Below are 69,949 nucleotides of genomic sequence, written 5' to 3' on the forward strand. Positions count from 1 at the left end.
GGTTCTTGTTGGCATACTCTTTTAATTTCTGTTTATCTGTGAATATTTTGAACTCTCCATCATTTTTGAATGCTAGCTTAGCTGGGTAGAGTATTCTTGGTTGGAAATTTTTTTTTTAGTACCTTGACTATATCATACACTGCCTTCTTGCCTCCATGGCTTCAGATGAGAAATCAGCACTTAATCTTATCCCTTGTATGTGATGGTTCTCTTTTCTCTTGCTGCTTTTAGAATTTTCTCTGTCTTGAGCATTGGATAATTTGACAAGTATATGTCTTGGGGTAGCCCTGTTGGGATTTATGGTGTTTGGGGTGCATTGTTCTTCCTGGACATGTACATCCATCTCCCTCAATAGATTTGGGAAGTTTTCTGCCATTATTTCCTCCAACACTCCTTCTGTCCCCTTTCCCTTCTCTTCTCCTTCTGGTATGCCTGTAATACATAAGTTTGTGTGTTTTGCATTGTCATTCAGGTCCCTAAGTCCCAGATGAATTTTTTTTTATCTTTTTATTGATCATTTCTACTATCTGTTTGATTTCAGATGTACTGTCTTCCACGTCACTAATTCTCTCCTCTGCCTCTTCTAATCTGCTGCTATTTGATGAGAGTGTATTTTTTATTTCTTGAACTGTGGTGTTCATCACCATCATATCTGTTATCTTTTTGTGTATGACTGCAATTTCTTCTGGATTCTCTCCAAGTGTTTTCTTCATATTGTTTATCTCTTCCTTTACTTCATTAAGTTGGTCTCTAATATATGTTTTGAGAGCTTTAATTACTTGTCCGATGTTCTGCTCCTCTTCCTGGTTTTTAGTTTGTTCATTGAATTTGACCATGTTTTCCTGATTATTGGTTTGGTTTGTAGTTTTTTGTTGCTGTCTGGTCATTATTTTATCTTGATGAGTTTAATCAGTTCCTTAGCTTCTTTGTCTAGTCTTGAGGATTAATTAATTGATGTTCATGCATAAGTGTTATGTCTTCTCTTTGTCACTTTGTTCTTCTTACTCTATTTTCTTGTTACTGGCTAAGTTCACTTTGAAGGAAAATATTAGGGCCAGGAAAAGCAAAATGAGTAAGAAAAGAAAATGTATAAAGTAGTATTGGTAATAAATATTAACAGAGCAACAATGTAAGATCTAGGAGAATGGATATTAGACTCATGTAAGTTGTGTAGAGTTATAGCAGTAGGTATAGTACCTCTAATGAGACAGTCAATTGAATATGGAGGATTATAGTATGAATTAAATGGCCAGTGTTTTCATGAGTGAGGGAAAGAGAAAAGAAAGACAATAATACCAAGAGTGGATAAAAGACAGAAAACAGAACAAAGGTATTAGAAATAAAAAGTCAGACAATTTGGGGGCCAAAGAAAGGGAGGTAGAATGTAAGAGAAACAGTAGATGATGGAGTATAGAAAGATGTAGGGGAAAGGGGATAATGTAGGTGGCCAAAATCAATACACACAGAAAAGAGGAAATGGAGGATGAGGAAACACAGCAAATGTGAAGCGCTCCCTGCAGCACCTATTATATAAAGAAAATAAAATACAAAAGAAGAAAAAGAGAAAAAAAAGAGAGAAAAAATGGGGGGCCAAAGAAAAGGGTGGGGGGACAAGCAAGAAAAAGAAAAAGAGAAAAAACTAAATAAATGAAAAAGGACCTTGGGGGATAAAACAGGAGAAAGGACCAGGAGACAAATGCAGTAGTATCAACCACGATAAAAAAAAAAAAAAAGAACCAATGTTTCAAGCTAGGAATCCTCTTTGCAGTTAAATAAAACACTTAGGGATCTAACCTTCCCCCTTTCTCCTTTCCTCACTTCTCTCTCTCCCAGAGCAGCAGGAAAGCTGCTTGAGAGGTCCGGTAGCAGATTCAAGTGGGTCCTTGTTGAACCAACTCAACACAGAAGACAATGACTCTTTATTTCCAGCGTGAGAGCACCCACACCTCACCAGAAACCCCAAATATGCTATTGGAAGCTTGGATAGCACATCCTTCAGTCCCTCCCCCTTAGGTGTGCTAGGAGAGGTCTAATTGATTTTCTGATTCCACCTTCTCCCCTACCAAGTTTCCTATCCCAGGACGTTTAGGTAAATTGGGCTTTCTCAGCAAATTCACCTCTCCTTTCTTCCCGGACTCTCCCCAAGTCAGCTGGTACACTCCTCCAAGCTCAAGGAGAAAAAAAATAAAACAAAATAAAACACAAAAAAACGCAGAGGGCTAGGGTAATCAAGGACCTCAGACGGATCTCAGGGCACAGTGGATTCGGGAATGGAAAGTCCGTGATATTGCAGACTCAAGGTGTGTGAGTCTGTGGAGCATGGGCTACCAGGGTTTAGGGGATACGGACCTGGGAACCACACATCCCATAAACATGGGGTTTGGGAACACAGCAGCACAACAGAATTTTCAGGGATTGCCGTGGCCAGGCCGCCAGCCCTAGGGGGAATGTTCCCGCCCACAACTTCTGACCTCCATGTAAGAGACCCAAAATTCCATCTCTTGCAAGAATCTCTTCTGTCACTGTCTCACCAAATCGACGTCCAGACACCTCCTGCCCCGCAAGCCCCTGAAACAGCCCATTCCAACAGGACTCTGAGCCTTCTCAGCTGCTTCTTTGCAGGAGAGATTTCGAGGTGCACTCACTAGACGTCATCTTGCCCTGCCTCCCTAAACTATGCATTTTGATGTTCTAGAATTCATAGCGTGGCTGTGCTTACAGGTGCTGGGGTCAGGTCCACAGTTTACCATCTCCTCCCAGCAAAGTACACGGGAGAGTTGGGGAGCAGCTTCAGCAGTTGTCGGTCACCGCTGCCCTGCTATGCGCCTACCAGCACGTGCAAAGCGACTCACCCGTTATCCCCCCAACAAGGGAGCCAGACCCACATCCAAGCAGACAACAGATGTGGCTGGTAAGTGACACAGGCCGTGGAGCGGCCAGACCACAAAGGCTTCATGAAGAGGCTGGGATTTGAGGAGGTCCTTGGGGTTTAAGTTGGAGAAAGAGGACGAAACCTGAAAGGAGGGGAGCGGATGTGCCTCGAGCTGCTGGGCACCTGCTTCCCGTTCGGAAGGTCCTGGGTTCAGTCCCCAGTGCCTCCAAAGAAACCCAAAGCCAAAAAACAAACAGCAAGCAAAACAAATGAAAAAACCAGCGGCTCTGTGGTTGAGCACCGGCTTCCCACATACAAAGGTTGAAAAAAAAAAGAAGAGGGAGATGTGAAAGCCAGGGCATTTTGAGGAATGCCGAGCTTGCTGGCCTGAGGATGATGGGGAGACTGACGTAAAGACTGTTCTGTGATTACTGCCCTCTGTAACGGCCGGTTAAAACTCAAGTTTCAAAACTGCTTTTAAATTTTATTCTTGTATATTTCATATCAAAGATACACATTTAACAAGGGGTGGGGGGTCCTTCTCCTTGCTTTAACCAGAGCAAACTGCTTAGATATACATATAGGGATTCTATGAGGGATTTTATTTTTAAAAAAGCATTCCTCTGAGGGGAAAATGTATTGCACACCACATCTGTGAAAGTGTGAAGAAAAGTAAATAAGAACCTAGGATCCTGTTTATTTCTTCTTTGCTTATTCCAAGAAGGACCTAAGGTAGCTTACAAAATACACATGATGCAACAAGATTTTTTTTTTAAGTAAAAAGGAAATGGAAAGAAGGCAAAATAGAAGTGGGAAAAGGCAGGCGTTCCCAGGTAAGGCGAGCGCGCCGGGGCCCATGCCGAATGGCCAGCTGGGTGGGGAGACGGGCCGCCGCTCGGGGCGGGGGCACAGAAGGCCATGAAGATGCATCTCCATCGCAGAGCGAGGGCCGGCACGCGGGGCAGGGCCTGACCCCCCTGAGGTGCTCCCAGAAAGCTGGTGAGACTCCTCTGGAGGAATTGCTCGACCTTGGGCAGGCCTGTCCTCCTCCACTAACCACTATCCTGGGCCCTTCCTTCCCCAAAACCTCACAGGCCAGGGCAAGGGGGGCCCTGCTGCCCACCTGGCCGCCCTGGGCCCTCTGGCCATACCCGCCCCCCACACTGCCCTACACGCTCCAGTCACCCTCGTCAAAAATTATCCCCTTGGCTGACCAAACCCAGAATTTCCCACCCAAGAATTCCTGCTCAGTACACACAGCTGACGCTGTTTCCTGTCTCCTGTGTGCAGCCTGCCTTCCAAGTCATGCTCCTCTGATTCTCACAGCAGCCCTCTGAGGTAGGTGCTGCTATTAGCTCCACCTGACAGAGCAGGAAACCGAGGCCGTGGGGCTAAACGACGTGACCCCTGGGTAAGGGACAACTGGTGAGGGACAGAGCAGGACCTGAACCCCGGCTGGCTCAGTGCTGCTGATCCCTCCTGCAGGAAGCCCTTCCTCCTCCCACGTGCTGCAGCCTGCTGCCCGGGGTGCGGGCTAGTGACTCGGTCCTGAGTGCAAGTCCCAGACTCTGCCCGAGCGGGCCACTCCCGGAGCGCAGTCATGGGCGACCAGGCGCAGGGTTTGCCTCCTTCCAGGCCTCCTCTCTCGGTCTCTTGCCTTTCCCCAGCTGTAGCAAACCTGGAGTCCTTTCTCTACCTTCCCTTCTCTCTCACTTGACAGGATAAAACATGGCGGCCTTCTTTCTCTGTGTGTCTCTTCCTCTGTGTCTCCATTCATGTAAGGCCCAGCAAAGGGCAGAAACCCAACCTGAGTCGTGCCTCAGGGACAGCCCGATCAGAAGGGCCCACACCCGCAAGAATGGATTAGTTCAAAGACACAATCCTTTCCTTTTAGGGATTCATAAAAGAACTTGAGACTGTCACTCTGGGCGACCGTTCCATTGCTCTTAACCACTTCATCTGAAAGCTGATTGGAGTCAATATTAGTTCAATAAGCCTGAGGGACAAACAGACCCAGCTGAGAACCAGTGGGGGCAGAGTAAGATGGCACTTGGTACTTAACAGTAATTTTCCAGTAGCCGACGACATTGCACCCTAGTGCCCGGCGGGCCACCCTACCTGGCTCTCTGACCTGCCCCCCAGTCGCCCACCTTCTGTGATGTCCCCATCGTGCTGATGCCCAGGGGCCACGCCCTTCCTTGGCATCCAGCTGCTGCACCCTAATGACCCATTAGTCTCCCCCGGTCCCTACAATGCCAATCAGCTCCCCTCCCCTGCCCACAACTGCAGACCCACGCCTCCTAAGGCGGGGCAGTGCCCCCATCTCATGTGACCTCACACCAAGTGGCACCAAAATCCAAAGGCCTCTGGCTGGAAGCTTCCCCAGCTCATCCCTTCCCCTTCACCCCCCTGCCCTGGCCTCGGTTCAGGCCCTGCTGCTTCACTCCCGAGGCAGACAGGCACCTGCTTAGGGCACCAAGAGGGGTGGGGGAGCACCCCCCAAAAAGTGGGAGAAGCTCGGCATTAGTGGAGGAATCCTAATTTTGCAATGAAAACATCTAGGCGGGAAAAAGCTATTTCAATTTCAGCACACATAAGCGTATTGTGTTCCTGGAAAATTTTTATTTTGAATTAAGGACATGTGGGGGTGGGGTTGCCCCCTCTCCTCCGTTCATCTGGCCTGAGTTCCACATCCTCCCCTGATGAGCGCTGCCTCCCTGGTGCCTCCACCTGCACCTCCTTTCCCAACCAGTCCCCCTCAGCCCTGCACCAGCAGTCTTCCTGAAAAACATCTGCGCATGGCCATTTGCAGCCCGAAGATCCCGGGACCTGCCTTTATCCCCGGGGCGCAGCTCAAAGGGTTGCTACAGGCTGCTTGACCCCCGCCCTGCTCCAAGCACGCTCCTGCTCAGCAGCTCCCCCCACTCTCCAAGCACAGCATGGCTGTTCCCAATTCTGGACCGTCATCCAATCAATGCACATTTATTGAGGGCGTACCATGCAGCTGGAACTGGGCCAGGAGCTACGATAAGCAGAGATGAGGAAGGCGCAGCCCTGTCTTCCTGGCCCCCGTGGCCACTGTCTCGGCCTCTCTCTGTGCCTGGAAAGCCTTCCCTCTCCTCCGCCTGGAAAATGCTCAGCCCTCATCATCCAGCTCCAAGGTCACCTCATCCTCCAGCCTGGCCAGCTGTCACGAGCAGAGCCCATCCCGCCCCACTTGAGCTCCTTGATACCTGGCTCTAATGGCCTCTTGCTGGATCTGTGACCTCATGAGCCGTGAGCACCTGGAGGCAGGGGAGCATCACCCCGTAAGTCCCTGACCCAGTACCAGCACGTAGTAGGTGCTCATTAAATATTTGCTCAATTAACATATATACATTGAACACCTACTTCATTCATGTGGGTTGATGTGCCACACTGATGAGATTTCAAACTCTTCAAAGGCAAGGGATTCTCTTATATCGCCCATGGAACCCCAAGGTGTCTACGCCTCCTGCTGAGAGTGTATCTGGCTGTAGGACACATTTTGGTGAGTTGACTTGATAGATATGAACTCACAGGAGTGACTCACTCCACCCTCAGACACTCACATTTCTAGTACAACGTCATCAGATGATGATTTCAGTCGGTCATATTTTGGGAAACAGAAAAGACGTTCAAAAAGCCCTACTCAGTTGACTCAGTCAACAGCAGGGCTTTTGTTTGTGGTTACAGCAGATTATGGAATAATTGCAAACTTGAGAGAGGAGACAGTATCCCAGAGGGCACGAGGATCTGGAATTTATCAACAATCATCCGGGACTTCAGAAGCATGAATTTTCTAGTAAGGTCAACCCTAGAAGGGACCATATAATTAACCTGACTTTGGTAAAGCAGGGGTGCCTCTTTTCAAAAAGGGAGGTGAGGCTAAAGAAAAATGAGCACATGGAAAGCTCTAAGGTTTGGGTGGCAGTATAACATAATAACAGCCTTGAGGTACATCAGACCTGTGTGTGGATCAAGTGCCTATGAGCAATTTTCTTAACTTTTTTGAGCCTTGGTTTCCTCACCTGTAAAATTGAATAGTAATACCTACCTCAGGGTTATCACAAGGGCAAAATAAGATATGGGTATATTTAAAAGTGCTTACTACTGTACCCAGCATGTACTGTGTGCTCAGTAAATAGTAATTGCTAAATATGACCTGACCACACATTGGTTTTTTGACCACATGTATTTAAAATCAGCAAGCTATGGAGTAGAGATAACGATATAATTATAATAACATTGTTTCATCATTTGTAACAAAGGTACCACACTAGTGCAAAATATAGGGGAACCTGTGTGTGTATGTGGGGGGGGCATATATGAGAACTCCACTTTCTGCATGATTTTTCCATACACCTGCTCTAATAAAAAAAAAATATTTGAATCGGTGAGTCAGCCTGAGAGATGAAACTTTCCACTGGACTCTAGATCTTTCCACTACCTCAGGTTCTGTGTGACCTGTTAGCTTCAAGGGTAAGACAGGAAGAGGAAGAAAAGGAACATTTATTGGTTGCCCACTGTGTGGGAGCCTTGAGGTACGTTCTTGTTCTTTAATCCTCATTTCTGTCTTTTAAGAGGTGTAAGAACCTGTCCAGGGAAGCGGCTGTGGCTCAACTGGTAGAGCATCCGCCTGCCACATGGAGGGTCCAGGGTTTGATACCCAGGGCCTCCCGACCTGTGTGGTGAGCTGGCCCACGCGCAGTGCTGCCGTGTGCAAGGAGTGCCGTGCCACACAGGGGTGTCCTCACGTGCAAGGAGTGCACCCCGCAAGGAGAGCCACCCCATGCAAAAAAAAATGCAGCCACACACTCAGAGAGCTGACACAGCAAGATGATGTAACACAACAAAAAAAGTGACAGTTTCCAGGTGCCGCATGACAAGAATGCCAGCGGACACAGAGGAACTCAGAGCAAGTGGACACAGAGAGAAGACAATGGGAGGTAGGGGAGAGAAATAAATACAATAAATCTTTAAAAAAAACAAAACAAAGAAACAAACAAGAACCTGTCCAAAGCCGTGTAGGAGGTAGCAGCACTGGATTTGAGCTCAGTTCTTTTTTTTTTTTAAGGAGGTACCTGGGATTGAACCCCCGACCTCGTACATGGGAAGCAGGTGTTCAGCCACTAGAGCCACATCCACCCCCCTGCGCTGAGTCCTCGAGTGCAGCCATCCCTGGCCCTGTCCCCTCCACCTCCCCACTTCTCAACCCCCAGGATCAAGCCACAGCCAGTCACTAGCGAAGGGCCCTGGAGTGCTGCTGGACCTCTTCTTAAAATCAGCTCTTCTTCCCCTCGGCCCGATTCTGGGCAAATGGAGCATCTCGCTGGGCGGGGGACGGAGGCTCAGGAGAGCAGGGGGCTGCCAGGGCTCCTCCCGGGTGAGAATGGGCTGTGCTGATGCTGTGGAGCACCGCCTTCCCTCTCTGAGCTCAATTTCCATCCATCAAACGAGGGCACTGGACCGCATCAGAGTCTCTCAAGTTTTTCTGTGAGCTCTTGCTGAGAGGCTTATGTACCAGGGTGAAGTACCCAGACTCAGGAGCCGGGCTGCCGGGGCTTGAATCCTGCTGTGCCCCTCGCTGGCAGGTTATTTACCCTTCCTGTGCCTCAGTTTCCTCATCTATAAAGTGGAGATGTTCATAGACCTTACCTCACAGGGATGTCAGGAAGATTCAAGGCATCAACTACGTGTAAAGGGCTCGGCACAGAGTGTGGGACAGTGGGTGCTACAAAGACATCTGCTCTTACTATTTCTACACTGACAGGCAGAAGAGAGAGAACTACTATCCATGTCCTCCAGGGTCCCAGGAATATAACTTTTGATTCCAAAATGTATTTGAAATCTTCTCTTCCATTAAAGTTTTTGTGCACCTTTTTGTTTATTTATTTTTAAAGATTTGTTTATTTATTTCTCTCCCCTCCCCCATCTCGATTGTCTGTTCTCTGTGTCTATTTGCTGCGTCTTCTTTGTCCACGTCTATTGTTCTCAGTGGCACGGGAATCTGTGATTCTTTTTGTTGCATCATCTTGCTGTGTCAGCTCTCCGTGTGTGTGGCCCCGTTCCTGGGCAGGCTGTACTTTCTTTCGCGCTGGGCAGCTCTCCTTACGGGTACACTCCTCGTGGGGCTCCCCTACACGAGGCCCCTGTGTGGCAGGGCACTCCTTGCGCGCATCAGCACTGCGCATGGGCCAGCTCCACACGGGTCAGGGAGGCCCGGGGTTTGAACCGCGGACCTCCTATGTGGTAGGCGGAAACCACTGGGCCAAGTCCACCGCCTTTCCTTGTTTCCTAACATCCCAAACAAACAAAAAAACCTTCAGGGGCTTTTCCACGTGGGTGTCTCCTTTAATCTCTCCCCTCTCTGCTTTCCCTCCCCACCTTGATCTTGATTTTCCATGTTGGAAGGGAAAACCCAGTGTGCAGTACGGGTGACTCGTGCAAGAACAGCTGGAACAGGACTTCCGCCTGTTCCAAAAAGAAACAGAGTCCCTATGCTGCTGACAACAATAGAAGACGCAGCAAATAGACTCAGAGAACAGACCACGGGGTGGGGCGGAGAAATAAATATTTTTAAAAAAAGAAAGAAACAAGGAAAATGCACAGTCCTTGAGGGTCCCTCCACTACACCCTGTGTAGCACTTGAAGATAAACGTCAGGGCCCTTTTTCTAACCCCATTGAAGTCACACCCTTTCCCCATAATAAAGATTTAAATTTGCCTAGTACTCTAGCAATATATTGGCAAACACTCTAAATGCTAAAAATAGGAGAAGGATTAGTAAATTACAAGGCATCTATTGGCCACTAAAAATTAAGCTAGTGATAGAATAGTGGTCACCTCTGCGAAGAGGGGGGCAGGTGTGATTAGGAAGAGACTCATGGGGGCTTCTGAGTACCAGAGGTGGTGGCGGCTACTTCTTACCATGGTGGTGGGGAGTCCATGCTTGTTTTATTGTTAAATTGAATATATATACTGTATTCATATATATGTTCTGTGTAATCATCTGATATATACTACATTTCACAATAAAATGAATAGAACATTTTGAGGAAGAAACAACTATGGTCATACAAACCATATACAATTAAGAGTAACAAGGAAAAGAGCAAATTTTTAAATTGCATGTAATCTAAAATCGTCATGATGTATATGAGAGAGTGTGTGTGTTTTTAAAAAGACTGGAAATGCTAATAGTGTTGAAATTATTGGTAATGTTTTTCTTTTGCCTATTTTCCAAATTTTCATAACGGTTAAAATGATAATATACTAAGAAAAATTGCTCAAAGGAATCCTTAAAAATAGGGTTCTTTTTAATTATTTTCAAATCACTTTCCCATCTATTATCTCATTTGATTCTTGCAACTGCCCTGTGAGCAGTTCATTAGTTCCGTTTTATAGACTAGAAACTGAAGACACAGTGTTCATGATTTGGATAAAGTCACTTGGCTGGCAGCAGGAAAAGCTGCAGATGGGTCCCAGGTCTCTTGGCTCTTGCTAGACCCCTGCCCACTGGGCTTTCATCGTGGATACTCAGGGTTCCTGGAGTCTCTCTCCTAAAAGGCACTCACTGATACCTGGGCTTGGGTTCTGTGATTCAAGGTGGGTGCCTGTGGCAGTTGATGAGGGACTCACACAAAAAGCTCCCCAAAGGTGCAACTGCTGCCCTCTAATAAGGCACCAAGCCCAGGTAAGACTGCTCAGAATGTGCAAAGAGAAAGGAGATAGGCTGCTGGGATCCCAGGCGGAGGTGAGGATTGGTCGGGCAACAGTTCTCAACTCTAGTTTTTGGAAGGGAAGGGAGATTATGCAAATGGGTCTGGCCAAGTGCTGTCCCCTGCCTTTCTGCCTTCGCTTGCCCCAACTGTTTCAGGAGCCATGGAGCCCTGACCCCCTACCCCCAACTGCTCACACCTCTGGCTGCTCAGCTGCAGGGACAGCTGCCCCTTGAGGGACTGGGCTGACTGCCAGGGAGGCAGCAGGAGGATGGTTTTGGTGTGACAAAGGGAGAAGGCCACTGTGACTCAGCCTCAGGCTGGGCTCCTCTTTCAAGCGCCGACCTGCAGTAACAGCGAGTGGCCACAAGGGGCTCTCCTGGGCGCGGTGGAGAAGTGGACCTGGGGGCACATGGCAGATAGATGGGGGAAGGAGCATTCAAGGGGTCTCTCCTCTCAGAGATCTCCAGGTGCAGAAACCCCCGCACCCCATGGCTGCCTTCTCCCGGTGTTCCACCCCTTAGCAGTCTACAAGCTGCTCTTTTTTCCTAACACATATCTCCTGCTTTCCCGTGAGCCTCTCTTCTTGCTTACAGACCAGCCATCCACCCTAAAGGAAAAGCACCTCCACTTCCCTTAGCTCCCCTCTTTAGTACTCCGCCTCCACCTTGAGCTCCCTGTCTCCCAGGATGTGGGAAAGAGTATTGTCCTGTTTCACCTCCAGTCTCCTGGCCTGCCCCTCATGCTCCTGCCCCCGCCCAGGGTCACGTGGAGCATCTCTTCCTGGAGCACCCCTTGCCCTTCAGGTCTCCACGCTGCAGCCAGAGAGAGCTCACTCCACCCGGCGCTGGCCTTCAGTGTTCCCAGAGTCCCAGCCTTCCCCACAGCACCCAGACGCCCCCAGATCCAGCCGCCTGGTCCTCAGCCTCGTGGCCTTCCTTTCCTTCTGTCCTCTGACCAGCTCTGCTGAAACACTTGTAACTGTCCTAAACAAGCCCTGATGTGTCAAGCCTTTGTGCTGTGGCCTGGGACCCTCCCCGATCCCTCCCCCAGTACCTGCTTCCCACTTACCCCCTCCCCATACTTCCTTCCCCTGGAAAAGCCCTATTCATCCTTCACAGCTGTCCTCCTGGGAAGCATCTCCTGACCCACAACTCCTTTTCCATGCCCCAGAATCTATCCACTGAGCGACTCCTGTTCCCTGAACAGGCCCCTCTCTTTGCATCCAGGAGCTGGAATGAGTCCTCACAGCCTGTCCTATCTCTGCCCCCAGCTCAGGCTCCCTGTGGCCCCAGGGCAGGCAAGCAGGAAGTGCTTCCTGAGGGAAAGGTGTGGAACTGGAGTTGCTCACTCTCGAGTTTCTTGGCCCAGAGGCTCCTGCTGAAGGCTTGCCTGCCAGCCCATTTCTCTCTTGCCTGTGCCTTGGGGCCATTGCTCCCGCTTCCTGATCTGATGAAGTTCTCTACCCTGGAAAAGTACAAGGGGCTGAGCTGGGCAGGAGCGCTGACTACAGTATAAGCAAATTCATACCATCACCTCCCACCTTGGCTAGGTCCTTCAAAGCTCTCCACTCCATTTGCCAATCTGCAAAATGGACAGCTGTGGGAATCAGAAGAGAGCACATACATTAAAAAAGTCATAAACTGCCAAGAGCTATGCATATGTATTATTTTATCTCCCCCCCCCCCCAATTGTCTGCTCTGTGTCCATTTGCTGCGTGTTCTTCTGTGACTGCTTCTATCTTTATCAGCAGCACCAGGAATCTGCGTTTCTTTTTGTTGGGTCATCTTGTGTCAGCTCTCTGTGTGTGTGGCACCATTCCTGGGCAGGCTGCACTTTCTTTCCCGCTGGGCACCTCTCCTTACAGGGTGCACTCTTTGCGCATGGGGCTCCCCTATGCAGGGACACCCCTGTGTGGCACGGCACTCCTTGTGTGCATCAGCAGGGCGCATGGGCCAGCTCCACACAGGTCAAGGAGGCCCGGGGTTTGAACCACAGATCTCCCATGTGGTAGGCGGATGCCCTATCCATTGGGCCTGATCCGCTTCCATGCATATGTTTTTATTGCACTTTATTCTTCAAGACCAGTGTTTACTTATACTTGCCTCTGTGGAAATCATAAGCTCAAAGGAATGTGATGTGGTCTTTTTGTAATTTCCCCATCTTGTGGCAAAGGGAAAACCTGGTCAAGAGTAAACTATTAATTTTGTCTCCCAGCAATTCCCCGTCTTCTTCTAAGCCCTGGGTTAATGATTCTAAGGTTGTTTTCCTCCCACGGCCAATTCACATCTAATCTTTGGCATGTTCCCTCTTTATTAATAGCTTGTCTCACTCTGATAATTCTCCATCTTAGGATCAGGTCTCAGGCCCTCTTCTCAGCAGTACCCCTTCCCCATGCCCACAATTCCTCCCACCAAGAGGAGAGGGTCCCCCAAACTCCCTTGAATTAGTGTCAGGCTTTACCCCAAAGTGGCTTTAGCAATTAACTGTGAATGTCCAAGCAACAAGCATGCTAGACAAGATCTTACCTCAGATGTTATACCTAAAATCCCACCTGAGAGATTCATTCCAACAAGATGGGCAGCCGTCCATGCAATGGAATGTCATTCAACCATGAAAAGGAGTGAGGTATTGATGTAGAAGACAACGTGGACGAAGCGAGAAGCCAACGTGCTAAGTAAGAAGACAGTCACCCAAGACCTCCTATTGTAAGATTCCATTTATAGGAAATATGCAGAATAGGCAAATCCATACAGACAGCAGGCAGTGCTGCCAGGGGCTACAGGATGTGGGGAATAGGGAGTGACTGCTCACAGGTGTGGGGACCTCATTTGAGGTCATGAAATGTTCTGCAAGCAGACAGTGGTGATGGTTGCCCAGCCTTGTGAAGTGTTTAATGCTCTGAATGGTCCTTTAAAATGATTTAAATGGTGACTTTAATGTTAAGTATATTTACCACATGCACACAAAATATGCACACCTGCTTGGAAATGTTATGGTTAAATAATATCTTCAGAAAAACACAATTTACAAATATAATGCAGGTGGGGGAGTGGGGAGTGGGTTATATGGGAACCTCTTTTGTTTTTTAATATAATGTTCTTTGTAATCTATTAACTTTTAAAAAAGCGTTAAAAAAGAAACAAGCACAGGTGTCAAGCCGCTCCTCACCCCAGGTCCTCCTCTGTAAGAGGGGTAGTAACGGAGGTGGGGGGAGTGGGGGAGGCAGCGCCTGTGGGTGCTGGCAGAGTTCCTGACTGATAATGTCAGCTGTTATTAGCATTAACCAACCCTCCTTTTAACCTCAGTGTGAACTCATTTCTGAGACTGGTTTCTGAAAAGACAAAATAGGGAAGCTTCCGGGCTTAGAGCCACCAGAACAGAGGCTGCTCAACCGTGAACTTGGCCTCCTCTGAGGTTTTACCTCAGGTGGACCTTGACTGGAAAGCCCTGTTCAGTCTCTACAGAAAACAGCGCTCGGAGAACCCAAGCCAGAGGATACGCGACCAGGAGAAGAGAACGCTTGATATGGGCTGGGGTGTCCAAGAGCCCTGGAGAGAAATTAGGATCAAGGTGGAAACCATTCAGCATGTGACTTCTGGATGGAAGGAAAGGATTCCATTCCAGAACCTGTCCTGGGCCAGAACCCCTCAAAACTCTTTATTCTGAATTCTGTGTCAGGGAAGGTGGCAGGGTGAGGGCAGGAGAGGGGAGAGAGGATGGAGTCTCCAGCCTTGGGAGTGGGAAGTCAGCACCCCAGCAGGGGTCCATGCAAAGGAAAGACAAGTCAAACTGGATGCTCGACCTCCAAACCCCATCGAGTTCATTCTCTTGGACCCCCCATGCTCCCTGTTCCTTCAAACATGATGCAAGGATATGAAATAGTAAATACATTATTTATCCTTTTTTATTTTATTAAAGTATCAAAACATAATAAACATAACTACTATGGAAAACAGAACGATTATAATGCATTTTTAAAAGAATTTACACTAACCATACACAGTGCATTATTCAGGTCAAAATATTCTTGCCACATTGCCCCCTCCTTCCCCCCACTTCCTCATCCACTGGTATCCATGGCAACTTAAAAATTCTGTTGCTTCATAATGACCAATTGGCGGCACCTGTACCCACAGCCAGAGGTAAGTTCTTCAAGGGAGGTTTTTCCCGTCCACCAAGACAAGGGAATAGACCATGTGAAAGAAGTGGTGAATGGCACCAATGCCAGCTGCCTCTACAGATTAGGAAGAATCCCTGACAGGTAATTGAAGCAGCAAAATTAGGACACCTGCAGTTTAAAGTGACCATACCCAGGTTCAGAAGGGCGCAGCGCCCACTGCTCTGGAGGACTCACGTTCAGGGAAGCCTGCCCCTGGGAAGCACGGCACGGGAGCAGAGCGGCCCGTTTGACCTCTGGCCTCTGAGCGTCATCTATAGGCGCAGGCAAAGAGCAAGGAGCCTGGTTCTACTCCAGACGGGAAGAATCCTGTGCCCTGGAAATTCCAGAAAAGTCAGCAGAATGTCTTTCTTTGAATTACCACACCCTTCCTGTCTGAAGTTGCTTTCTCCCTGCCTCCTCATTCTCTTCTGCTATTTGAAATACATATGTACAATAATGAGACACACAGTCGGACACGATAACCGATTTAAATAAGGCAAACAATACTTTCAGAGGAGTTCTGCTGTAGAAAATCAGGTGGAAAAGGGGCACATTTTAGGTGTTTGTGGAGTCAGAGCTACTGATAGTCGAGGTGTTTGGCAATTCAGGTTTTATAGCAAAATCCCATCCTAACACTTCACAAGAGGCCCATGGGGTATCCTGGGCACTGTGCTGCAGGGTTTGTCAATGAGAAACTGAGCAATTAGGGGCCACAGCCTGAGGAACAGGATTCAAGGTCCACGAACCTAACTGCCAGCAGCCCAAAGAACAAAGGAGGACCCTTTGAGGCTGTTTGAACACCCCGAAATCAGAGTGGGGGCGGGGAGCAGGGAATGGCTAGATCTCACCAACCAGCAGATTGAAAAGAACAGAAACCAGCACAACACTTAGGTCTACAATATGTTGGTTCCGATGTTTATTACATTGACAGGTTAAAGACATTAGGATAAATAAGTAATATTTTCTCTCACAGAGAATTGTAATGATAATATTGAATAGTATTAAACACTCTGAGGATTTCACAGAAACATCAGAATTTAACAGACAGTGGCCAGAGTCCTTGTGACCAGGCCATTTTCTCATGGCTGCAAATGCTCTGGGCCAAACTTTAAAAAAAATTATCTAAATGGCAAAAATGGGTCCATTAGTACCCAATAATGCTAAAGCCTTGACATCACCGGACTTCAAGTGCGCGTCTCCACTGACTGGTTTTACCCACAAGGAAAGGAAAGTGGGATTCCCTGCCCTTCCGGCCTAGAAATATCTCCTGACCTAAGTCAGGAAGCAGAGGCGGAACCTGGGAAGGGGGATTTTTCCTTCTGCTTTCTTCCTGTGAGATGATGAGTTTGCAACAGAGGACCTGCAGGCTGTCCGTGGAGCTGGCGTCAACACCTGGGTGCGAGGGGAGGCGGCCTTCTGTCTGCACGAAGCCCCCCCCCCCCCCGGGGCTGACAAGTCCTTCCCGCCATCTGACCACGGTGTGAGCTGCTGCACCTGCTGACAGCTCCCCAGACTCTCAGAACCAGGTCTGAGAACATCCTAGAACCGCCACGCCAGTGTTGTACGAAATAAACACCAAAGAGCACAAGGCCTAGTTCTTGGAAACGCACGTCCGGTACCTAACGGCACATCTGCTAGAGGCCAAGGCACAGCTGCGCTGGAGCTACTCTCACTCCATTTCCCCTCTGAGCAGTGGTGGCAGCAGCGATGACGGCAGTGGCCCCTCCCACCCAAGGTGCAGCCCTTCTTCTGTGTGAATCCTCGTGGTGGGACCTGGGCAGAGGCCGGCAGGACCCTCCCGGGGCCAGCGGAGCTCTAGGCACGGCCAGTGTGGTGCGGCCTGAACCTGGAGTGGAGGGAAAGAGGCACTGGTCCAGGCCCACAGCCCGCTCCAGGGGTCTCTGCTGCGGGGATGGTAGAGATGCACAGGAAGTCAGATCTCCAATGGCCTCAAGGCGTCGGGTGTAGAAGGATTCAGCGAGGACTCTCCAGTGCCCCAGACCACAGCTGCTCAGCTCTGCAGCGCTCCTTCTTTCATCTGTTGGATAAAGAGGTTTCTCTCGTCCTCGGGAGTCCGCCCATTCTGAGCGCGGACGATACACGTGGGCCGGTGGAGGTTGAGCATGTAGATCAAGTGCTGCTTCTCGTTCTTGAGCTCCTCGATCTGGGCCTTGAGTTCAGCGTTCACACTCTCCAGCTTCTCCGACTCCTGGGGATGCAACAGGGGTGTCAGAAAGGACCAAGGGCAGCGAGGGGTGGCCTGCGGGAGCACCCGGGACACCCGGGCTCCTCAGGCTGGGAAAGGTCTGGCTCCTGATACAAGGCCCCACAAAGCTCGCAGAGCAGCCCCAGGTTTGGGACGACACAGGCCCTGGAAAAGCCTTTGAACTTGGGGCTGCTTCAGGGTGGCCTTGAGTTTCCAGCACAGGAGGCTGCGACCCTCCAGGGTTCGAGAGCTCCGCCTCCAGCTCACAGCCCACCTGCAGGGCTTCTGGACCTGCCAGGGCCCAGGGGCTGGGGAGAAACCCACACTCGTGGTCCTTCTCCTTTGTGGGTCACTGCCTGGTGGCTGCCTCCTCTCGCCCCGCCTGCCCGCAGATGCTGTTCCCCGGGTGCTCCCCTCTTCAGGAAGGGCAGCTGCTGGACTTAGCTGGGGCTCAGGCTGTTGCGTGAGCAGGAAGAAGGGCTGAGAAACCAAGAACTAGACAGCAGCGTGAAAAACGCACAACCACTGCTTGTGGATTAAGGAAACCACTTGTTTGAAGAGATTAACTAAAGGCTTTTCTTACTGAGCCCAATGAGAGCTGGCAGCTTCCTTTCCTGGGAAAATGGATGAGTGAAGCCTCTTTAACTGGGCTGACGAGCCCTCAGCCCAGAAGCTGCTGCACATGTTTGGACTGGCCGAGGCTGCTGGGAATCTGGGCATCAGACACCCTGTGGTTGGGAATGCCCTCACCTGCCACTGACACGTCCAGAGTCGCATTCATTGTGCCAATGGATTTAGCACCTCTTCATTCTGCAAATGGCATTTCTACTTCCAACTCCTAGGTCCTTCTTAGGAAATGTTCAGGTAGGTCTACAGTTTGATATTGTTTATGAATTCCAAAAAATAGATATTGGATTATGTTTGTGAACTGGTCTTTTCCTCTGGGTCTATTAGATTCTATTGGATTCAGAGGTTTCACTTTCACTTGATTAAACAATGGTTAAGGCTTTGATCGGGCCACAGCAGTAGGACCAAGGGGGTGGGGACTCAGAGAGAAAAGCACAGGGCAGAGAAGGGAGGTGGGAGTTGATCCTGGAGCCTGGGAAGTAAACACCTAGAGCAGCAGATATGGGAGAAGGAGGGAAGGCTCAGCTGGACACAGCAGAGGCCCCGGGAAGAGAAGAGCCGTTTGCCTGATACTCTACCCTGGCCTTGTGGAGCGAGCAGAGGAGCTGAGCCTGGACAGGAACGAGTCTCGGGAAGAGAGGAACCCAGGAAGCCTGAGCCCAGGCAGATGTCGGCAGCCTTCCTGCTCCACCACAGGGCAACAGGTTCTAGCTCAAATAAATGCCCTTTATAGAAGCTAACAGATTCCTGGTGTTCTGCATAGCACCCCTTCGGCTGACTAATACAGGGGCTCTTTAACTCGCTTTCTGCTGGGCCACGAGGGTGGGTATGTGGGGAGGGGAGGCCTGGGCGAGCTGGAGGGCCGGAAGGCACTCACTTTTTTGCAGGCACTCCGTCTTCTTCTTATTTCGGCACTTGGCTGCTGCAATCTTATTCCTTTCCCATCGCATCTTTTTCCTTTCATCGTCTTCAGGGGCTACCAACAAAATCCAAAAGGCACACGCTTAATTGAAGACAAAGAACACCAGTAATCAGCTGCCACGTCAAACCCACTGCCTTTTACTACCACAGAAACTGGCAAATGGGGCAGTCCTAGCGCTAAGGGACCTGGGGGCGGGGTGGGTAGCTCTAGACTTTTAGGTGAAACCCTTCCGCACACACGTACACGCTGGAGAATCAGTAATGAAGATATCAAAGAACTGTTCGCTGAAATTACATTGGTGGGAATAGAAACGGCTCAAGTGGTTGGACCCTCGCCTCCCACATAGGAGGGCTCAGTTCCCGGGGCCTCCTAAAGACGACGAGCCTGCAATGAGCAGGCAGATGAGGGAGCCATCGAGCCAGCAGGGGGTGGGGAGGGAATAAAATAATAATTGAAAAAAAAGGGGGTGGGGGGAATAAAAATAATAATTTTTAAAAAATTCTTTTAAATAATTACATTGGTGATATTAGTCTATCAAAATTCAGCTTATTCTAAAAATGCATTTGGACGCTGAAATGAGTTTGATAAGTCAAACCGATGACTATTGGTGCTAACTCTGATCACTTAGAGCAGGAAACAATGTGTGTGTAAACATGTACTCGCCCCAAAACCAGGCACATCCTCGGGAGCCCCCGAGCCGGGCCCCCCACCTCTTGTAGGGCTGAGGTCTCCGCTCTGAGCCAAGGGCAGCCCCGTTCACCGCTCTCCTCCCCTGGCCTGTCACGGCACCTTCTCCTCCAATTCTGGTGAAGCCCAAGCAGCTCCTGAGGGCCAGAAACCCAAGCCCATTCCCAGCCCAGGCCTGGGTGCCACCTGCGGTGGTGAAGTCCACCACCCACTGTCCCGTCTAACAACAGAGTGAGCCCCGCCCCCCTGCCCCGCCTGAGGAGTCCTGGAGTCCTCAGAGAGCAACACCCTGTCCTGCTTTAGGGGCTCGTCCTCCACGAAGGGCCTCGGGGCCTGAACTCCCCGGGAAGGGGGACGGATGGGGACTCAGATACCACGAGCAGCTCCGGAAGGACTGTTTCCTTCTCTTTTGAGTTAGACAGTGACGCTGACTTTGCCTGGATGGCGGTGGAAGGCCTCCCCATTTAGAGAAAGACGGCCCGGGGGAAATACGGTGAGAGGAGTCTACCTTTACATCCTGGATCAGAACCACACAACAAACATCTGGGACTGAACTCAGCTGGCCTCGACTCTCAGCCTCACTACTTATTAGGCACCGAGGCAGAGCTCCCGTCTACCTCTATCATGCTAGAGCTCAAGGAACCCAAAGGGCAATAAAAGAAAAGGAAGGGGAGAGATCACAGCAGTTCCATGGTATCTGTTTGAAAGAGACACCCATAAATGTCCCCCTGTCAGGTACACCTTCAAAATGAAGAGGTGCTCATTTTGGAGACACTGGAATTGTCCTGTCCATTATACATTTTGTCAAAACCTATAAAATCCTGTGGGGCAAAGTGTAAACTACAATGTAAACTACAGTCCTTGGTTAGTACAGTGCTTCAGTACGTGTCATCAATTGTAACAAACGTAGCCCACTAATGAAGGATGTTGTTAATGTGGAAAAGCGTGGGAGGGGGTGGGGATATGGGAATCGCCCACATTTTTATAGTAACATTTATGTAATATAAACCTTCTTTAAAAATCTATATATATACACACATATATACATACATATATATACACACATATATACATATATATACATGTATCAAGTGAGCCCAGCAGCGACCATTCCCCCTCATCCCTGCAGTTCTCGAGAGGCAGTGAGTGAGGCAACTGTCTGGGCAGGCAGTCCACTGGAGAGACCCTCCCACCTGGGAACCTGCATTTCACTAGCTAAGTCCAGCCGTTCAGGAAGCCCCCTGGCACGTCGCTGGCATTTGCCTCCTTTGCAGCAGAAACCGCAGGTGCATTCTCTCGTTCAATCCTCACGGGAGCCCAATGACTTAGGTCCTAGCCCCATTTTATAGATGAGGTGACAGGTTTAGACAAGCTGAATAATTTGCCCAAAGCCACACCGCTAATATGAAGCAGTGCCAGGATGGGGAATTAGGTTTGTTTACTCTAAAGTTTACTCCCCTGACTTAAAGAATTGGGCTAGATTGCACAAACAAACAAAACACCAGAGCAAAATAACGCTGGAGCGGGGCCCGGGGGTGGGGAGGTGGGAGGCCAGGAGCTGACTCCACGGGGGAGAGAGGGAGGCTACGTGGAGATCCCCCGGGAAACGTGGCTTCGTTTAGCGGCGCCGGCCTCCACGGCAGGGCCCTCGGATGCTGCCTGCGCTCAGGGCTGTGCTGAAGCGGGTCTTCCCCCCACAGCTTCCTAGCCTGGGGTTCGCAGACCCAGCTCTGAGGCCCGCTGCCTCACTGTGTGTCCAAGCTCCCAGGAGCCTCCCCTGCACTGGCTTCCCTTTTTCCTCTGCCAAGGAGGGCTGAGAGCAGCCATCCCATCTCCCAGAGCCTCGGGGAGGAGCTGAAATAGCACATGAGTGTGCTCTGGAAGCCTCTGCCAACAGGAGTGCTATCACTGGCCCTCCCAGGGACCCGTCCAGCCCAGCGCCGCCTCCCTGACAAGGCTCGGGGCTCCAGGTGGGACGGTGGCCAGTCACCCTCTTTGGTCCCCAGAGCTTCCGAAGAGAACGCCTGACCTCAAACTCCCCTTAGGATCTGAGACACACTGAGGGAGGCAAGAATTCCAGGCCAGTGAATGCCAGTGACCAATCAAATGGCCCAGAAAATACCTGCAGTTCTCTTCCCAAAGCCTCAGGCTGAGTCGGCTGAAGTTCTTCTGTCAACTTAATCCTATAAGCTTAGGATGCTGGGGGGGTACTCGTCTCTGCTGGGTGATAGATTCCTCCAAGAAACTAGCCTTCTAACGCCAGAGTCTTATGACTCTTCTCTGCTTTCATGTTTTCCTTCCCATGCCCACTTTATGAAAAACCAAATAGTCCAGAGATGGAATTCAAAGCTACCACGGGCCTGGCCTTTGCTTGGAGGACTGGCTGGCAGCCTTCCGCAGGGTAGCTGGAGTTCCCCTGCAGCCGAGTATAGCTCCAGGTCTCCCAACTAAGAGGACTGAAACGCTGTCTGGGCTTGGGGTTTACTGGTTGGGGTATTTCCCCCCTTCTCAGTGTAAAGTCTGCAGTCCTGATGAAAGAAACTGAAGAATACCAGCCTATGCAATGTTTTTATGAGAAGCATCCAGTATGCTTATTTAGAGACGGGAATGGATTGTAAAACTGTTAAAAAGCCTTTCAGGAAATAAAGCAGTTTTACCTAAGATTTGGGCTTTCTCTGCACTAGGCCCAAGTTTAGCCTCTTGGGATACTTTCTACTTACTTCCTTTCTTCTAAAATATGACCCAGCCCAAACTCAGACTATATCTTCACATGGAAAACAAAGTTAAATATTCAGACAATTTTTCAAAAAATTGAGGCCCTCCAACATCCCCCACATTGAAGGAAAAAAGCAATGTTTGGGAATCTGAGACTTTCTGCATTAACTTTTTTTTTTAAGGAATTACAGGAAAAGAAAAAGAAAATCAGCTAATATATCAAAACACTATCCCACTTCACATTGAAATTAGCTGTTTAAGAATTTCTCTTAAGTCGACTTTCTACATGGATCTTAAAGTTGCTCAGACCTGCTAGAAAGAACCTGCATTTGACTTCCACTTCGTTATTTCCAATCAGAAATGGTGTCATATCACTGCAGTTTCATCATCTTTAAGAAAGTGAAACTTCACTCATGCATTTCTGTAACTGGAAATCCAGCTCCCAAATGTTATTTCCTAGTGGCTACAACTACATTGAATTTTTAAGCACTACATGAAACATCTTACAGTTCTGGGAAACCAGTGCTGGGCCTGCGCTCACCCCGTAACCTGGCCCTTCTCCCAGGCCACTGGAAGGCTGGAGGAGTAAGGCTTCAGGACCAGAGATGCTGGCAGCCTCTCACCGCCACGCAAACGCAGTGCCCACCCACAGGGGCTCACCCTTCCTGGGCCTGTCTCCTCAAGTGTAAAACAGACCAGAGCTGCCTGGCCCAGCTCCCTCCAGGCCATCCTGAGGCTCCTGTGAGATTTGTGAAGGGGGATTCTCACCCGCACACTGGCAGCCATCATTACTGTGGTTCTACTTTCCCCACTTAGGGGAACACATTCTTTTGGTTTCAATGCAATTTAGTCCCGTTAGTCAAGAATTAAGTGGATGGGAAAATGGACTTGGCTCAGTGGTTAGGGCATCCGTCTACCACATGGGAGGTCCGCAGTTCAAACCCCGGGCCTCCTTGACCCTGTGGAACTGGCCCATGCGCAGTGCTGATGCGTGCAAGGAGTGCCCTGCCACGCAGGGGTGTCCCCCGCATAGGGGACATGCAAGGAGTGCACCCCGTAAGGAGAGCCGCCCATCGCGAAAGAAATTGCAGCCTGCCCAGGAATGGCGCCGCCCACACTTCCCGTGCCGCTGACGACAACAGAAGCGGACAAAGAAACAAGACGCAGCAAATAGACACAGAGAACAGACAACCGGGGGAGGGGGGAAATTAAATACATAATAAATAAATCTTTTTTAAAAAAAGAATTAAGTGGAACCTTCAAGAAATCCTGGTCAGTTCACAGCCTCTTTTGCTCTTCAATGTCCTCTGGGTTCCTGGCACACCAGGTTAATCCCCACCCACCCCCATCATCTGCACGTTCCCCTCGAGTTACCTACGTGAAAGAGAACCCCTTTCTCACACAGTAAACCACATCTCCCTTGAAAAGTTTCTGTGGCATCCCCCCTACGTCCTTCCTCCTCCCCTGCCTGGGCAACACTTGAAGCCAGTGACTCTGTACCATGCTCAGCCAATTGTAAAAGAAGGAATCTCGGTGTCTGTCCTACAGCTGTCAAGGTCATATCCTAGGTCAGATCCCAAAACTGAGGCCCGAGGCAGGGCCCCAGGCCCTAAAGCTGGCGAGTGGCCCAGCCCAGGCTGAGCAGCTAACTACAGTCTTTCCTTCACCCACTAGCAGGGACCCACATGGTGAGGGATCCACCAGCAAGGCAACCGGGGACAGAGCCACTGGCCAGGTAGATGCGGGTCCACAACCCTCGTCACCCGGTGCCCACCACAGGGGACACTTAGGCAGCACTAAGGGACCATGGAAAGACCGGGAGCTTAACAGTGGCTGAAAGGGAGGGGGGAGAGCAGACTTATGCCAGGAGGGGTCCAAAGGCTCCCACAGCTGCACGTGGCCCCGGCTGTATCTTATGTCGCTGGGGCCTGGTGTTACCTTCCATGCTACCTCTGAACCCCAGGTAACAAGTGCAAGCCTCCCAGACACCCCCCAACCCCCGCCCCCTCCATCCTCCTTGGTCTAGGACAGCATCAAAGTAAGAGCCTGGAAGTTGTAGCATTCCTCTACGATAAATGGTAAGTGCAAAACAAGGGAGACAGAAACGCCAATTTCTCCTCCATTTCAAGTTGGGGAGACAGAGGCCCCCAACAGGTGAGGTGCCTTTCACCGCACTGAAATAAGGTGCGTTGGGACACTGCCCAGATTTCCTAGCTCCCGGTTACGCTTTGTTTCTCCGGCTCCATCAGGGATTTAGCACATCTTTATTTGTAAGGAAGCAGATGTGATTTAGGCAATGAAGTTGGGGAAAAGAAACCGGTTAAGGGGGAGGGGATTCAGTAGATGGGAGATGGGAATGGAGGGAGGCAGAGGAGAGAGGCAAGGGAGAAGGAAAGAGATGCTCTGCAGAGATGTCCCCCTCCCCACTGCCTCTGGGGCTGGCCAATGCCATCAGATAGAGACCCCCAGTTCTAGTCCCCTCACTGGCCCTTTCCTTCCCTGACACCCCGCTAGAACCTGAGCATCTCCAGGTAGAAAGGCCCTTACTGGCTGTCCCGTCCAACAGCACGTGGTACTCGCCGACAGGCAGAGGGAGTCGGCAGAGTTATTAGGTCCCCACATTTCCCAGCTGGAGACACGGGGGTTCCAGGACACAAATGCAGGAAAGCTCGCAGGGTCCTGGCCACTGGACCATAAAGCCGTTCCCTCGATTATCTGAACAACCGGCCCCACAAAGTCGCTTCCCCGTGCTGGCCTCCAAGGGCACAGGGCCGAGAAATACGCGGACCCGTGAGAGGCAAATCCAGAGCGAGAGGCCCGGGTAGGAGAGAAACGCGGGCGAGAGACTTGGGGCAGGAAGTCCCAGGTCCAGGGCGCCCGACCCGAGCCTGTCCCGGGAGCCCGCTCCGCCTTCCTCCCCGGGACAGCGACACGAGCGCGCGCCACCGCCAAACGGATCCCCGATAACTTTCCCTCCCGGCTCCCCGCGCGGTACTGCCGCCCAGCGCCCTAGGGTGCTCAGGGCGACCCCAGCGGCAGCGCCCGCGGCTCCGCCGCCTCGCCCCTTCCCCATTCATCCGCTCGGCGCCTGCGGACGCGCTCCCGCGGAGCCCTGGCCCCCGCGCCCGGCTCCGAGCCCGGAAAGGATCTGCCCGGAGCGGCGGGGCCCCTGCACGCGGCGAGGGATGGAGCCGCCGGCGACCCGAGGAGCCTCGGCTACACCCGCGCACCCACCTGCCCTGGCCAGCAAGCGGCCGGGGAGGTGAACCCCGAGGCCCCGGAGCGCGGCGCCCCGAGGTCGGCAGCGGCGCGGGCGCCCGCCCTCCCCGTCGCCAAATTCAAAAGAGAATGAGTTCTGTCACTTTTCCAGGGACTTTCGGAAGCTCGGAGAAGCGGCGGTGGCTGGGAGAAGTGCCGCCAGCGTCTTCCCAAGCCCAGGCTGGGCCGCGGGGCAGGGGTGGGCGGCCGGGTGGGGACAGGTTCCAGAGGGGCGCGGAGGCAGGGGCGCGCCGCGCTCTCGGCGCTGGCTGCGGGGGCTCACCTGCTGCCTCCGCTCGGGGTGCGGGCTCCGCGGGCGGGCAGCTGTGGCTCGGAGGGCGTTGCTTCACCCCTTTTATAGCCGGTTCCTGGCAGCGCGCCCCTTTACTCCGGGTTACCAGGCCCCGGTGACGTCATGCTATTAATAGTTTCCCCCCGCGCCCCTCCCCCCCACCAGCTGAACAATCCCCGGAGGGCGGGCTGGAGGAGGGGCCGGGGCGGGCTCGGGGCGGGGAGGCCTGGTGATGCAAGAGGCGGGAGGAGCCGCCCGGCGCCCCGGGCTCCCACGCACCCGCCCGCCCGCCCTCTCTCTCCATATCAGGCGCGGAGCCGCCCGGGCCCGCCGCCGGAGGTGCGCGCTCGCCGCTGCGTGTTCCAGGCGTGAGCCAATGGTGCCCAAGCCAGCGGCATGACTCCACCGCGCTGGCATCTCTCCCTCCGCGAGGACCCCGGGGCCGGCGCGGCGGCGCGCCGGGGGGTCTGGTCCCCGCAGCCGCCCGGTCAAGGGGAGGCGGGGAAGGGGCGCTGCCTTTCTCTCCCACGCGGGCTGGCTTTCTGGAGCCTCAAGGAAACTCCCCGTCCACCGCCGCCGGCTCTCTCCTTCTCAAGGAGGGCCGGGGTGGGGCGGGGACAGGAGCGGTCAGACTCCCGGGTGGGACAGGTGCCCGAAGTCCCCACGCCGTCACCCTCCACCGCTCCCCGCCGGGTGTGACCTGGTGACGGGGGCCGCGGGAAGCCAGCCCGTTCACGCAAACTCTGAGGGCAGCTCGCCGGCCCCTGGCGTCGCCAGGCCCCGCACACCCCACGCACGTTCCCCAGCAGAGACGCCTCGGGGCTCGATGGGAACCCGATTCCGAGGCGATGGCGAGGTCGGTTAGGATTTGTATTTTTCAACCACAAAGCGATTGAAACCGACAGGGAGCTTCTTGGTGAAAAGCACAGGAGCTTAGAAAGATAAGGGACCCCGCAGCGGGCAGGAGGACAAGGTGCCTCGGGTCCTCGCGGGCCGGGCGGCGGCGGGGCCGGGGGTCACCCCGCACGTGGCCAGCCATTAGGGACACCTCGCTGTCACCTTTCTAGGGGACTTCTGTGCCCGGAGCGGCTCGGGAAGGGACCCGCCCGGAAGCACTGGCCGCAGTCACAGCGGCCCGCGGGATCCCGGCCGGGTCTCGGGCCGAGGCCTCAGGAGAACTGGGTCTGAACCTTGAACCGGTTTCCCGGTTGCGATTCCCCAGCCCAGCCTTCTCGGGTCCCAGCGCGGAAGGACCAGGGACCTTCTCGACCCTCACAGACCACCAGCTGTGGACGCGCGCGGGGCCGGGACTTCCGAAGTGCCCTGCAGGGAGACCAAGCCGGTCGGGCGGGTTGGGGGCACGGGGGAGGACGGACACCTGCTTGCACCTGCCCCCGGGGGGAGGCGGGGCCGGGCCGGAGCTTGGTAGTTTGGGGTAAGAACTGGAGAGGTCTCTGAGCAGCCCCACCCCACCCGGGCACAACTCGGCTGTTGCGGTCGTGGGGGACCCGGGATTCCGGCCTTGGGGTGCACGAGGGCCCGGCATGTCACTCACGCACACACCCACACGCAGATGCCCCCCCCCCCACTGTTCCCCGGGAATCAGCGCCCCTCTTCCCAGCCCCGCTGACCACGGAGCAGCCCGGCGCAGAGACCCCCTAGAGCTGCAGATAAAATCAAAAGCACCGCACCTTGGTTCCTCGCCTCCACATGCGAGCCTCGCCCCAAGCCCCCCCAGTTCCCCAGAGAGTCGTCGGGCCGGAGACCACGCGGAGGGTGGCCGTGGGAGACTTCGGGCCCCGCCGCTGCTGCGTCCCGCAACCCTGAGGTTCCACGCGGGAACTCCGGAGATTCTGCCCTGCAGCTGACCAGGTTTCCAGCCGCTGTGCGAGGGAAGCATAAGGCGGGTGTATTTGCTGGAGTCTTCGTCGGGGTAACGGCTCTCCCGGCCCCATCCTCCGCCCACCCCCTGCGCCACCCCCCCCCCCGCGCCCCGCCCTCCCGCGGAGGCGCTGGCAGGTGAAACCCGGTGTGTCCGCGCAACCCTGAGAACGCCCAGCGAGATCAGATGGAAGGGCGGGTGTCCAGCTCAGTGGAAGTTAGCTGGGATTCTCTACTTACCAGACCAACCTACCCTGGACTATATAGCGTCATTATAAAGTGCAACAAGGAGGTGCAGAGTCCACGTGAGAGCTTATTTCTCCATCGCTGCGAAACGCCTGCAGCATTTTTAACCAGATTACATTTTCAGCTATGATTCCACTAATGCACCCAAGCCAGGGCTGTTGGGGTTTGGCCCGGCCTTAAGGGGAATCCAGCTTACAGGCAGAGAACACCGACCAGGGCAGGATTCAGAAAACAATGCGAAACGATGTCAATTACAGCGGGAGAAGTTGGCCACACATTGTTGGTTATTTTTTACTACCATCTTGCTTCATTCTAATAATTCTTGCTTTAGACTCTCCAAGTTACACCTGTACAGAAATGCTGCCAGCGCCCACAGAAGTCTGAGCCCGGCTTTCTCTGCCTCTCCTACTGGAAAAGTGATAATCTTGACAGAGAAGTCCATTGCCACGTGAATGAAACCCTTATCCAAGGAAAACAAACCTCCACCTGGCTGCCTCCCTCCCCACGTTCCCAGGAGATCAGCAAAATGCCTGCTGAATTGTAGAGAAACTGGGAAAGAGCAGCCCAAGGGAAAACTCACCCCACCCCACCCCCAAGCTCTCTGCCACATGCAGGGAGGCTTGATACCCGGGTCCTGGGCGTCCTCGTTTCGCACTGATTTGATTTAATGCCACCAGTGGCCGCAGTGCACTCTTAGGCCAGCCCATCGTCTAGGAGGGGCAAGGATGCTTCTCCACGCAAAAGCAAAGAATGCCTGCCCTGCCTTAGAAGGGAGCCCTGGCCAGAGTTATTTCAGGGGTTAATCCCGAGTGAAAGAGGGTTAGGCAGAGACTTGAAAATTGCTGAGGTTTTACCAGGGAACACCGCCTGGGGAATCCACTTTATATATATACGTGTGTGTATATATATTTATGTATGTACATATGTATATATATGTGTATATATATTATTTTTGAGAGATACTTTATATTACATAAATGTTACTTCAAAAATAGGGGGATTCGCATATACCCCACCCATCCCCCTCCCACGCTTTTCCACATTAACAACATCCTTCATTGCTGGGGTACGTTTGTTAAAATTGATGACACATACTAAAGCACTGTACTAACCTCTTCATTTTGAAGGTGTACCTGTCAGGGGGAGATATATGGGTGTCTTTTTCACAGGCACCGTGGAACTGCTATGATCTCTACCCTTCCTTTCCTTTTATTGCCCCTTTGGGTTCCTAGTATGATAGAGGTAGACGGGAGCTTGGAGCCCGTGTGACTCAACCACCCCCTCTGCACTTGATTTGGTCAGCCTGTCTCCAGGCTCAGGAGGTACTGTGAGCTGGGGATGGGCCAGGCTTGGGATAAGGTTGTGAAGGAGACTCGACCTGATGCTGAAGGAGCTCTCAGCCATCTAACAGGTGACTTCCCAGTCTCAGGGTGCTGTGGTAGGTGGTCTCAGTCACATCTCTCCTTAAGGCAGAACCAGGCTTGGGTATCCCTTCTGTTCCCAGTCCAATCCTTGCACCCCAGGCTGAAAAATACTCCCCAAATTGCCTATCCTTGGCTCCTTATTTTTCCTTACTCTGAAGTCTTTGCTTCACCAACCTTACCCTTAAAAAGACAAGTGTGTTTATATGGCTATGAGCCTCCAAAAAAGTCAGGAGGTCATCAGAGGTGTGATGCTTATGCATGCCTCAGCAGGGTCCCAGAGAAGCCAAGGTAGATGGAAACCCCAGTGCTGGTTCTCCTGAGGGCTGCAGAGACCCACAGGTTCTATGGTCATAGCAGATGGCTCCGGAGTTCAAGGCCATGTCAGTTGGCCCTACTTTGGAGTTTGTGTTCCTGAGTGTGATGGAGTTGGACTCAGATAGGATCTTTCTACACATGCCTCTTCTGTTACTTTTACCAGACCTGTGGTTGGCATTTGGGTTGGTGTATACTCAGGAGACCTGAATCTCTGGACTGTCCATGTGATAACCAGGCCCTGGGCCTCAGCAGACTTGCAGCTCCTACCCTCTGGTTTGTTGGACTTACCCTAGCCAGCTGACAGGGAGGTGAAGAGGGTCAACCACCACACCAGGGAGCCAAGAGGGCCTACAGCTGCCAGCAGGAGAATTGTATCCATCATCCATGTGGAATCTAAGGCTTCTCTTGATGTAGGGGGGACTGGACATAACCATCCTGGGCTCCACAGGATGGAGGAATAGATTATATAGATTAGAGTGGACTGACTGGTGTTCTGCTGGGGAACTATTGTGATTAGTAAGGGAAGAAATTGTAGTAGTGATGTGGAGAGGGTTGCCACGGTGGCTGCTGATGGTAGGGAAACAGAAGAAGAGATATGTTGTAGGGGCATTTTCAGGATTTGGAGTTATCCTGGGTGGTGCTGCAGGGACAGATGCTGGATGTTGTGTGTCCTGCCATGGCCCACTGGGTGGACTGGGGGAGAGTGTGGACTACAATGTGGACCACTGTCCATGTGGAGCAACGGTGCTCCAGAATGTATTCGCCAGGTGCAGTGGATGTGCCATGATGATGGAAGAGGTTGTTGATGTGAGAGGGGTGGGGTGGGTGGGGCGGGAGTATATGGGGACCTCATATTTTTAAAATGTAACATTTAAAAGAAAGAAGAAAAGAAAAAGGGGGCTGTTAGTCCCCTTATGTCACCCCAACTTCCCCCAAGGACTGGGGGGGAGGGAAATGGCATAACATGCTACTGTTATCTCTCTCATTCTCATTTATTTAGGTCCAGCTTCCTAAGAGAGAAGCTTCAGAGATATATTTGCTAAACTCAAGGTTCTCCTCATCTTCTACTCACTGATAGATTCAACTCAATTTTAGATATCTTTCAAGTTTCCTTTTGAAAAAGAAGACTGAAATGGGGTTATGTAATGGTCTCACTGCTGAGGGGGCAAAAATAACTACCTCTTTTGAGACGGGTTGAGGTTACATTTGCATATATGCTCGCCAGCCAAAACTAATAGCCCCTGTGAGTTCAGAGTAGCCTAAAATGCCAACTCTCGTCAACTTCAATTAGGCATTTTATCCGTGTGGCTGAGCTGAGTGTTGTAAGACCCTGTTTCCCTCAAGGTGAGGATGGCATGAACTGAGGAAACAAAGCAGCCCTGGGGGCTGATGGGACTTCCCTCTGCGGGTGGGGGCGGCAGGGGGACCTGAGCCCACACCTCAGAACCCCTGAAGCAGTTTGGGTTTTGATGTGTCTTTCAGCAAAATGATGCTTCAACACCCAGGCCAGGTCTCTGCCTCGGAAGTCAGTGCCTCTGCCATCGTGTCCTGCCTGTCCCCTCCTGGGTCACTGGTATTTGAGGATTTTGCACATCTGACGCCCTTTGTCAAGGAAGAGCTGAGGTTCGCCATCCAGAACAAGCACCTCTGCCACCGGATGTCCTCTGCGCTGGAGTCGGTCACCGTCAGCGACAGGCCCCTCGAGGGGCCTGTCGTCAGGAAGGCTGAGGTAGGTTCCACGGCCGGGGTCCACCTCTCAGCACATGTCAACGGCACACCCACCACGCACACACCCACCACACGCACAGCCACCACGAGCACACACACCACGTGCATACCCACCACACGCACACCCACCACGAGCACACCCACCACGAGCACACCCACGAGCACACCCACCACGTGCACACCCACAAGCACACCCACAACATGCACACCCACCACGAGCTCACCCACCACGAGCACACCCGCCACGAGCACACCCACCACGTGCCAGGTGGGGGCAGGTACTGGTGAATGAAACTAAATCGCTGCCCTCAGGAAGCTTGCCTTCTACTGGGAGGAGACAGACAATACACGAGGTAAGTAGATGCGTGATATGAGAGACCAGCGCACAGGAGAGAAATAAAGCAGGGGAGGGGCAGGGAGAGTGGGGAGAGGTGAGGCGGGAGGCCAGGGCAGGCTTCACCGACAGTGACCTTAGATCTGAGCAGAGAGAGGGAAGGAGCCAGGTGGGCGCCTGGCAGAAGAGTGAAACTAAGCACTGAGGTGGGGTGGGGTGGAGCACACGGAGGGCAGCAGGTGGCTGGGGCGAGTGTAGGGTGGGCAGCCGAGTACGAGTTGAGGTCGTGAGTGGGGGTCGATTATGCTGGATCTTGTAGACTGTAAAGACGCGACCCTCTGCTCAGAGCGAGACAGGACGCCGTTGCGGCATTTTGAAGCAGAGCGGTGGTGTGATCTGATGATATTTTGAATGGGTTGCCCTGACTGGCGTGTTGAGAATAGACGGTGGGGAGTGCACAGAGACATCGCAGTGACCCAGGCCGGAGACAGGAGGGCTGTGGATCAGGAGGGGAGCAGGAGGGGTGCTAGAAGGGGTGCATTCGGAGCCCCTGCAGGTAAAGCTGATGTCCTGATAGATTGGGCATAGGGTGCAAGAAAGGGAGGACTCAAGGGTGACGGCCAAGTTGTTGGCCTGAACAACAGGAAGGATGAAGTCATTTGCTGCTGAGCTTGGGAGGACTGTGGAAAGTTGGGTGGGGGCTGGAGCAGGTGAGCCCTCCTGGTCCATCTCTCCAGTCCCTCAGGAGTGGCACCCAGGCCTGGGTTGGGAATGGGCTTGGATTTCTGGTCCTCAGGAGATGCTTTGGCTTCACCAGATTTGGAGGAGAAGGTGCCGTGACAGGCCAGGGGAGGACAGCAGTGAACGGGGCTGCCCTTGGCTCAGAGCGGAGACCTCAGCCCTACGAGAGGTGGGGGGAGGCCGGCTTGGGGGGGCTCCGGAGGACGTGCCTGGGTCTGGGGCGAGGACATGTTTACACACACATTGTTTCCTGCTCTAAGTGATCACAGTTAGCACCAAGAGTCATCGGTTTGACTTATCAAACTCATTTCAATATCCTGATGCATTTTTAGAATAAGCTCAATTTTGATCAACTAATATCGCTAATGTAATTTTTGAAAAAATTTTTTTTTAATTAGTATTTTAATTCCCCCCTCCGCCCCCTGCTGGCCCCATGGCTCCCTTGTCTGCCTGCCCATTGTTGACTCATGTTCTTTAGGAGGCCACCGGGAACTGAACCCTCATAGGCGGGAGGCGAGAGTCCAACCACTCCTGCCCCTTCCACTCCCACCAATGTAATTTCAGCGAACAGTTCTTTGATATCTACATTATTCATTCTCCAGCATGTTTGTGTGCGCGGAAGGGTTTCACCTAAAAGTCTGGAGCTACCCACCCCTCCTCCACGTCCCTTAGCGCTAGGGCTGCCCCATTTGCCAGTTTCTGTGGTAGTAAAAGGCAGTGGGTTTGACGTGGCAGCTGATGGCTGGCAGTTCTTTCTCTTCCGTTAAGCTTGTGCCTTTTGGATTTTGTAGGTAGCCCCTGAAGAAGATGAAAGGAAAAAGAGGCAATGGGAAAGGAATAGGATTGTAGTGGCCAAATGCCGAAACAAGAAGAAAGAGAATACGGAGCACCTGCAGAAAGTGAGTGTCCTCCAGCTCACCCATTCCTCCCCTCCCCACATACCCACCCTCGTGGCCCAGCAGAAAGGGGTTAAAGAGCCCCTGTATTAGTCATCCAAAGGGGCGCTGATGTAAAACTCCAGAAATCGGCTGGCTTTTATAAAGGGCATTAATTTGGGCTAGAACCTGTTGCCCTGTGGTGGAGCAGGAAGGCTGCCGACATCTGCCTGGGCTCAGGCTTCCTGGGTTCCTCTCTTCCCGGGACTCGTTCCTGTCCAGGCTCAGCTCCTCTGCTCGCTCCACAAGGCCAGGGTAGAGTATCAGGCAAACAGCTCTTCTCTTCCCAGGGTCCCCTGGTGTGCCCAATTGAGCCTTCCCTCCTTCTCCCATATCTGCTGCTCTAGGTGTTTACTTCCCAGGCTCCAGGATCAACTCCCACCTCTCTTCTCTGCCGTGTGGTTTTCTCTGTGAGTTACCACACCCTTGGTCCAACTGATGTGGACCAATCAAAGCCTTAATCATTTAATCAAGTAAAAGTGAAACCTCTGAATCCAATAAAATCTAATATGCCCAGAGGAAAAGATCAGTTCACAAACATAATCCAATATCTATTTTTTGGAATTCATAAACAATATCAAACTGTAGACCTACCTGAACATTTCCTAAGAAGGACCTAGGAGTTGGAAGTAGAAATGCCATTTGCAGAATGAAGAGGTGCTAAATCCATTGGCACAATGAACACGACTCTGGACGTGTCAGTGGCAGGTGAGGGCATTCCCAACCACAGGGTGTCTGATGCCCAGATTCCCAGCAGCCTCGGCCAGTCCAAACATGTGCAGCAGCTTCTGGGCTGAGGGCTCGTCAGCCCAGTTAAAGAGGCTTCACTCATCCATTTTCCCAGGAAAGGAAGCTGCCAGCTCTCGTTGGGCTCAGTAAGAAAAGCCTTTAGTTAATCTCTTCAAACAAGTTGTTTCCTTAATCCACAAGCAGTGGTTGTGCGTTTTTCACGCTGCTGTCTAGTTCTTGGTTTCTCAGCCCTTCTTCCTGCTCACGCAACAGCCTGAGCCCCAGCTAAGTCCAGCAGCTGCCCTTCCTGAAGAGGGGAGCACCCGGGGAACAGCATCTGCGGGCAGGCGGGGCGAGAGGAGGCAGCCACCAGGCAGTGACCCACAAAGGAGAAGGACCACGAGTGTGGGTTTCTCCCCAGCCCCCGGGCCCTGGCAGGTCCAGAAGCCCTGCAGGTGGGCTGTGAGCTGGAGGCGGAGCTCTCGAACCCTGGAGGGTCGCAGCCTCCTGTGCTGGAAACTCAAGGCCACCCTGAAGCAGCCCCAAGTTCAAAGGCTTTTCCAGGGCCTGTGTCGTCCCAAACCTGGGGCTGCTCTGCGAGCTTTGTGGGGCCTTGTATCAGGAGCCAGACCTTTCCCAGCCTGAGGAGCCCGGGTGTCCCGGGTGCTCCCGCAGGCCACCCCTCGCTGCCCTTGGTCCTTTCTGACACCCCTGTTGCATCCCCAGGAGTCGGAGAAGCTGGAGAGTGTGAACGCTGAACTCAAGGCCCAGATCGAGGAGCTCAAGAACGAGAAGCAGCACTTGATCTACATGCTCAACCTCCACCGGCCCACGTGTATCGTCCGCGCTCAGAATGGGCGGACTCCCGAGGACGAGAGAAACCTCTTTATCCAACAGATGAAAGAAGGAGCGCTGCAGAGCTGAGCAGCTGTGGTCTGGGGCACTGGAGAGTCCTCGCTGAATCCTTCTACACCCGACGCCTTGAGGCCATTGGAGATCTGACTTCCTGTGCATCTCTACCATCCCCGCAGCAGAGACCCCTGGAGCGGGCTGTGGGCCTGGACCAGTGCCTCTTTCCCTCCACTCCAGGTTCAGGCCGCACCACACTGGCCATGCCTAGAGCTCCGCTGGCCCCGGGAGGGTCCTGCCGGCCTCTGCCCAGGTCCCACCACTGGGGTTCACACAGAAGAAGGGCTGCACCTTGGGTGGGAGGGGCCACTGCCGTCATCGCTGCTGCCACCACTGCTCAGAGGGGAAATGGAGTGAGAGTAGCTCCAGCGCAGCTGTGCCTTGGCTTTCTCGCAGATGTGCCGTTAGGTACCGGACGTGCGTTTCCAAGGCCTTCATTTCAGAACTAGGCCTTGTGCTCTTTGGTGTTTATTTCGTACAACACTGGCGTGGCGGTTCTAGGATGTTCTCAGACCTGGTTCTGAGAGTCTGGGGAGCTGTCAGCAGGTGCAGCAGCTCACACCATGGTCAGATGGCGGGAAGGACTTGTCAGCCCCAGGGGGGGGCTTCGTGCAGACAGAAGGCCACCTCCCCTCTTACCCAGGTGTTGACGCCAGCTCCACGGACAGCCTGCAGGTCCTCTGTTGCAAACTCATCATCTCACAGGAAGAAAGCAGAAGGAAAAATCCCCCTTCCAAGGTTCCGGCTCTGCTTCCTGACTTAGGTCAGGAGATATTTCTAGGCCGGAAGGGCAGGGAATTCCACTTTCCTTTCCTTGTGGGTAAAACCAATCAGTGGAGACGCGCACTTGAAGCCCAGTGATGTCAAGGCTTTAGCATTATTGGGTACTAATGGACCGATTTTTGCCATTTAGGTCATTTTTCAAAAGTCTGGCCCAGAGCATTTGCAGCCGTGAGAAAATGGCCTGGTCACAAGGACTCTGGCCACTGTCTGTTAAATTCTGATGTTTCTGTGAAATCCTCAGAGTGTTTTAATCCTATTCAATATTATTACAATTTTCTGTAAGAGAAAATATTACTTATTTATCCTAATGTCTTTAACCTGTCAATGTAATAAACATTGGAACCAACATATTGTAGACCTAAGTGTTGTGCTGGTTTCTGTTCTTTTCAATCTGTTGGTTGGTGAGATCTAGCCATTCCCTGCTCCCCGCCCCCACTCTGATTTCGGGGTGTTCAAACAGCCTCAAAGGATCCTCCTTTGCTCTTTGGGCTGCTGTCAGTTAGGTTAGTGGACCTTGAATCCTGTTCCTCAGGCTGTGGCCCCTAATTGCTCAGTTTCTCATTGACAAACCCTGCAGCACAGTGCCCAGGATACCCCATGGGCCTCTTGTGAAGTGTTAGGATGGGATTTTACTGTAAAGCCTGAATTGCTAAACACCTCGACTATCAGTAGCTCTGACTCTACAAACACCTAAAATGTGCCCCTATTCCACCGAAGCTTTTGACACCTGATATTCTACCACAGAACTCCTCTGAAAGTATTGTTTGCCTGATTTAAATCGGTTATCGTGTCTGACTGTGTGTCTCATTATTGTAAAAATGTATTTCATGGCAGCGGACTTGGCCCAGTGGTTAGGGCATCCGTCTACCACATGGGAAGTCCGCGGTTCAAACCCCGGGCCTCCTTGACCCGTGTGGAGCTGGCCCATGCGCAGTGCTGATGCGCGCAAGGAGTGCCCTGCCACGCGGGGCTGTCCCCCGCGTAGAGGAACCCCACATGCAAGGAGTGCACCCCGTAAGGCGAGCCACCCAGCGCGAAACAAAGTGCAGCCTGCCCAGGAATGGCGCTGCACACACAGAGATCTGACACAACAAGATGACGCAACAAAAAGAAACAGATTCCCGTGCGGCTGACAACAGCAGAAGCGGACAAAGAAGACGCAGCAAATAGACACCGAGAACAGACAACCGGGGTGGGGGGGGAGGGGAGAGAAATAAATAAATAAATAAATCTTTTTTTAAAAATGTATTTCAAATAGCAGAGGACAATTAGGAGGCAGGGAGGAAGCAATATTAAGCAGGAAGGGTGTGGTAATTCAAAGAAAGACATTCTGCTGACTTTTCTGGAATTTCCAGGACATGGGATTCTTCCCGTCTGGAATAGAACCAGGCTCCTTGCTCTTTGCCTGCGCCTATAGATGACGCTCAGAGGCCAGAGGTCAAACGGGCCGCTCTGCTCCCGTGCCGTGCTTCCCAGGGGCAGGCTTCCCTGAACGTGAGTCCTCCAGAGCAGTAGGCGCTGCGCCCTTCTGAACCTGGGTATGGTCACTTTAAACTGCAGGTGTCCTAATTTTGCTGCTTCAATTACCTGTCAGGGATTCTTCCTAATCTGTAGAGGCAGCTGGCATTGGTGCCATTCACCACTTCTTTCAGATGGTCTATTACCCTTGTCTTGGTGGATGGGGAAAACCTCCCTTGAAGAACTTACCTCTGGCTGTGGGTACAGGTGCCGCCAATTGGTCATTATGAAGCAACATAATTGTTAAGCTGCCTTGGATACCAGTGGATGAGGAAGTGGGGGCAAGGGGGAGGGGGGCGATTTGTGGCAAGAATATTTTGACCTGAATAATGCACTGTGTTTGGTTAGTGTACATTCTTTTAAAAAATGCATTAAAATAGTTCTGTTTTTGGTAGTAAAGTTTATTATGTTTTGATACTTTAATAAAATGCAAGAGGATAAATAATGTATTTATTATTTCATTTTCTTGGTTCACATTTGAAGGAACAGGAAGCATGGGGGGTCCAAGAGAATGGACTTCGATGGGGTTTGGAGGGTCGAGAATCCAGTTTGACATGTCTTTTCTTTGCATGGACCCCTGCTGGGGTGCTGACTTCCCACTTGCAAGGCTGGAGACTCCATCCTCTCTCCCCTCTCCTGCCCTCACCCTGCCACCTTCCCTGACACATATTTCAGAATGAAGGTTTTGAAGGGTTCTGGCCCAGGACAGGTTCTGGAATGGAATCCTTTCCTTCCATCCAGAAGTCACATGCTGAATGGTTTCCACCTTGATCCTAATTTCTCTTCAGGGCTCTTGGACACCCCAGCCCATATCAAGCATTCTCTTCTCCTGGTCACATATTCTCTGGCTTGGGTTCTCCAAGCGCTGTTTTCTGTAGACTGAACAGGGCTTTCCAGTCAAGGTCCGCCTGAGGTAAAACCTCAGAGGAGGCCAAGTTCACCGTTGAGCAGCCTCTGTTCTCCTGGTGGCTCTAAGCCCAGAAGCTTCCCTATTTTGTCTTTTCAGAAACCAGTCTCAGGAATGAGTTCACACTGAGGTTAAAAGGAGTGTTGATTAGTGCTAGTAACAGCTGACATTTATCAGTCAGGAACTCTGCCAGTACCCATAGGCATTAGCTCCTCCACTCCTCCTGACCTCCGTTACTACCCCTCTTACAGAGGAGGACCTGGGGGTGAGGAGCGGCTTGACACCTGTGCTTGTTTCTTTTTTAACACTTTTTTTTTTTAAGTTAATAGGATGGAGGAATAGAGTATGGATTAGAGTGGATTTACTGATATTCTATTCTTGAACTATTGTGAATAATCAAAGAAAATGTGGCATTGGTGTGGAGAAAGTGGCCATGGTGGCTGCTGGGGGTAGGGAGTGGGAGGAGGAGATGTGATGTGGGGTATTTTTGGGACTTGGAGTTGTCCTGGGTGGTGCTGAAGGGACAGTTACCAGACATTGTATCCTCCCATGGCCCACTGGGTGGACTGTGGGAGACTGAGGGCTATGGTGTGGACCATTGACCATGAGGTGCAGCGGTGCTCAGAGATGTACTCACCAAATGCAATGAATGTCTCATGATGATGGAGGAGGTTGTTGTTATGGGGGGAGGAGTGGGGTGAGGGGGGTGGGGGGTATATGGGTACCTCATATTTTCTGAATGGAACATTAAAAAAATAAAGACAAAAAAATAAAAAATGAAAAAAAAGTTAATAGATCACAAAGAACATTACATTAAAAAACATAAGAGGTTCCCATGTAACCCAATCCCCACTACCCCACCCCCATCATTTTTTTTTTAAAGATTTATTTATTTATTTAATTCCCCCCCTCCCCCGGTTGTCTGTTCTCTGTGTCTGTTTGCTGCATCTTGTTTCTTTGTCCGCTTCTGTTGTCGTCAGCGGCAAGGGAAGTGTGGGTGGCGCCATTCCTGGGCAGGCTGCGCTTTCTTTCGCGCTGGGCGGCTCTTCTCACGGGCGCACTCCTTGCGCGTGGGGCTCCCCTACGCGGGGGACACCCCTTCGTGGCAGGGCACTCCTTGCACACATCAGCACTGCACATCGGCCAGCTCCACACGGGTCAAGGAGGCCCGGAGTTTGAACCACGGACCTCCCATGTGGTAGACAGACGCCCTAACCACTGGGCCAAGTCCGCTTCCCCCCATCATTTTTGTAAATTGTGTTTTTTTGGAGATTTTTAAAACCATAACATTTCCAAGCAGGTGTGCATATTTTGTGTGGATGTGGTAAATATACTTAACATTAAAGTCACCATTTAAATCATTTTAAAGGACCATACAGAGCATTAAACACTTCACAAGGCTGGGCAACCATCACCACTATCTGCTTGCAGAACATTTCATGACCTCAAATGAGGTCCCCACACCTGTGAGCAGTCACTCCCTATTCCCCACATCCTGTAGCCCCTGGCAGCGCTGCCTGCTGTCTGTATGGATTTGCCTATTCTGCATATTTCCTATAAATGGAATCTTACAATAGGAGGTCTTGGGTGACTGTCTTCTTACTTAGCACGTTGGCTTCTCGCTTCGTCCACGTTGTCTTCTACATCAATACTTCACTCCTTTTCATGGTTGAATGACATTCCATTCATGGACGGCTGCCCATCTTGTTATCTCTTCATCTGTTGATGAACAGGTATGTGTATTTTGGTAGTGTTTACCCTCAAGGAATGAATCTCTCAGGTGGGATTTTAGGTATAAAATCAAACGGAAAGAAGCAAGACTTGGGAACAGGGGTTCCTCCTCAGAACGTTCAAGTAAGTGTTTGAAAATCATCTGTTCTGTGGTTGTGGGAGGGACAAGCGGGCCATATACTAGCACGTGCCCCCACAGATGGAAACAGCTCCCACGCCACTGATGTTTGGAGGGAGGCGTTTGACAGGTGTCCCCCGGTTCCACTGAAAACTGGGGCCTTATAGAAAACTAACTAGTGTGACACACACATGCTCTTTGTACAAGCATAATAGAGGGGAAGAACAGAGGTGGTCACCTGGAAAATTTAATCCCAACTCAGCCCAGCCACCGAGGAGAGAGGCTGTCGGAAGGGACTGTGCTGGGTCCTCAGACACAGAGGGAGAGAAATCATTAATTGACTCCCCATAACACATCGCGTTGGTTTTCTTGGAGACAGGTCACCATCAGTCCAGTTTGAAACGTTCGGAGGACCCAAGTATTCTTTGCGAGGCCAAGCCCTGCAGCGGTTCAGAGCGCCGGCTTTAGCGCCCTAGGCTGGAATTCACACACTGCTGCACCCCTGATAGTCCTGTGAGTGTAGGCAAGTGAGACCACCTGTTCTTTACCTGTAAAGTGGGGGCAGTGATGATAGCTCAAACCCTATGGGTTTTACGATAGTGAAGACCATAAATAGTGGTGCCTGGGAGAAGCAACTTTTCATGTTCTTTTTATTAGAGGTCATCACTGAGATTTTATGGAAGGACGGGCTAGGGGCCAAGCCTGCCAACTCTAGGCTCTTCAATAAATTAAATCATGAGCTCAAATGGTTCAAATGTGTCCCCTCAGCTTGCATTCCTACAGCCTTTGTTAGTTGGTGAATCTTTTGAATTTGGGAGAAAAAAAAAAAACTCACAAAATTTCCCCATTTTGTTTTGGTACCAACGGGCATGTATCCCGGCAGGGTGAGCCTGCCCCCTGGGGAGGCAATGGGGTGTCTGGGGAGGGGAGTTGGGGGGGGGGAGATGGTGGCCCTGCCAGCTGGGGGAGGAGCACAGAGGGGTTTGTGACACTGACAGCTCACAAAGGGCGGCAGAGGATAAATAGGCCTGCGCAGGGGGTGTGGGCTCAGAGGGGTTACTGCTCTCCCAGGACCATTGAAGGCCTGTGGTTAGCTCAGCCTCCATCTCTGCAGCCTGGTAGAGATTTGGTCTGGGGTCCAGATCCCCAGGCACAACCCCCCGCTGGCCCATACCCTCCTCTCTGGGAGGCTCTGAGGCATCGGGGGCTCGAGTGCAGCAGTGTGGAGCCGCTGGGGAGGCACCGCGGTGACCCAGCGCGGCTGCTCCCTCACGGGCCAGCTGACCCGGAAGACCCAGCGAGCCGCCGCGCCAGCGCCGCCGCCGCGCCGCAGCCGGCCATGGGCAGCGGCTGCCTCTTCCCCTCCTACACGGCGCAGAGCGGCTCTGCCATGGGCATGTTCAGCACCGCCATGGGGAAGCTGCAGCGCCAGCTGCGCGGCGGCGAGTACGACCTCTTCAGGTACGCGCCCGTCTTTGAGAGCGACTTCATCCAGGTCTCCAAAAGGGGGGAGGTGATCGACGTGCACAACCGCGTGCGGATGGTGACCGTGGGCATCGCCTGCACCAGCCCCCTCCTGCCCCTCCCCGACGTCATGCTGCTGGCCCGCCCGGCCCCCAGCTGCGAGGACCAGGGCGGACGCGGCCAGGCCACCAAGGGGAGAGGCCGCAAGGCTGCCAAGACCTTGGAGCTCACCAGGCTCCTGCCCTTGAAGTTCGTGAGGATCTCGGTTCACGACCGCGAGAAACAGCAGCTGCGCCTCAAGTTCGCCACCGGCCGATCTTGCTACCTGCAGCTGTGTCCTCCCCTCGATGCTAAGGAAGACCTCTTTACCCTCTGGGAGCAGCTCATCTACCTCCTGCGCCCGCCCGTGGACAGCATCAGCAGCACCCACGCCGTTCCCGCGGGGGACGTGCCGTGCGTGCCCGGGTTGGAGGAAGAGGCCGGGACGCGCCCAGCCGATGCCGCCTGCCGGGGCCAGGGGGACCAGGACCAGGCGAGCATCAGGAGCCTCCACATGGACTCAGAGGTGTCCAGGGCCTCCTCTTCCGCTTACGCTGGGGGGGAGGGGGTCGAATATGCCCCCCACAAATCCACGACCACGCCCGACACCGCCAAACCCACACCTCCTGCCAAAGGGGCTGCGGCTGGGACCATGGCGGTGACAGCGGCGAAGGGCGCCGTGGCAGGTGCCGTGAGCGTGGCAGACACCGAGCACAGCACAGCCGTGGCGGGAGCGGCCACCAAGGGCCCAGGGGACAGCACAAGCAGGCTGGCGGTCGCGGGTGTCGCCTACGTACCCTCAAAGAACATCGAGGTGGCCGTCGCGGGCGCTGCCAGCCAGACCACGGAGCGCGCTGCCAGCACCGGGGGCGCCACCGCTTCCTCTCCAGAGAGCAGTCTGAGCGTGGCGCTCGCGGGCGCAGCAGCGGCCGACCAGCCTGGGGCAGGCACCGCTCAGGACTCGGCGGCCGGGCCGCCCGAGGACCCCAAGACCCAGCAGGAGGCCCGGAAGGAGAGGAGGGAGAAGCGGGATCGGCGGGACAAGGACCGCGCTCTCAGCCGGACGAGCTCGCGCCGCCACGCGACAGCGCACAGTCGCCGCAAGGCAGGGTCCCGCAAGGTCGGCAAAAAGTCCTCGGGCGGGTTCTTCACCAGCCGCAGATCCCCGAGAGAGGAGCCAAAAGGAAAAAAAGGCCGCGGCAGCCGAGGCAGCAGCAGGCGCAGCTCCGCGCACCGAGGCTACAGGCGCAGGCCGGTCGCCAAGGAGTCCTGGGCGTCTCCCAGGTCGGGGAGGAGCCGGTCCACCGTCAGCTCGAGCTCCACGAGCAAGCGACTCAGCAGGATCAGCTCCTTCCTGAGGAACCTCAAAGCCAGCCTGAGCACCAAGCCAGCAGCCCAGCGCCGCCCGCGAGCTGTGGACATCGCGTCCAAGAGGGTGGAGAGGAGCAGGGAGACCTTCCTGGAGGCGGCGGAGTGTGACCAGGCCATGGTTATTGGTGCCCGGACGTCGGAGACGGTGGAGACCGTGGCCTTCGAAGCCAGTTAACCAGGAGCCAGAAGCTGGAAAGATGGGGCTCCGGGGAGCAGCCCCAGAGAGCCTATGCCAGCTTTCCTTAGTGCACTGTAGATAGAGCCATTTAAAATAAAGAACCACACAAACTCAGAATGGCCTGCCGTGTGCTGTGAGTGACCGCCCATGCCCCGCGGCCCGGGAGGGACCTCACGGTGGGCCCTGATGTCGCCTGTGCTGCAGCAGCATCCAGGAGCCCCACCTGGCCCAGGTTCAGCAGAACCACGTGGCGCACCTGGGAGTTCTCCAGATTGCCACCCCCATTCTGGTAGTGGCTTCTCAAGGCTGTGGTGAAAGTCAGGCTGGGGGCTGGGAAGCTCCACCCCTGTCTCCCTCTCCTTGTTACAAACTTTTGTTCCTCCTGAAGGTCCACAGCAAAGCACAGCAGCCCGCAGACTTCCTGGGGTATTGTGGGGAGGGAGGACGGGCAGCAGCATTTGTTGCAACCAGACAGGAAGACTAGCAATTGCCCTCCTAGGTACAGACCCTGGAGAAACTGCCACCTGTGTCCTAGGAGACGACTGTGAGAGTGTTTATAACAAAATGAGGTGGTGGACTGTGTCACTGGCCATCAACAGAATCGGTAAGACAGTGGGATGTGAATAGTGAGATGTTATATTATAATACAACAGTGCAAAATCACAGCCACACACATTTAGCATGGATGAATCCCCAAATGTTGAGTTAAAAAACAGCAAAGGGCAGTGGATGTGGCTCAGCTGATAGTGTTCACCTACCATATAGGAGATCCAGGGTTCCATATAGAAGGTCCAGGGTCGAACCCAGGATCTCCTGGCCCGTGTGGTGCGCTGGCCCACGTGCAGTGCTGCTGTGCAAGGAGTGCCGTGCCACGCAGGGCTGTACCCTGCAAAGTGGAGCCCCACATGCAAGGAATGTGTCCACAAGATGAGCCCCCCACGCTAAAGTGCAGCCCACCCAGTAGTGGCGCCCCACACACGGAGAGCTGACCCAGCAAGATGACACAACACACAGATTCCCAGTGCCGCTGAGAATGCAAGCAGACATAGAACAGACAGTGAAGGACATAAGAGAGTTGACAACGGTGGTGGGGGGTGTGAGGGGGTTGAAATAAATAAATATTTTAAGCAAAATTATATCATTTTGAATGAAATAATTTCATTTGTGGGGAATGGATATAGCTCAAGTGGCTGAGCACCTGCTTCCCAAGTACAAATCCTGGTTTCAACCCTGGTACTTCCTGAAAAATAAATAAATAAAATTTTTTTTTTCACTTTTGGAACAGTTAAAAAATCTTGTCCAGCATGCTTGTTGCTCGGACATTCACAGTAGAAGGCACGTGTTTAGCAGAACCGTAGACGAAAACAACAGCACAGTAAACACAAAATTCAGGCCAGTGATTCGCTCTAGGATGGACGGCAGGATATGGGGCCAAGGAGGAGGGCACACATGAAACTCAAAGGTTGACCTGTGACATTTCTAAAGCAAGGTCCTAATATCTCAGACATAGTCGTTCCCTATGTTTTCACTATTCTGTATGTACCAGTGACTATATCTACAAGGGACATATGACAAATTGAAGTTTTTGAAAAATGGTAAATAACATTTACCAGTTTTTATTACAATCCCCTCATTTCATAGATGAGGACACAGGCTCAGAGAAGGTACTTGCTTGGGTCACACAGGGGGATCTGGGCAGAGCAGGGAGGCATCAGCCCTTGGCTTTACACAAAGCCCTGCCTGAGGCATGGGGGGAGGCAAAGCAGCCTAAGGAGACGGGGGGCACCGTAGGAACCAGACATCTGTGTTCTCACCACCATGACCCAGAAATCTACAGAGATGAACGCCAAAATGCCAGCTATTCATATTGACGGGATGGAGAGGAGCTGGGGAGCTGAGGAAACTCCTGGCAGTGAGCCACTGCTCTTGGTGTTTGAACCTGAGTGAGCCAAACTCCTCAGCTGCCTTGTCTGAGGAGCTCCCCCCAGGGGTGAGCACACTGTGGTTATACACAGGCTTCCCACCTGCAATTCCAGGGCCTTGTTCCCCACCAGGGACCACTCCTGACAGAGCCCAGTCCTCCCGCAGCCACTAATTCAACCTTTGAAAGCCAGGCTGAGAATGGTTTCTCCACACCAAAGCTTCAGGAACTTTCTTTTGTGGTTGCATCAGTTCCTCATGGCCCATGTCAGGGAGAAGATTCTGAGGTAGGACCTTGTCCAGCATGCTCGTTGCTTGGACAGTCACAATGAATTCCTAAAGCCACTCAGACTAATTCAAGGGAGTTTGGGGGACCCTCTCCTGTTGGTGGAAGGAATTGTGGGCATGGGGAGGGGTCACCGTAGATAAGACGGCCTGAGACCTGATCCTAAGATGGAGAATTATCAGAGCGAGACAAGCTCTTAATAAAGAGGGAACATGCCAAAGATTAGACGGGAATCAGCCCTGGGAGGAAAACAACCTTAAAATCATTAACCCAGGGCTTGGGAGAAGACGGGGACCTGCTGGGAGACAGAATTAATGGTTTACTCTTGACCAGGTTTTCCCTTGACTCAAGGTGGGGAAATGACAAAAAGACCACATCACATTCCTTTGAGCTTATGATTTCCACAGAGGCAAGTATAAGTAAACACTGGTCTGGAAGAAAAAAAATGCAAGAAAAACACCTGCATAGCTCTTGGCAATTTATGACTTTTTTAATGTATGTGCTCTCTTCTGATTCCCACAGCTCTCCATTTTGCAGATTGGCAAATGGAGTGGAGAGCTTTGAAAGGACTTAGCCAAGGTGGGAGGTGATGGTATGAATTTGCTTATACTGTAGTCAGCGCTCCTGCCCAGCTCAGCCCCTTGTACTTTTCCACGGTAGAGAACTTCACCAGATCAGGAAGCGGGAGCAATGGCCCCAAGGCACAGGCAAGAGAGAAATGGGCTGGCAGGCAAGCCTTCAGAAGGAGCCTCTGCACCAACAAACTTGAGAGGGAGCAACTCCAGTTCCACACCTTTCCCTCAGGAAGCACTTCCTGCATGCCTGCCCTGGGGCCACAGGGAGCCTGAGCTGGGGGCAGAGATAGGACAGGCTGTGAGGACTCATTCCAGCTCCTGGATGCAAAGAGAGGGGCCTGTTCAGGGAACAGGAGTCGCTCAGTGGAGAGATTCTGGGGCATGGGAAAGGAGTTGTGGGTCAGGAGATGCTTCCCAGGATGACAGCTGTGAAGGATGAATAGGGCTTTTCCAGGGGAAGGAAGTATGGGGAGGGGGTAAGTGGGAAGCAGGTACTGGGGGAGGGATCGGGGAGGGTCCCAGTCCACAGCACAAAGGCTTGACACATCAGGGCTTGTTTAGGACAGTTACAAGTGTTTCAGCAGAGCTGGTCAGAGGACAGAAGGAAAGGAAGGCCACGAGGCTGAGGACCAGGCGGCTGGATCTGGGGGCGTCTGGGTGCTGTGGGAAAGGCTGGGACTTTGGGAACACTGAAGGCCAGCGCTGGGTGGAGTGAGCTCTCTCTGGCTGCAGCGTGGAGACCTGAAGGGCAAGGGGTGCTCCAGGAAGAGATGCTCCACGTGACCCTGGGCGGGGCAGGAGCATGAGGGGGCAGGCCAGGAGACTGGCATGACTTGAAGCCCCAACGCACAGACTTCGAGGCTGAAGCTTGGGTGTCCAGGACACAAGAGGACCCTGGGAGATTTTCAGGCTGCCCCAGGTGAGGAGCAGCTGCAGACCAGTGGAAGACCAGATCTCTTCTCTCCCAGCCAGGGCTGCTCTCCTCTCTCAGGCTGAAGCTGCCTTCCAGTCCCCCACTTTCCAGGGGCACGAAAGCTTGAAACTATTGGCATTAATTCATTGGGTTGGTTTGACTCAGAGTTAAGGACTTGCTGGCATGCTAATTTAGGCAAACTGAATGCAAATGAATATGGAAAAATATGTGACCCTGGATTTATTGGAAATCAGAGGCCTCCCTAACGGGAAGACTCAAGGAAATTTTGGAATCTACTTCCCAAGAGAAATTTAAAAATAGAGTGGCCTCCAGTGGGGGGTGGGGGAGGAATGTAGCTGGAAGTCATTCAGAGGAAGCAAAGTCATTCCGGCAAGGGGGTGGGGTGCAAACTCCCAGAAGGCAGGGACTTTGGCTCAGCCCTCCAGGTACCCCCAGGGGTGGGCTTGCCACTGGGCAGGAAGGAAACTAGAGTTATTAACTGCTCTTCAGGTGCCAGAAACCTTGACACACGGTCATTCCAGCTGCACAGTTCTGGCGGGGGGTCCTCCTCTGCTTATTTTTACACAGGAAGAAACTAATGTGAAGAGGTTCTGACATGTCCCAAAGGCCACACAGCTGTTGGTACAGAGACCCACAGCTCAATTTAGGTCGTCTTACTCCAAAGGCCATGTTCCCTCCATCAACCAGAAACACCCAAATTTGGGGCATGGAGGGAGGAGTTAGTGCTCCTCATCGCTTCCCTGCCCCCCTCCCCCAGGGCGGGGGTGAAGTGAGCAAGAGGCAGAGGGTAGAGCTGAGTGGGGCCGGTGGCCACTCAGTCAAGGCCAGAGCTGGGACTGGGGGCTCAATTCTAAGACCGCTCAGTCTGTACCCTCCGAGCTGCCCACGAGGGCCTGGGTGGGGTCTGGTCCCTAAGGGTGGGCCTCCTCCTTTGCTGGGGTCTCACAGCAAACAGCTGGAGGTCAGGAGACAACCTGTGCTCCAGAAGGACCGTTGTGCCAGAGTGTGTGCAGAGCCAGGAGTCCAGCAGGTGACACCATTCATGGTGGACGCCAAGGCTGAGTGGGTGCACCTGGCGGGGAATTCAAGCCCTTGGCGGGCAGGGCCCAGGCTGGTTTCCACCTGCCCTCTGCCCACTCCCACGTGCAAAACGTGCTCCGGGGTCTGAGAGGCAGCTTGCTGCAGGTAAAGGGCCCCCATCAGTCAATACACTCCAACCAAGTCTGTGCCCGTGCCCTCGCGAGCTTGGTGTCCTTGGACAAGTCACTCGACCTTTCTTTCTTTTTTTATTCCCCAGCCGGGATGTCCTGCATCCTCCCTCTTGGCCTGCCCCTGGGTGCTGGTGCCTCGACCCCAGTGGGGACCAGGCCGGAAATGCCCGTCTCTCTCCGGCTGTGGTCTGTCTCTGGGCATCTGTGATACACTCACCCTGCAGCTCACCGTGGGGTGGGTGGGGCCTGTCATCCTGAACCCCAATCCCAGCTCTAGTTTCCTCCCAGAAGTGACCCCTGGCGCCACCTGGGGTCCCTCTCTCAAAATACAGCTCAGGCGTGTTCCCATCTCAGGTCCCTCCTCCGCAGGTGTGCTTCCTGCACTTGGTGCTCCCCATCCACCTGGGCCCCATCTGACTCCACGTGGCTGTGATCCACGTGCCCCTCACTGAGCCGTGCCCCCTTCTAAAGCTATTCCACATCCGCACATCCCTGCGTCCCATCCAGCCACAGACCCCTTATTCCCGATCGGGTTCCTCAGGCGCCTGGAGCTCCCTCCCCAGACAAGCCGCCAACAGAGCAGCTGGTGCCTGTCCCCCACAGGTGGCCCCTACGTGCCAGCCAGCTGCGGCTCCTGCTTCCCAGAGACACTCCCCTCTCCAGGTGTGCTTGCCACATATTTAGGGCCCCTTTGCCCACAGGTGCGTGTCCCGTCCACTTGTGACCAATTCTCAAAAGTGCCACCAACATTTCATCTGCGACCCCTCTCTTCCCTAGAGGCGCCCTCCCCAGATGTGCACAGCTGGGGCCCCGTTCTGGCAGCTACGGCCACCATCCTCCCCAGATGTGCGTTGGTGTCCAGACGTGGCCCCTCATCCTCAGGTGGCTTCTTCCCAGATGCTCTCCATGTCCACGTGCGTCTCCCTCCTGCCTCGTGGACCCCGGCCAGTTTGCTCCACTTCCCCGTCCAGCCCCAGCCCCAGCCCCCGGGGGCCCTCCCAGCCCCGCCTCCCACCCACTCGACCTTTCTGAGAGCCGCTTCCTGAGCATCTGTAAAGCAGGACTGCTCACAACATGCCTCAGGGGTGTCAAGAGCATAGAGGGATGCTCTTGACGTGTAAGTGACGCTCTATCCAGCCAAGCACAAGGAGAAATGGAGAGAAGACACTTATTAACGCTCATTAACGTGAACGGGTATTAGCTCGAGACTGATTTTGCTGCATCTCAGGGCAGGGACAATTGGGTCCTGGCCGCGGAATCCAGCGCCCATGCCCACCTCCCTCCTGGCTTCCTGCCCCAGGGAATCCGTGGGGCGGGCGGTGGGCACGAGCCCCTGCTGGCACAGCGCCAGGTTCTCACCTGCGCCCGGGGAGCCCAAGGTAGACCCAGCAGCGGCCACAAGGTGGCGCTGCGATCCAGGAGACTCCAGGGTGCCTCGGACACCCTCTGGGTCCCCGCACCCTGGTCCAAGCGGATCAGGACAGAGCTGCCCCGCAGAGACCCCGACCCCGAGGGCGCCCTCCCACTCCCCGGCGGCGTCCCTCGTCCCTCCCTCTCCTGCCTCGCCCAGCGGCTTCGTGGAGGAGGAGGCGGCAGGGAGCGCGCCCCGCCCGCGGGCTGGACCTCCCCTGCTCCCCTGCTGCGCCCTGGAGACCCTCCCAGGTCCCTCCCCTCCCCGCCGCTTTCCCCGCAGGTCCCTCGGCTTCCAGCCGGCCATCCCCGGCCCACTGCTCTCCCATGTTCTGCTTTAGCGCGCTCACGATTCGAAGACTTTAAACTTGGCAAAACTGGACGTCAGAAATGAACTTTTCTCTCCAAGGCATGCTTGTGCTTTAAAAACACGTCGTCCCAGGGCCTTCTTTGTACCAAAAATAAGTTGCACGTCATGCTAATTGGAATATACCAGGCACAAAATAACAAATATGGTAAGATTCCACTTCTATGAAATACCTATCATACGCACATTCACAGAGACAGAAAGCAGATTACAGGTGCCAGGAATGGGGGCTTGGGAAACTGGGGAGTTGTTGGCTCATGGGCACAGAGTTTCTGTGTTGGGTGATGAATAGGTTTTGACACTGGACAGTGGTAAAGGTGTACAACATTGCAGATGCAATTAATGCCACTCAACTGTACACTTAAAATGGTAAAATAGGCTAATTTTGTGATATATTTATATTACTACACCTTTTTAAATAACTTTTAAAAATTAGGTGCAAATAGGCAGAGTCCTATTCCTTTTGCCGCCACTTCCTGCAATAATTTAAAAAGATGTGTGTGTGTGTGTGTGTGTGTGTGTGTGTGTTTGGAGAGGCAGAATTTTTAGTTCATATCCTGAATTGAACTTAAAATTTATATGACACTGAGCACATTCTTTAACTTCCTTGAGCCTCATGTTTCTCACCTATAAAATGGGAATAATAATAGTACTCACCTTTGGGGGTTGTGGGAAAAATTAAATACATATAAAACATCTAGAATAGTGTTTTGACACCTGGAAAGTGCTCGATAAATGTTACTATTATTATTTGTTCTCCTCCATGGAGTAACCTAACAATTGGTGTGTGCCCCAGGCATTTGGCATTCGGCATGGGCAGCCTTGTGTCTTGGTTGACTTCTCATAAAGGATGGCCGACAGCCCAAGGACCGTGTCTTATTTATTTCTATGCTCGGAAGCACCAGCACAGGCCATCACCTGGGGCAGAGCACCTAGCCTGGGCCAGAGGGGCCACCGCGAACCCCAGCCCCTGACCACAGTCCTGCCTCCAGCTTCTCTTCTCTCAGGTGGGGGGTTCCTGCACAGAACTGCTAGTGGGCTTGCTGAGGGCCCCCTCCCTTCTCTCCACAGCTTTGAGGGGTCTTTATTCTCCTCTAGGCCGGGAGGCCCTTCTGCCCCCCTCCCCATGTTCAACTAACTGAGGAGCAGAGTTCTCTTTTGCACAAGAATTCTCTCCCTCAACGTTAGGTGAGGTTTACCTGTATTATTGCAAGCATGTAGATGGTTTGTGTCACTGCTGTAGCATTCTATGGTTCGAAAATACACAACTTAAGTATATATTATTTAGTTGATGGACATCGGTGGGTTCAATTTGGGTTGATTGTGAATAGTGTTGCTCAGAACAGTCCATTGCAGCATTTTTCACAATAGCCCCAAAGTGGAAACAATCCAAGTGTCCATTGGTGGATGAATGGATAAACGAAATGTGGTACATTCTTACAATGGAATAGTTTTCATAAGCCATAAAAAAGGAATGCAGTTCTGATTCATTGTCTTCTGGCTACATGAATGTACAGGTTTCTGTTGGGAATGTAGCTAACAATGGGCATGTGTGGTGTTTGCCCATGCTCAGTGGTCAGTTTTCCACAGTGGTCGTGCCAATTTACACAGCCACGTGGCATCTCTGTCTTCTGCGCTGTGGCCATTCTGGTGAGCCTGAAATGGTAGCTTGCTGCAGTTCTATTTTTCTTTGCCTTGGCAGCCTTTTTGTGCCATTTGGACACCAGTTTCTCCCGTAGTTCTACAGGACTGCCCATGTTTTTCTTAGAGAGATATGTAGGAATCTTCTGACAGCTGAATGAACTTTTTTTTTTTCAGGTCCCGAGGCCAGGGATTGAACCCGGGACCTCATATGTGGGAAGCCGGTGCTCAACCACCGAGTTACACTGGCTCCCCTGAGTTGGTTTTTTGTTTGTTGGTTTGGTTTGGTTTTTAGGAGGTACTGGAGATGGAACTCAGCACCTCATTCATGGGAAGCAGGCACTCAACCACTTGTGCTACATCTGCTCCCTGAACCCTTCTGTGGATACGTGTGTGTAAATATCTCTTCCTGGTCAGCTTGCCTTTTTACTTTCTTATTGTGGCTTCTTGTGGATAGAAGGACTAACGTTTAATATAGTATAATTTAACCTTTTACCTTCATTAGCATTTTTAAATTTTTATTTTAATAATAAAAATACAATTTCCCCTTTAATCACATTAAGATACACAACTCAGCAGTGTTAATTACATTCACAATGTTGCACTACCACCATCCATTACTGAAACTTTTTCATCACCCGAAGCAGAAACTCTACCCACTGAGCATTAACTCCCATCCCCTACCGTGAGCCTGGCCCCTGGGAACCTGTCTTCCAGTTTTTGACTCAATGAATTTGCTTATTCTAATTATTTCGTATCGATGAGATCATACAATATGTGTCCTTTTCTGTCTGACTTATTTCACTCGAGGTTAGAATGTTCGTCTTGACCCAATTAAGACGGTGGGGGGTTCTTGCCTCTGCTGCCCCCCAGCGCCACAGGGCAACAAGACAGTTTGCAGATGTGCACATCTGGAGTTCCTTGGGGCTTTATACCTACTCTGACTCTTCCCTCTCCAAGAGCCGGGTTGTCCCTCAGCAGCTCCCTCTGTATCTCACTACCCAGCGCCTGGCAGAAAGCCTTGCTCATGGCACACAGTCAGTCCACGTGTGTTGACCACGGGCCTGGCGCGCTGGCTTTGGGGTTGTACCGAGATAGACCTCAATCAGATCCTGAATGACGCTGTGGTCTGACTCACGAGATTAGATCAAAAGACCCTGCAAAAGCTGTTCACAGGTCACTAGGAGAGCATCCAACAGCTACCACGTCTGCAAATGAGAGTGATGGGTGGGAGGGGGCGTGGGTGGTAGGTGCTTCTGGCTCATCTGAGAAGGCTTCCTGGCTGGAGCCGGGTGGGAGCTGAAGCTGTCATTGAAATGGACAGAGTTTGAAAAAGGGAAGGGAGGGTGTGGTCTGAGGCCATAACCCACCCTTTCTGGGCTCAGGACATCATGAGTCATTCCAGAGTCCCCTGCTGCCACCTGGAACTTTCTATGTGTGTCGTCTCTCAGGAAGCAAGCCAAATTCCTGGAAAACACCATCCACAGAGAGCAAATCTGCCAGCAGCTCTTTCTTAGAAACCCCACTTGTCTGCAGCTGGGAATGGAAGGGAGATGAAGAATTTAGCAATAACTGGGGAGCGGATGTGGCTCAAGCAGTCGAGCACCCTCCTCCCACACGGGAGGCCCAGGTTCAGTCCCCTGTGCCTCCTAAACAAACAAACAAACAAAAAACAAACCACAAGTAAACCAAACAAAAACCCAGCTCAGGGGAGCCCATGTGGCTCAGTGGTTGAGCACCAGCTTCCCACATACATGGTCCTGAGTTCAAACCCCAGTCACAGAACCTAAAAAAGAAAAAGAATTTAGCAATAACTAACTATTTGGGTCTGGCTGCTCTGATTTCCCGTCAGAACCCCCGTGATGGCATCTGCTCTCTGGGGAACGACTTATTCAAAGGAGAAACCTGAATGGAGCCCAGGTGGAAGGAACAGACAGGAGCTGCTAAGGGGCTCTGGGACAACCTAAACGCTCACCCTGCTGACGGGGTGGGGCTGGCACAGCAGCTCGGCCACTCTCTGGGGACTCTCCAGGCTTCCTGTTTCTCTCTCCAGGCGCTAAGAGGGGAATCTAACCCGTAGGCCTCTGGTTCATTTACTGTGAACTCATCAAGTGGTATTTGGCAAGAGTCCTCGGATGTCTCAGAAGAGAATTTGGTTTCATTTTGTTTGCTTTTCGTCATGCCTTTCTTTTGAAATAGGAAGTCCGTTTTTGCCAAGAATAAAGCAAAAACTAGATTTGAGGTTGGATCCGGGCATGAACAGAAATTAAGTTTTTATCCTTTGTGTTTCCCTACTTTTAAATGAGCAATACAAAGCAGTAATGGTTGACCTTTAATCCTGTGAGTTAGGCCCCTTTGACATGCCTGTTTTACAAAGAGGAAACTGCGAAGTGGATGTGGCGCAAGCAATTGGGCTCCTGCCTACCATATAGGAGGTCCAGGGTTCGATACACAGGACCTCCTGGGAAGGCAAGCTGGCCCGTGTGGGGAGCTGCCCACACAGAGAACTGGTGCAACAGGATGACACAACAAAGTGACACCGAGGAGAGACAATGAGAGATGCAGTAGGCCAGGGCTCTGAGGTGGCACAAGAGAATGATCGCCTCTCTCCCACTCTGGAAGGTCCCAGGATCGGTTCCCGGAGCTGCCTAATAAGAATGCAAGCAGACACAGAAGAACACACAGCAAATGGACACAGAGAGCGGACAATGGAGGAAGGGGGAGAAATAAATAAATCTTTTAAAAAAGTAAAATAAAATATATTTTTAAAAAGAGGAAACTAAACCTGGGGATGTTAAATCACTTTCCCAAGTCCACTTAGCTAGTAAGTGGCAGCCTTGTAGAAATGCACTGTGCCCAGGCCCACATTACTTGTAAGGGCTCACAAAAATATTTTCACTTCTTCTAAAATCAGAAATGAACTTTGAGGCTGAGAGAAAATATCATAACATATAATATCAATATATCTGTCTTCATGCCAATACATTCATAAACTATGCATTTTGATGTTGTAGAATTCATAGCACGGCTGTGCTTACAGGTGCTGGGGGCAGGTTCACAGTTTACCATCTCCTCCCAGCAAGGTACACGGGAGAGTGGGGAGCAGCTTCAGCAGTTGTCGGTCACCGCTGCCCTGCTATGCGCCTACCAGCACGTGCAAAGCAACTCACCCATTATCCCCCCAACAAGGGAGCCAGACCCACGTCTGCGCAGACAACAGATGTGGCTGGTAAGTGACGCAGGGCGTGCAGCCGCCAGACCACAAAGGCTTCATGAAGAGGCTGGGATTTGAGGAGGTCCTTGGGGTTTAAGTTGAAGAAAGAGGACGAAACCTGAAAGGAGGGGAGCGGATGTGCCTTGAGCTGCTGGGCACCTGCTTCCCGTTCGGGAGGTCCTCGGTTCAGTCCCCAGTGCCTCCAAAGAAACCCAAAGCCAAAAAACAAACAGCAAGCAAAACAAATGAAAAAACCAGCGGCTCAGTGGTTAAGCACCGGGTTCCCAATTCGTGGTCCCAGTAAGTAAAAAAAGTTAAAAAAAAAAAAAAAAGAGGAGGGAGATGCAAACGCTGGGGCATTTTGAGGAAAGCTGAGCTCGCTGGTCTGAGGATGATGGGGTGACTGACGTAAAGACCGTTCTGTGATTACTGCCCTCTGTAACGGCCGGTTAAAACTCAAGTTTCAAAACTGCTTTTAAATTTTATTCTTGCACATTTCATATCAAGGACACACACTTAACGATTACATCTGTTTTCATTCCATTGGTGGACATTAAGGTCTAATTGCTACTTAAATTCACAGGTGATTATCCTATATCATAGCAGGGTAAACGGGACTTGTGTTTTTGTTCATTGTTCTTTCCTGTTAGTTATTAGTGAATGCTCATTCTTCAGCAGTTAATGCCCACCAATAATTAGCAAATTGTTGGAAAGGTCATAATAACCATCTCATGTCCTTATTTTTGCATCAGAGTTATCGACCCAACACTGCAGCGTGGGTTCCCTGGAGCAGATTGGAGCTTCACCAACAGGGAGCCTCAGAGCTGGGCCTTGGGAGGCAAGGGAAGGGCGAGGGGTGGGGGGTCCTTCTCCTTGCTTCAACCAGAGCACACTGCTTAGATATACATATAGGGATTCTGTGAGGGATTTTATTTTTAAAAAAGCATTCCTCGGGGGGAAAATGTATTGCACACCACATCTGTGAAAGTGTGAAGAAAAGTAAATAAGATCCTAGGACCTCGTTTATTTCTTCTTTGCTTATTCCAAGAAGGACCTAAGGTAGCTTACAAAATACACATGATGCAACACGGTTTTTTTTTTTTTTTTTAAGTAAAGAGGGAAATGGAAAGAAGGCAAAATAGAAGTGGGAAAAGGCAGGCGTTCCCAGGTAAGGCGAGCACGCCGGGGCCCATGCCGACTGGCCAGCTGGGTGGGGAGACGGGCCGCCGCTCGGGGCGGGGGCACAGAAGGCCACGAAGACGCATCCGTCCTCCATCGCAGAGCGAGGGCCGGCACGCGGGGCAGGGCCTGATCCCCCTGAGGTGCTCCCAGAAAGCTGGTGAGACTCCTCTGGAGGAATGGCTTGACCTTGGGCAGGCCTGTCCTCCTCCACTAACCACTATCCTGGGCCCTTCCTTCCCCAAAACCTCACAGGCCAGGGCAAGGGGGGCCCTGCTGCCCACCTGGCCGCCCTGGGCCCTCTGGCCATACCCGCCCCCACACTGCCCTACACGCTCCAGTCACCCTCGTCAACAGTTATCCTCTAGGCTGACCAAACCCAGAATTTCCCACCCAAGAATTCCTGCTCAGTACACACAGCTGACGCTCACATCACTTTTCCTGTGTGCAGCCTGCCTTCCAGGTCATGCTCCTCTGATTCTCACAGCAGCCCTCTGAGGTAGGTGCTGCTATTAGCTCCACCTGACAGAGCAGGAAACCGAGGCCGTGGGGTTAAACGACGTGACCCCGGGTAAGGGACAACTGGTGAGGGACAGAGCAGGACCTGAACCCCGGCTGGCTCAGTGCTGCTGATCCCTCCTGCGGGAAGCCCTTCCTCCTGCCACGCGCTGCAGCCTGCTGCCCAGGGTGCGGGCTAGTGACTCGGTCCTGAGTGCAAGTCCCAGACTCTGCCTGAGCGGGCCACTCAACCCCATTCCAGTCACCCTGTGGGGCGGCCACAGACAGCACCTCTGTCCGGGCAGGCAATGGAGGTTGTGGACCCCTAAGAAAACCCAAGGTTTGAGGGAGGGCGGGAGCTCAGGGCAGGCCTTCCTCACCGTGGGAAACGCGGCTGGAAAGCTAAATATGCAAGGCATCACCAGGGTCCGTCCACGGTTTCTTCTTATGAATGATGGTTATTACAACAGATACCATTGAAAGCAGGCCCTGCTCTAGGTCTTTTACCCTCATTATCTCATTTAATCCTCGAAGCAACCAAGTAAGGCAGGCATTATTAAGCTTACTACACAGACAGGGAAACTGAGGCCCAGAGAGGTTACCAGCTCCCCAGAGGGCGCATTCACCTACTCGCCTGCCGCTTTCTCCCAGGCAATGGCATCTCTGCCCTCTAGGCCGTCACCGCCTTTGTGCCCCCTCAGCCCATTGGCACAGGAGTTCCTTCAAGACGATTCTCAGCATCTTTGCTCAGGCTCCTGCCTCAGTCACTTCCTCAAAAGCCAGGCCTGTGTTTGCCAGTTCTTTTTATGCCTTCCCCCCTCCAACTCCAAGGGTCCCACGTGGAGTTCCTTCATAAGGAAGATCCAAGGGCCTGCTCCAGCTTCATGGCCCCCGCTGCAATAGCAGCTGGCATCTCCAGTAGAAATGCAGAAAGGAGGAAAGAGGTAAAAAGGGAGTGCCCTGATTCTTCATCATGTGCCACCGCTCCTTATTTGCATACGTATTATGCATAAAGTACGTATCTGCCTAAACACCCAAGAAACATACCTAGCCAGGAGTGTCGAGGATCCACCCATGTAAATCAGCATGCAGATGACGAGGCAGCTGCATGGGCTGGTTGCCAGAGCCACTGGCGTCCTAAAACACCCAGCGAGAACCCGAAGACTGCAGGAAAACCCCTCTCCTCCTACCTCATCCCTGCCCTGACGACTCACACCGAAACCTCATGGTGATATACCCAGCAGCTTCCAACAGGAGCCTCCCAACTTCCCTGCCAGCCCTCCAATGCCCAGGCACGGGCTCTGGTGCAGAAAGATTTCATGAACCGGCTTTCGCCTGCCGGCCGTGCTCAAGAAAACTCAGAAAAACATGCCCAATTGGGTCCTTTCTGGGGGCGCAGGGGCCTGAGCTGGACCCTGAGGCCAGACCTGGGAAAATGTCATTAAATCGATCACATTTAGACTCCATGAGAACTTAAGTGATTGAACTGAAGTTTACTTTATACAACCTGTGAGGGAACTCATTTCCAAGCTAAGTTGCTTGGAATTAAGTTATTCAATCATTCGTTCTTTTATCCAAGTAGTGAGAACCCACTAAATGAGGGAGCCAGAAAATCCCTGAAACTGGCCTGTGCTATCAAGGAAAAATTCTCTTGTAAACACTGTTTTAACCTTTAGAAGACAACTGAGCATTTTCGGGTTGTTTTGAGGCCTCTCGTGTTTAGCAGAAAAATAAACTTGTGAGTCTCAAATCATGCTTAGCTCTTCTTCGAAGCAAATGCCCTCTCCTTTTTAATTTCCAGTCGCGCCACTCTGTCTTAATGGATATTCTTAGGGAGAAAAAAAAAAAGCCAGCAAGCTTCATATATTTAAATAATTTACCTTTTTCAAAAATTCAGACTGCCTTCCCTACCTGAATTATTATGAATTCATGAGATGACCCCCAAAACAAAGATAACTTTTAAAAAATATTTTTATAAAATTTTTTAGTCTTTTTTTTTAAAGATACATAGATCACACAAAATGTTACATTAAAAAACGTAAGAGGTTCCCATATGCCCCACTCCTCACCCCTACCCCCCACTCCTCCCACATCAACAACCTCTTTCAATCAGTGTGGCACATTCATTGCATTTGATGAATACATTTGGAGCACTGCTACACTGCATAGACTATAGTTTACATTGTAGTTCACACTCTCTCCCAGTCCATTCAGTGGGTTATGGCAGGATATATGATGTCCTGCGTCTCTCCCTGCATTATCATTCAGGACAACTCCAAGTCCTGAAAATGCCCCCTTATCACACCTCTTTTTCCCTCTCCCTCCCTTCAGCAACTCCAGAGGCCACTGTCTCCACTTCAATGATACAATTTCTTCCATTGCTAGAGTCACAATAGTTCTATAGTAGAACGCCAGTACGTCCACTCTGATCCATATTTTATTCCATCATCCTGTGGACCCTGGGATGGTGATGTCCAGTCCACCTCTAAATCGAGAGGGGGCTTAGGTCCCCATGGCTGATGGATGCAATTCTCTTTGGCTTTGGAATGTATTGAATCTTTGGCATTCAAAGTGTGGTCCAAGGACCAGCAGCATCGGCACGAGCTTGTTGGAATCACAGACTCGGTGGCCCGACTTCAGTCTCCTAGGTCGGGAGCCCTCCCGAGAAACTACAACACTGACGTGGAGGCAGCGGCCGCTGGAGGCTCTGGGGCAGGGAGAGGGAAACACGGGTGTAATACAGGGGCGTCTTCTGGACTTGGGAGTCGTCCTGAATGACACTGCAGCGACAGACATAGACCATTTTATATCTCCCCACGAGGTGGAGAATCGAGGGGAGAGTGTGACCTGCAACGTGGACCACGGTCCGTGCTCCGCGGCATCGCCCCGGGACGTGTTTATCCGCTGCAGGGAACGTGCCGCGCTAAGGGTGCTGTTTACGTGGGAGGTGTGGGGGGCGTGGGGAGTGGGGCACATGGGAACCCCTGTATTTTCTGTGTAACATTTTATGTAACCTAAGTACCTTAAATTTTTTTAAAATTCATTATAAAACTAAATAAGAGCCCTCCCGGCGCTGCCACACGTGGTGAGATTTGAGAAGCCGTGCGTGGGTTTCGAGGGCGGTGGCTTCCTCTCGGGTTTGCGCTGCTCCACGCCGCGCAGCGCGGCAGGCGCTGCTTCTCCCCAAGCCTGCCGCCCTGCTCTGCGCGGCCGGCTCTGCACCTGGCCTGGGAGGAGGGGAGCCCAGAGGGCACCCCCGCGGCCGCGGGGTCAGGGCACGTGGTGAGCCGCGGCCCGGCCTCCGGAACGAGCGGCAGTGGTGCGAGGGGGCCCCGCCAGCAGGCGTTCCCGGAGGCAGCAGGGGCCGGGGCGGTGCAGAACCCGGAGAGGGAGCCTCTGCCTCGCCGCTGCGGGCGGAAGGGAAGCGCGCGGTGCCTCAGGACCAGCGAGCGGCAGAGGGGACGCCCAGGAGCCCAGATCCCCGGGGTCTCTGTTCCAGCGCAGCCCCCAGCGCAGCGGGCACTGGGCAAGGGGAGGGCCTGGCGCGCGGCCTGCCCTGCGGAGGCGAGAACGTCGCGCGTCCCGCGGGCACGGGGCAGGAGCCAGGCAGCGGACCCCAGAGAAGGACAAGGGGACTGGGCCTGGCTCGGCGTAAGACGCCCCCCCCCCCCCCACGCCCACTGCTGCCCCGGAACACTGGAGCGCGCTCCCCGAGCGCCCCCTGAGCCGGGCAGGGCGGCGGCCCCTCCTCTCCAGCTCCTCGCCCGGGTCTGCCTCCCCCTCGGCCCTCCAGGCTGAGGCGCACGGCGGAGCCCCTCGGTCACCTGCTGAATCCCTCCTTTCTGTTAGGGAAGGAGGAAGCCCTAGCAATCCCTGCACAGCAGTGCAACCAGCTGTAAGCCTCCTTTTGGGGGGTAAATTTTTGCACACATTCTAGTATTACCTCTGCGATGTAGCTTCTTTTATAACTTCTAGCTAAGTAAGAATTTCAGTATATCTCAGGAAATACATAATAGAGAAAAAACACCTGAGAAAACCCTCGATGTCTGTTAATAGTGGTTAAATATGTTACAGAACATTCACACCATGGAACACTAGGCAGTGTTAAAACATTAGGTCTGTTTCAATGAGATGATACATACTATATGTAAGGTGAAAAAAGCAGGTATTTAGTATGGTCCCATTTGTTTTTAAAAAGAGAGGAACAGATGTTCATGTAAGTGTCTTTATGTATTGAGAATATTTCTGGATTCATATTAGAAACTGGAATGTCCCCTGCTTCTAGGTCAGGGCCCTGATGGTCAGAGCTGAGGGAGGGGCTGAGTATTTACTGTGTATTGTTTGATACTCTGAATTGGTTTTGTTGTAGCTATATACTACAGTTTAAACTCCCAAATGGAATATTATACAGCCATTACAATGATGGTTATGAAAATTAATGTAGAAACCTGGAAAATTTCATGATGTAATACTGAATGAAAAAAAAACCAAGATCCAAAATCATTAGCTACATTCCGATTTCAACTATGTAAGGATAAGCAAAAAAAAAAAAAAAAAAAAGCATTTGAAGGAAATAAACACAATGATAAGAGGGTTTTGTCATAGTTTTGGGATCTTCCATGCTTTTAAAAATAAAATTTATTCAAGTATAGTCTATGTACAGAAAATGCACCCATTTTAAGTGCACCTTTGGTTTTACCCGTGTAATCATCACCACAATCAAGATGCAGAATAGTTCTATCACCTAGAAATTTATCCTACACCCCATCTCATTCATTCCTGGCCCAGGCAATTGAGGATATCTTTTCTGTCACTATAAATTAGATATGACATTTCTAGAGTTTCATATAAATGGAATCATACTGCATATCCTCTTTTTGTGTTCCAGCTCCTTATTCTCAAGATAAAGTTTGTATCCATCCTGACTCTCCTCCTTAGTAACAGAATCCTGGGCAATGTACCCAGGTGAAAAACTATCCTTCCCAGCCTTCCTTGCAAACTAGGTGAAGCTATATAATTAAGTGTTGGCCAATGAAACATAAGTAGAAGGGTTATGTGAGACATCAGGAAAGGCTCTATAAAAGTGAAAGAAAGCCATCCTTTTTCTTTTCTTCCCTTTTATTTTGCTGTTGGTCTGGAATAGGGACCTGATGGATGGAGCTCCAGCAGCCATGTTGGAAAATGAAGGGAACTTGAAGGTGAGCAGAAAAAGAAAATGAGCCTGGGTTCCTGAGGACACAATAGAGGTGCTATATCAGTTTGACACTACCTCTCAGACTGCTTTTACATGAAAAAACAAAACAAAACAAAAAACTATCTTGTTTAAGCACACGTATATTCGATTTTTCTGTTACCTGCAGCTGAAACTAATTCTAATTGAATTCTAATTGTTCAATAAGCCTTCTAGCATTATTTGATGTTTTGGAATTGTGCTGTTTGATTAAAAATTAAATTTTAATTTTAAAAAGAAAACTTTATACCAAAACCTGACAAAAAAGTCGAGAAAAAATAGTACAGACCAATATCGCTCATAAACAAAGATTCAAAAACTCTTGACAAAATATTGGCAAACTGAATCTGGCAATATATAAATAGAATTATATACCATGACCAAATGCAGTTTATCCCAGGAATCCAAGTTGGCTCAGCATTCAAATATAAATCAATGTAGTTGCCCCTGTGACAAAATAAAGTATTAAAATCATATAATCATTTCAATAAATGCAGGACAAGCATCTGATGAAATTCCACTCGCCTTCATAATAAAAACTCTCAACAGGCTAAGAACAGAAGGTCACTTCTTCAACTTGATAAAGGCAATTCTGGGAACAAACAAACTACATACTTAATGGTGAAAGATTGAGTGCTTTTCCTAAATTATGGAACAAGAAACATAGGACTGCTCTTAATACATCTATTAAATATTTTGTAGGCGCCCCAAGCCAATGTTTAAGGCAAGAAAAAGAAAGAAACAGTATAAAGGTCAGAAAGCAAGAAGTAAAACTTTCTTTCTATAACAGACAGCATGATTGTCTACACAGAACATCCAAAGAAATCTTAAAAAAAAAAACTTACTAGAATTAATAAGTGAATTTTTCATGGTTAAAGGACACTACCTTTCTCTACATGAACCAATCTACCAGTAACAAATAAGATCTTGTACATCCCACTTACGAAAGCATCCAAAACCCAAAATACTTAGGAATGAATCTAATAAAAGATGTGCAAGACCCCTACACCGAATGCTATAAAAACATAGCTTAGAAAAATGAAAGAAAATTTAAATAAATGGATACATCACATTTATGGACTGAAGACTCAATATTATCGAACTGTCATTTCTTCTGACTGCTAAGGGGTATGGAGTTTTTCTTTTTAGAGTAATGAAATTGCTCTAAAATTTTTTGTGGTGATGAATATACAACACTGTGATTATGCTAGAAGCTGTTGCTTGTACTCTTTGGATAGATTTATGGTATGCAAATACATCTCGGTAAAACTACTTCTTTAATAAAAAACAAGTGCACCCAAATCCAGAAAAAGGACTTCTTTAAAAAAAAATGTCATTTCTTCCCAAATTGATCTATAGATCCAATGTAATCCTATGTGAAAACCAATGCTGTAACACAGACACATACAAAGTTCTATAACAGTCCAGGGGAAAGAAGACTAGCTCTGATTAGGTGGCTTAAAGGAGGTCACATTTGAACTGTGAGTTGAAAGATGACCAAGTAGTTAGCAGGTGGAGATGTCCGTGAAGGTTTACTTAGATTAAAAGGAGCAGACATTCCATTCAGTCAAATAAGGGTGCTGAAGTAAGAACACATGTGGAGTTGTTCAGGCGATAACGGCTGATAGAAATCCCTGGATCTAAGGCTCCCCTCTGGCCTCGCAGCGGGAATCGGTAAATCTTCAACGTTTTCTCCTGCCTGTGTCTCTCCTCTTGGCCTTTTCCTACCAACTGCTGTGTTCTCATCAATCTCCCATCTATGAACCTGGAAGGCAGGTAAGGACCAGATGGTAAACAACCTTGTTTGACCAGGGCGTTGGCTTCTATCATTTTAGCATTTTAGCCACCGGTGACTTTTAAGCAGAGGAAAGAAATTATAGGATATATTGGGCTGGTAAGCAGGTAATTCCGGTGTTGTTTGGAAAGACTAGAGGCTGCTGGACCAGGGAAGAAGCTATTCCAAGAGACAAAGAAGGTCCAACCCAGTGGGACTCAGTGAACGTGGGGCTTGTGGGTGGTGGCATAATACATTCTAGCCGCCCAAACCCACCCACCGCCCTGGCCAAAATCCTTATTTTCCCTGGAGGGCAAGGGGCAGGAGAGTTAAGTCATCTGCATTTTGGCAAAGGTCCCCTGTTGATCCTGGTTGAGAACTACTGGTCTAAACCAGGTGGCAGTCGTGGGGATGGAGAAGAGAGAGCAGAGGGAAAGGAAGGCTCCAACAGATGTGGACAGGGAAAGTCCAGTTAGTGCTGTAGTTTCCAGCTTGAGAAACTGGGTGGACAATGTTTTCCCACTTCAGGACCTGGGAAACAAAAGGCAGAGTAGGCTTACTTGTGGCAGCGAGGGCGAGGGAGGTTGGGAGGAGAACTGTGTCTACCCGTCCCACAGAGAGGGCATTCCGTCCTGCTGAGTGTGCCCAGCAGGGCAAAGCAGACCGGCTCCAGGCTGCCCTTCAGTTTTGGCCTCCTGCTGGCGGGGGAAGAAGTTCTCTGGGCATTAACTAGTTGGGAAGGTGCTGAGCCTTAGAGCTCTGAGCAAGCATGAAGCGATCTTCCCCTCGATTTTGTTGTTGGTGTTGAGCATGTTTGGTTTTTCTTTTTAGACCTAGCTAACAGCCTCTTGGTTTAGAATGCTGACTCAGCTTTGACCAGTGATCACCTGGGGTGCCAGGACTCCTTGGATGGTTCTACTGAAGAGCACTGAAGGGACAATTCACAGGGAGGTGGGAAGGATCCAGGGAACCAGTAGGAGATGTCGAGGTACCCAAGGGCTGTCAACAGTGCGAGGCTGTCAAATCTCAGCCTGCAGGGCCGAGGGAGGGAACCGCATTCCTGGAATCCGGTGGGAGCTCCAGGAGAGGCGACAGTCACGGAGGGAGGCGACCACTGCCAGAGCCAACGCAAGAGGGAACGGAGGGAGAGAGGCAGGAAACCACGACCCAGACTCCCGCTCCGTGCAGCCTCCGTCAGAAGCCAGCAATCAGAACCCAGGAGTGGAGTGCGGAGGGGTCAGCCTCGGGGCAGACAGCAAGCAGAGGACAGCGAGGGGAACGGGCGAGCGGGTTAGGGGTCAGCGGCGTAAACTAGCACGCAGCCTGCGTGGGCAGTGTCATGGGCAGCTGTGGCCTGGCAGTGACCCTCATACTCACGGCGGGCCCCACCTGCTGCTGAGAGGCCCTTCCCTGGCATCTCGGGCCCCCACTACCTAAGCGGTGATGAGTAGTTTGGACCAAGTGACCGAAGCCTTCCAGCCTAGGGTCCCAGGACTCGGCTGCCCGTCACCAAGCACAGACTGGAAGGGCGCGATGCTCACCGCCTGCGTGCAGACCCCGTCCAGTCAGGGAGGGCAGCGGGGCTTGCAAGAGCTGGACAGGAGGTGACACCCTGAAGTCCTGGGTCCACTGGCACCAGGGACTAAACTGGGTGCTCCCCTGTTGGCAGCAAATGCAAGGGACATGCAGAGTTGTTCAGGGGCTTTCTTGAACGTACTTTTCCCTGTGGTGAGGTACATTCAAAAAGAAAGAAAAGTATTCATCTCCAGAGAGCAGCAGCCTCAGAGCCAAGGTGCTGCAGGTCCGAGCTCTGGTGCCCCCAGCTCAGTTCCTGGTAACTGAAGATGAAACTTGAACAGTAAAAGGGAAGTCTCCAGTCTCCTGCAGGGTATCAAATCCTGTTTCTCGTCGGTTTCAGTTCTTAAAGACACAGGATTCCATATTTTCTCACCCAATAAGCTGGAAGGCCGAGAACCTTCAGTGACCACCAACCACACTTGCACGTCTGCGGAGTGAAATGGAAACGAACCACAGAGTCTTTCTGAAATCCGGGTTTGAAAGGGGGTCCAGCTATTTCTGAAATGTATCATCACCTTTCTCCTGATTAATGTAAAGAATTGGCCCCGGGTAAGTGCACAGATTTGCTAGCGAGCTAATCCGGGCTCCAGCGCCCCTCTTGTGCTTTTGCCTGCCTGGCTGTCTACGGTCGGATGAACCGGAGAAGGCGCAGGCCACCGCTCTAGGGTGCTCTCTGCTTGCCAGAGTCAGGGTCGCCTGCAGGTCAACCTCAGGGTGCCCGGAGCTGCTGGGAGGATAGTGAGGGGGAAATGGGTCAGGTTTTTGCTGCCTGCGGAGCGCTCGGGGGCTTATCCAGGCTCAAGGTCCATGTAATTAGTTTTGAGACCTTGGTCGTTCATTGAAGGGGATGGAAGAGGGAAAAAGACACAGAGAAAAATAAGAAGGAAAAGTGGAAGGGGTGTTAGTAAGAGTCTCCAAGCATGTGAAATTACACAGGAAAGAAAAGACAAAGAAGAAAGGGAAATGTTTCCACAAAAACTTCATTTAGGCCCAAGAGGCTTGCTCACTGAAGTCAGACACCAGAAAAGGTGAATAAAAGCTGTTGTGGACCCTCGCCCATTAGGATCCATTCATTGGTTGATTCATTTATTTAAACACGCAAGAACAATAGAATAGGAGTCACGTTATGACCCACAGACAAACATGGGAAGTACACAGTAACTGTGCCTAATTAATATTGTCAGGAATCACGGAAGGCCTCAGGAGGCAGTGACGTTTCACCTGTGATCCCAAGGATGCTTAGGAGTCAGAGAAAAAATGAGGGGGAGGAAGAGCGAGCAGCAGGTTAGCATGGTGGGGGGACAGCAGAGCAGACTAGATGGCCCCAGGGGATTTCTGCTCCTTGGAGATGGCACTCAATGTCAATAACTGGTTGACTTTCTTGGTGGCTCTCTCCGCATGGGCTATTTGACACTGTTTGAAAATAATATTCCAAGGAAAAGGTCAAATCATGACTTATTCAGATATAAACTGACAGGTGTTAAAATTTTATTTATTACAGCTCATTAATCCATGAGAGAATCAAGCAGTTATAACCAATTCAAAAGAGAATCTGAAGAACAGATATATTTATAGATACAGGATATTGAAATGAATGTGCAAATGAGGGAAAATCTTTTTCCAGTGGGGAGGGGTGTGGCACGAAAGCAAATCGGCCAATCTGTGGACAGGACATAATTTGCATGTCTATGAACAAGAATTATTTTGCATTTTTATCAATCAGTTACAATTTACAGAGTTGTAAAACAGCTCAAAGACACCGAGGACTATAATCAGATAACTTGAGGGAGTTCTGTAGACAGCCATGGTTTTCCTGTTGAACTTTTCCCTACAGCACCAACCTTTAAATTTCTTTCCTTTTTTTCGCTAAGCCAGAGACACTAGTGATTTGTGTATCCAACTCCTCTCTGCGCTTATTTTTGTGATAATTCATTAAAACATGATAAATTAAGTAACCCCAAGCAAATATTAAGGACTTATATTGTAACGATTGTAGAACAAAAAAAGTATAACTATATTTATAACATTCAAATAAAATTGAAGACAACTGAAGTGATTTGTGTCCCCCATGTATTTGTGTCCACCCGCATCACTGCCCTGCTGTCACTGTCATTATTGTTAAAAGGCCTTTAGTAAGCATCTGACTAATGCTGCACAAAGGTTTAGATCCACTGCCAATTCATGGGAATTCCTACTCTACCACAGGTAGACTGACTCAGACAAAGAATTACAGGAGGGGGTGGATGTGGTTCAAGCAGATGAGCGCCTGCTTTCCTCATGGGAGGTCCTGTTAAAACAACAACAACAAAAACAAGAACAACAAACAAACAAACAAAAAACAACCCTGTGAAGCCCATGTGGCTCAGTGGTTGAGCATCGGCTTCCCATATACGAGGTCCCAGGTTCAATCTCCGGCCCCTGGTACCTCCAAAAATAAGTAAAATTACTGAAACAAAGAAAGTGAGTTAGGTCCATGCTATTAAACAAATAGAGACATTAAGTGATTTTAGGGGTGGAGGTGGGAATGGGGGGGGGGGTGAGGGTTTAATTGAGATGAAGACTTGGGAGGAAGTAGCCACTCCTTCAGTAGGTAATTCAAACATATGTTTAAAGTACCTAACTTGTGCTAGGTACTCTGTTAAGCAACCAGGGATATACAGATGAAAACCAGATCCCTGCCCTCCAGCTGCTTACGTTCTAGGTAGTGGTGTCCCCTGTTATAGGGAAAACCTATAGGGAAAACCAATTCTATTTCCTCTGCTCAAAGAGACACAGATCTGGAGGTGAGATTTCAGAAGCTGTACATCCTTTCAAGGTGTAGGATTATCTTTTCCTGGCTGGTCCCGCTTCCATACACAATAGGTATGTAATCGCCAGTTATTTGAACAGTATTTAGCTAGTAAAAAGTGTAGCCGCAACAGTTAAAGAACTGCGGTGAGGCACATTCATGTGTTCTTTCGAATCTTTAACCTCAGTCGTTGGCCACCACTGCTCTCTCTCAAACTTTCTCACTTTCTCAATTTCCAAACGTTCTAGTGAGCATGTGAATTGACCCTTCTCTGGGTTTGTGACATTTTGGAAAGTACTTTTTTCCCTTGTCACCGATGTAGGGGAAAGGTTGAGAAGAAGCTTCCTGAAAGCTGGGGCTTCTTGGAAAATTGTCCTGCTTTCCTGGCTTCCGGGCAACGGCAACTCCATTGTCGGAGAATAAGTCACTCCTGAGATTCTGCCGGAGGCGAGTTCAGAGCAGAGCAGGAGCTTATACCCTGCAAACGGTGACTAAAAACTTGAGCGAACTCAAGAAGGATTTTGATTAACTGTTGGATAGATAAGTAGCAGGTTATTAAGGGAAATCAGGGAAGTTCCATCTCTGGCCTTTCAGGTGGGTGTGATTGGAACGCAAACACTGGACTCTCCCTCCGCTTTCCCTCAGGGCTGAGGTCAGAATTCTGGGCTAGTGGCCTTTGGTCAGATCTGTGACAACATTTCTCTGTTCTTAAGAACATCTTACCAGAAAAGGTCATGCTAGAATAAATACCCAAAAGAGCACGAGAGCCGTCTCAAGGGGCAGCGTCTGCCCTCCACGCAGCCCCAGACTTAGGGTGTAGGTTTTTTTTCCATCAAGCCCACCGGCAGCTGCTGCATGGACTCTGGTGTAGGTCCTGCTAATAGGTATGTGTCCGTGGAGGCGGTGGCGACCACGCTGCTCTCTTTTGTCCTGAATCGATAGAGCGGTCAGTTGCGAAATAGGCAGTGCAGGGAAGTTCCCTTGATTCCAATCGTAAGGCAGTTTTTCAGAGAGCACACTGTGGCCGGTCCCACCGTCAGCTCTCAGACAACATGGCATTTTCAGGCACACTGCCAACAGTATCCCCTCCCGGGGATTCGGCACAACTTCCTTAGAAGCAGGAGGGTTTAGGGTCCGAGCTCAAGGGATCCCCATCGTGCCCTTCCGTCCTCATTCCTCTATCTTTTCTTTCCTTCCTCCTCTCCTTCCTTCCTTTTTTTTGCTCCCTGGCTCTCTCTTACAGGCCTTCTTGCTGTGGCTCGGATGACCCTGCCAGGACGTCCTGGGTATTGCCGGAGGGAAGAAGCATCAGTGAGAGCTGGGACGGCCCCTTCTAGCTCCTGCTGGAGTGGGGCCCCATACCCGTAAGTTCCCCCAGCTGCTGAGACCCTGGCGTTGCTGGGAAAGAGAGGGGCTTTTGGTTCTCTTGCTTTCCTGTCCTTGGTAAAGCGTCATCTTTCTTACCAAGGAAGATTTGGGGCCAAAATTGGGTCTGATTCAGTGATGGAAACCCCAAGCGTCAAGGCTGGGTTGGTGCAACAGTGGGATTGCCGACAGGAAGTCCTGTGGTTGAGCGAGTGTGAAGGCGGGGCTCCTCCCTCTCAAACACTTTCTGTGCCGAGAACTCCCCCCGCCTGCCTCCCTCCCCGCCAGCTCCACGGAGGCTTTTACTCCAAACACCTGCCGAGGGCTGGCAAGTACAGCAGAGCGGACGCGGCCAAGCCAGGCCACCCCTGAGCAACTTGTCCCTCCTGCGATTATAGTTTCTCAGGTTTCTACAGAATTTTCACTTTTTCAGAGTGGAAGCTGGGGAGCTGCGACAGCCCCCTCATGTTACTGGGAGCTGGATAAGGAGATTCTTAGCAGCCAGGCTCAGTGAATACTTGCTTTTCAGAACACTCTTGGAAAGTCACATCTGCAGTCATCTCGGAGACAACTTGGTCCCTCGCACCACGACCCTCCATCCTGGGCTACCCTAGTTTCAGTTCCCTGTCTCCAAATTTACTGCTTTGATATCAAAAGCAGAGGAAGTCCTGACCGTCTCTAATTCAAGCTCAGCCTCAGTGAATACATGGCTTAGGGAGGAAGCCGCGTGCCCAGTCCCCTGCCCTCAGCAGCTCATTTGAATAAAGTTCCTGATAGCAGATAAAGTAATTAGCATTATCAAAGTGTTCTCGACGTGGGGGATATTTAGGGGTTACAATTGACAAGACTTGGTCAGTTAGCCTTGGGACGCAGAGGAATTAAATATGATACCCTAGTTTTCTGATGAGGTATGGATGGTGGAGCCCATGATTAAACAGGTAAAGACAGAACGCGAAGCAAGTTTGAAGGGCAGATGATGAGCTCTTGAGCACAGCTTTGAACTTGTTGGGCTGGATGTGCTTGTGAGACATCCTCTCAGAGACACCTAAGGAGCACCTGAGCACCGGGTTACATAGGTCTGCCTGCTGGGGAGAGAGGCGGGGGCTGGATACAGGTGTGGAAATTAGCATGAGGATGGACAGGTGGTCA

The 69,949-nt window shown here is 51.5% G+C and overlaps 3 protein-coding genes across 3 annotated transcripts; 2 read left to right on the plus strand and 1 right to left on the minus strand.

Moving 5' to 3' along the window:
* Window positions 1–15,659: 15,659 nt before the first annotated feature.
* On the minus strand, window positions 15,660–27,025 carry LOC131273092 (protein FosB-like). The gene is made up of 5 exons (XM_071207307.1): window positions 26,953–27,025; window positions 26,677–26,802; window positions 25,164–25,456; window positions 18,483–18,581; window positions 15,660–16,981 (listed from the first exon to the last, which is right to left on the minus strand). Exons 1-5 carry the CDS (start codon window positions 27,023–27,025, stop codon window positions 16,784–16,786), a joined length of 789 nt encoding a protein of 262 aa, XP_071063408.1. The 3' UTR covers window positions 15,660–16,783.
* A 3,791-nt stretch (window positions 27,026–30,816) lies between these two features.
* LOC101438181 (cyclic AMP-dependent transcription factor ATF-3-like) lies at window positions 30,817–35,866 on the plus strand. Its single transcript, XM_058275178.1, has 4 exons — window positions 30,817–30,870; window positions 30,958–31,074; window positions 32,940–33,047; window positions 34,539–35,866. Exons 1-4 carry the CDS (start codon window positions 30,832–30,834, stop codon window positions 34,734–34,736), a joined length of 462 nt encoding a protein of 153 aa, XP_058131161.1. The 5' UTR covers window positions 30,817–30,831; the 3' UTR covers window positions 34,737–35,866.
* Window positions 35,867–40,843: 4,977 nt separating this feature from the next.
* On the plus strand, window positions 40,844–42,947 carry GARIN4 (golgi associated RAB2 interactor family member 4). The gene has a single exon (XM_004471003.2). The coding sequence runs from the start codon at window positions 41,118–41,120 to the stop codon at window positions 42,825–42,827; it is 1,710 nt and encodes a 569-aa protein (XP_004471060.2). The 5' UTR covers window positions 40,844–41,117; the 3' UTR covers window positions 42,828–42,947.
* The last annotated feature ends 27,002 nt before the right edge of the window (window positions 42,948–69,949 follow it).

Source organism: Dasypus novemcinctus, chromosome 13, assembly GCF_030445035.2.
Source record: "Dasypus novemcinctus isolate mDasNov1 chromosome 13, mDasNov1.1.hap2, whole genome shotgun sequence".
Lineage (NCBI taxonomy): Eukaryota > Metazoa > Chordata > Mammalia > Cingulata > Dasypodidae > Dasypus > Dasypus novemcinctus.

Bases quoted from the DNA above. Each gene is read 5' to 3' on its own strand.
- LOC131273092 (XM_071207307.1), bottom strand. From the start codon at position 27,025: ATGCCGGGCCCTCGTGCACCCCAAGGCCGGAATCCCGGGTCCCCCACG. The intron at 26,803-26,952 runs GTGGGGTGGGGC...GTCTCCCTGCAG, and splicing joins AACAGCCGAGTTGTGCCCGG to GGCACTTCGGAAGTCCCGGC. The intron at 16,982-18,482 runs GTGAGTGCCTTC...TTGCATCCCCAG, and splicing joins GACGGAGTGCCTGCAAAAAA to GAGTCGGAGAAGCTGGAGAG.
- LOC101438181 (XM_058275178.1), top strand. From the start codon at position 30,832: ATGATGCTTCAACACCCAGGCCAGGTCTCTGCCTCGGAA. The intron at 30,871-30,957 runs GTCAGTGCCTCT...CCCTTTGTCAAG, and splicing joins GCCAGGTCTCTGCCTCGGAA to GAAGAGCTGAGGTTCGCCAT. The intron at 31,075-32,939 runs GTAGGTTCCACG...TGGATTTTGTAG, and splicing joins CTGTCGTCAGGAAGGCTGAG to GTAGCCCCTGAAGAAGATGA.
- GARIN4 (XM_004471003.2), top strand. From the start codon at position 41,118: ATGGGCAGCGGCTGCCTCTTCCCCTCCTACACGGCGCAGAGCGGCTCT.